The sequence below is a fragment of the Cheilinus undulatus genome, linkage group 14 (genome assembly GCF_018320785.1).
Source record: "Cheilinus undulatus linkage group 14, ASM1832078v1, whole genome shotgun sequence".
In the NCBI taxonomy this organism is placed as follows: Eukaryota; Metazoa; Chordata; class Actinopteri; order Labriformes; family Labridae; genus Cheilinus; species Cheilinus undulatus.
The window spans coordinates 16,088,587-16,151,753 of NC_054878.1; the positions used below are offsets into that span (position 1 = coordinate 16,088,587).

At 39.6% G+C, this 63,167-nt stretch overlaps 1 protein-coding gene across 1 annotated transcript; it reads left to right on the forward strand.

The window, feature by feature from the left end:
• Positions 1 to 18,117: 18,117 nt before the first annotated feature.
• LOC121521133 (opsin-5-like) lies at positions 18,118 to 60,567 on the forward strand. The gene is made up of 4 exons (XM_041804890.1): positions 18,118 to 18,187; positions 43,370 to 43,663; positions 56,751 to 57,079; positions 60,226 to 60,567. Exons 1-4 carry the CDS (start codon positions 18,118 to 18,120, stop codon positions 60,565 to 60,567), a joined length of 1,035 nt encoding a protein of 344 aa, XP_041660824.1.
• The last annotated feature ends 2,600 nt before the right edge of the window (positions 60,568 to 63,167 follow it).

The window sequence follows — 63,167 nt, forward strand, 5'->3', positions numbered from 1 at the left end:
CCCACAGCCCTTGTTTTTTATTCTCTTTTTTCCTTCTGCTCAAACCTGTCTTTCATCTTTATTTTTTCCGATGGCAGTGATGATTAGCTCAGGCTTCCTAGTTGCCTGGAACCCCTAAGTGGCTGTCAGCTTGGGGAGTGTACATCACTCTTGGGAGCAGAGCTTCATCACCTTTTCATCTCACCTTCACACCAAGGGCTCCACTGTCTCCTTTATTTCATCTTCTAGCAATTCCTGCACCTACAGAGGGAAATGTGTTGGTGCTCTCCCCTTCAGCAAGTTTACCTGCAAAAGAACAAACAAGATAACAAACTGGTCAAAGGCTCTGACCAGTGAGTTGACTGTTTTGCACCATGAGCTGACTTAAACTTAACTTGAACTGAGGGATCAGCAACTAAAGATGAGATCAGTGGTTTTATGTTTCGCCACCTAGATGTCCCCACAAGGGCAACAAGAAGCAGGAAGCGTTGTTTTCAAACAGCTGAGCAAAATGACAGAAAAAATGGAGTTTGTTATTTTTAGTGTGTGTGTGACCTTCCCATGTGGTTTGTGTCTTCCATGAACTCAGTTTCCTAATTCCCAATGCAGCCTCAGTGAACGCTGCATTGTTTCACCCCAGCACACTGAATGAAGTCAACCAACCAATGCAGTCAGCCGTGAATCCTGTTGTGCATGAAGAATGCGATTTAACTGCTTCACAGTTCCTAAGATGGGGAACTCCCTGCGACTGAGGGCACAGTTATACCTGGGCTGTTTGGTCTGTTTAAAACAAACTCTGAAGTACTTTGTCAGATTTGGTATTGGTGTGAATGCTAATATGAACTCTGGTGTGGAACAACGATCCAAAATCAGAGATCTGCTAGAGAATGGCTTTGCTTCCAAATCCACCAGTATTCTGTTTACTACTGGTAATCAAAGGCAAACAAGGACCAAACAGGGAACTGAACCAAAAAAGCAATGCATCGTAAATTGAGTTTCCCTGAATATTCAACGGATCGTAGCATCTATAAATGATGTGAAACCAGTTTGCAGGATGTAGTATTGTTAGCTTTGCTAGCGACAGATATCACGATTAGGGCAGATGGCAGTAGCCACTGAAATGAACTACAACAACATTTGACCTGATTTGGTGCGCTCGACAAAGTACACAGGAAAGATACCCAAACCAAATGGAAAATGCAACCAGAAGTGTGAGTACCACATCTGCTTGGGAGTCCTGCATTTGCACTTTGGTATGAAAATGTAGAACTTTGTGATGGGCTGTATATTGTTGAGTTTAGGGAAGTACTTTGCAAAACCTCAAAATAGAATGTAAAAAAACTCTCAATATATATTCATATACATATTCACTACTGCTCAAAAGTTTGGGATCACTGGCAATTTTTTTTGTTTTCCAAAGAAAAACATTTTCATGCAGTTCACAAACAGTTACCAGGAACTGTCAGTCCTCTGCATCAATCTCCTGGTATGGCTGCTAATCCAAGTAAATCATGTTGCACAGCTAAAAAACATTTTACTAATAAGGGAGCAAAAACACTGGACACTGGATGTCAGTCATGTCAGTCATCAATTAGATCCATCTTCAATGGTCTAAGACATTTGTGTCTAGTCTTGATATTAACGGACCAATCAGCGTCATTTAGGAGAGCGAGGCAGAAGCTTCAGGTGTGGTTTAGTCGTACTGCAAGTCTGTTAACAATGTCTGCTCATGAAGTGATTTGCTTGTATGATGTAGCTATTGTTTTTTCAGAACTGGACAACATAGCTTTATTAAAAGAGACGAAAAAGGCTTTTGCCCTTCTACTGACCGGCTTTGGCATGAGTTTGATTCACCAACTAGCTCTATCAATAGCATCCTCAATAGCATCTACCTGTAGAGCTCATGTTATAGAGTTACTCCCTGCGACTGAGCACATCTGTTGCATCCTATGCTTTGTTGCTTTGATGTCTTTTAATGTAACAGCCAGTCATACTGTGTAATACCACTAGCTGATCCAGGACCCCAATGAGATACAGTACCATCACCGGTCCCAGGCATTGGCGGTAAAGGTGGTTGTCTCTCTCTCTGTCACTCACTCACTCTCTCTCTGATGCTCAGCCCTCAGAGTGCACGGTGCATTAAACAGCATCAAAATGAAGCTTTCCAGGGGGGAAAACTCTCAGAGCTCCAATAGGCCTGGTGCTGTCCTCTTAAATTTGCACATTTTTTAAAAGTTTAATCCAGGATAAAATCATGTATCAACCCATTTTAGTGGTAGATACATGAGCAGTGGGTTGCTTTAGCTAAAGCTAACACAACTATGCTAGCTATATAATTGCTATTAATACAGACCTGCACTTCTGTTTCCAGTTGTGCAGATTTCTAATATCTTATATTATTCCGACATACATTAAAGATTCAAAACACATAGGCTGGAAAAATATGTATCGAGCTATAAAAGATTTTGCATAGTATGCAAACTACAGCGAATAAAACAAAATATTTGTTTTTTATCAGCAGGATTATGCTAATAGGAGCTTAAAGCGGGTTTGATTTTCGATTAAATAAATGGAACAGGAACAGGATGACACTGGAGGGAAAATGGTTGGGATAATGCAGGCAGAGAGTGTTTTTTTTTCTATAGAAAGAATCAGAGAGGAATTATAGAGCTCAGGCTAAGGGAGGATTGATGGTATTTACTCTGTGCATGCACCATAGTGCAAATCAGTTTCTTAAAGCCTGCACTTTATCACAAATGATTAATGATCAAAGGGAGAAACTGTGTGGTGTGGTCTATTTTAGAACAGGGGTTCCTAAATGTCAAATTTTTTTCACATGCCTTGTACATTAGAATGGCAATAATTCTTAAAATGTGAAATTTACATTTCCTCTATTTTGATTTAAGCTACAATTTGTCTGATTTTTGCACTGAAAAGTTTATATTATTTTAAAAAATGACTGCTCCCAGGTCCACTCCCCCATACCTTTTTTACCCCCCCATCCCTTACCACACAACATTACCTTCTGCTCCACTGCTCTAACACACATCAGCACCTTCTTACGTAAAAGCTCACACATCACATATAAAACTTTTCCTCTCAATACCAGAAAACAAAACGACCTGTTCTTCCCCTTCCCCAATGTTTTTTCTCTTTTGCCTTCCTTCTCTCCCTCTCTCCCTTCTTCATCCTTATTTTTTTCTCTTTTCTTTTTCTCTTCTTTTAATTGATAATTTCAACCGCTTTGTTGGTACATGCATTCCTTTAAGACTTATATAATTAACATCTCAGTACCCTGGGTTTACTGTCCTTTGACAATGTATGTTCGTATGCTCTGTTTCTCTGTTTTGTGTTGTACAGCACTTATGTCACTTGTTTCAGCAGCACCAATTGACCCAACTTCACTGAGGCTCTGGGGGAGGAGAGAATAGAGGAGGGAGAGACAGAGAGAGGCAACACCTCTGAGGTTAACCCTGATGCACCTACAGGCAACCCCAGACATGAATCAAACCAGAGGGTCAGAAGTTTCAAGAGCCCAGGGCGGAAGCAGAGGTTAAAGTTGCCCAAGCCCAGTGAAGTGAAGGAATGGAGGAAGCTGGATGACCTCCTCAGTGACATGTTGTTGAAAACCTTCCATGGCACAGTGAAAGCCAAGTCGAATCTGAAATCTTGTATGAAGAATGCCGTATCAGGTTTGGCAAAGTGACCAGTAGAAAGGCAGCAACAAGAACCAACCAACCCCCCCCAAACTTAGTGAGGTCAGGAAGGTCATCATGCGTGCACGATCTGCATCAGCACTAGGACCAAATGGGATACCTTACAGATTGTTTAAGAACTGTCTACATGAAAGGAAGAAGCTCTGCACATGCATTCACCTGCTGGAAGTTGGTGCATGAGGCTCTGTGGTGGGCTCAACATCAGCCTGTTTAAAGACCTTGGACTTTGTGGACGAGCTCTGAGCAGGGCAACTAAGGAGGTGGCAGAAGAGACAAAAAAAGGGCAAGCTTTTGGCTCTGGCTAAAGAGACAGGTCAAGGCATGGGGAGCTGTAAACTCCTGAAGGGGGCTGGCTTCAGGGAGTGTCAGGGAGACGTCCCTGTTCAGTGCCCCGACACCAGGAGATGTTCTGGGACAAGGGGCGAAACATCAGTCAATGGCGGTCCCAAACTGCTGACTCTGCAGCCAGCCATACAGGCCCTGGAAGGGGGAGAGCAGGCCTAGGGTCAAGCAGCCATAACATCTGCCTGTGAATTCAAATTAGTTGAGCACTTGCATTACTTCATATTTCCAGGAGTCTTCAAAACCAGAGTAATCATTGACTGTTATAACAGTAACAGGACATGCTTTGTTAAGGTGGCTGTCATGACAGAGCCACCATGATGGGCACGACTTTTTATCATTGCCATAGAGACTTTGGATGTTGCATTAAAGATTGGGTCATAACAAAGTGGGAACTGTTACTGCAGGCTGCTTTTCTGTTGCTGCATTTTATTCATGTTTTGTGCTGCTTGCCTGTGATGGACCATGATTTGATCTGGGTTATTGGTTGCAAGTTCAGTTTCCTAAATTCACCCTGTAATGTGGAAGTCCCCCACTCCCCAACAATGCAGCCCATCCAGGCTTTTCCAGGTCAAGTAGAGACCAGGCCAGGATGCCCAACACCATGTGTTGCCCCTTGTTTTGAATTTAGAACTCTGTTTATATTTACTAAACCATAAACCACAGTTTGGGTTTCGTTCATGAATTTCTTATGAGGGAGACAAACTGTAAAAAATGCCCTTTCTGGTTGTCACTGCATGCAGAACCCTTTGCAAGAGCATAGTGTATTAAAACTGAAAAAACAACATAAAACTTCCAAATTTTTAAAATGCAACAACAGTCATTGCTGAAGACATATTTCAAATCTTACTCTCTGAAAAAGAATTCCTATAAAAACAACATGAAAAAATTCACACTTCCTATCCTGCAGTGGTTCCAATCACAAGCGTGAGCCTGTTTTGTGCAACAGATCCAGTTCAGTCCAGGTTGCAGCTGTGAGATGGAAACCCTTTGTTCATTGTCAAAGTGCAGCTTTGATGTGTTTTCTGTCGTAATCGAGGCATAACAGAAAATCCTCTCACAAAGGTAGGATGTGGCAAAAGAAATGAGTGAAGGTCTCACACAGCCTGGGGCAAGACATGACAATTTTCTTGTTTTGGTTTTAGTAGTTGTGACATCTGTTTTAGATTCATTGTTAGCGAATTACAAGCAGTGAAAACAGTTTGATTTGTTTTTTATCTAGCCTTGCTATGGCCCACTATTGGTCCCACTGTGAGAATCACTGGGTGAAAGACTGGTTGTCAAATTATAAGAAAACATTTTTTAACCTCTGCATGATGTAAAAAGCTTGTGTAAGGATTCAAACCACGTAACCACGAACAAGTAGTTGATCAACATAACAGCAGTTCGCTGTCATTTTTGGCTAAAAACTTGATGAGGAGTCACTCATAATTCCCTCTTTAACTCATGGTTAATTAGTAGTTAGTTCTTTATTTGTTCAAAAGCATCTATCATTCTCAAGCCCCATGATATTTTGCAGGACTTATGGATGTGTTTGTCCCCAAATGATTGGACTGGTAACCTTGCAAAGCAGATTGATACGCCCATTTCCTTGTTTCTCACTGGCAAATCCATCTTGCAAAGCTCCCGTCTGAACTGTTTGGGACCGGTTAGAAGTGACAGGACCGATCAGCGACCGGGAGCAGTGCTTTCGGGCGCGGCGGAGTTGTGACGTAAGCAAGCAGCAACATGAGGCCGGTGCAATTATGATGGAAAACATTAGCGTGGATGCTGCTAAAGCGCCAGTTTTATCAGAACTTGACGACATTTCTTTGTTAAAAGAAGAACAAACAACAGCAGTGAGTTGTTGACTTTTCAAAAACAACAAAAGTCGAGTACTGACATGTCTACAGTTGCCATGGTTCAGGTTATGCAGCTTTGTATAACGCTTACTCCTTCAGTAGGGGCGCAGCTTGCTAGCGACTACGTCATGTGTTTTGTTGCTCTGATTGGCCCGTAAAGACGTGACTGACAGAACGTTCATCCAATCACCCTTCAAGTTTTTTTTCAAAGGCTCCACCCTTTCCTAATTGCTGTCTATGAGTGGTTTTCCAGACAGGTGTGTGAAATAAATCCATCTGGTGTGCTAGGTTAAGGGACTGGTATTTTCCAACGTAATGAGATGTTAATCTGGATTTATAGAGCAATCAGAGATAAAAACATATTATCTGTTACACCTCAAACAGGATAATGAGATTATTTCTCTGCCCTCTGCCACAAAGGGATGGGAGAAGAACATAAAGAAATGGCATCGGATAACATATTTATATTTTCCCCAGGGGTCCATCTTAATGGGTCTTAATACTTAATACATTCCCCCTTAATACATACTCCCATGAACTCTTTCTTAGCTCTCTCTTTAGTCTTCTCTCTGTTTTTCTATTTTCTCTTGTCTATACTGTTCTGTGTGCGTAGTCTTTTGAAGGTGAAAATGCTGTTGTGGCTTTGTTCGCCTTGAGAAAGAATAGTTAACATGAAAGACGTCTTTGTGCTGGTAAGGTGGGTGGTATGAGCTCACATAGAGGAGGGTGACTCTACAATGGAGCAAACAATTTCATGCTTCCTGAGTTGTTATATAGGATAAAAACACCAGTTAAGGGGGATGTTTCTACTTGATGACCCAGGTGATGTCCTGGCTCTTGCTGCCCATTGGTCCAAACCACTGTTTGTGGAAGCCGGTTGGGGCCAGCTGTAGAGTAGGTAGTATGACATTGTCATGACCTGGAGCTTGCATGACTGGAGCCTGTGTCTGTTGAAGATGACATGTTGAGGCAGCTAAAGGCCATGTGGTAGGTTATGTAATCAATCAGTAGAGTAGAGAGGAGTACTAGAGATAGGGGTCTCTTCATTAAGCACATATCCTTTCTTTAGGGAACAAATCTTGTGTTTAGTTCAACTGAGTCGATACACAGAAACTGTTACTGGTTTGCATATTGAACACAAAACCCTTTTCCCCTAATCAGTGAGACCTTAAATTGCTGCCAAAAGATCAGCATGAAATTGTTTGGTAATCCATTAGGAGGTGAGGGAGGGGATTGACGCATTGTATTTAATTATGTCTGGAACATACAGAGTGAATGGATGCAGATCAGAGAGGGTTGACTGAAGTCCGAGAGCCTCACTTCAATGCCCAGTAATTATGGGCGTCAACAACTGGTTATTTTCAGAGACATGTTTAAGCAGCGTCTCTGTGGTGAAAAAAAAGCAAACATCCAGTGCTTTCTATTGATCTATTGATTTAAGGTTATTTTTCAATGTTGTGTAAAAGCCTGCGTCACTGATTACTTGGTGTTAACCTGTGTACCTTTAAGCCTACTTGAAGGCCTATTTCAGAGTCATAAATTCTAAAGTCAAGCGTCTCTCCACGCAGTTATGGCTCTAGCGTCTGAGTTCATCCATGAGAAAACAAAGCCTGGACACACATGGACAAAGAGGTAAGACACAGGAGACTGCAGGCCTGTACGTAGAGTCAGGGGTCATGACGCCCTGATCTTTTCATGGGCCATGAGATGCCACAAGAGCATAATAACATGATATTGGTTCTACTCAGTGATTCATGTAGGATTGTACATGTTGACAGCTTGCTTTTCTCCCTGTGGTTAGAGAACACCTAGAGGGGAAAAAAATAACGTCATCTTCCTACAAGGCTAGCTATAGTCACCTGATTAAATTCACTGAAAAGAGTAACAGCCAAACGATGAATAGGGTGCAGGACTATGTAGTCATTTTATTCATGAATCTGAAATGCATCCAAGTGCTCTTAGCAACAACCACATTTGGCCACTGAGGAAATGGCCCAGCTTGTAAGCATACAATAACTAATTGGGAGGTTAAATACCTTCTCCTCTAAGGAGAGCTAACAAGCCACTCATTAGCAGCTCTTTCAAAATAAAATTAGCACCCCCATTAGGCTGTCAACACCTTTTTGTAATCGAATGTGCCTTTTCAGTTCCACAAGGCTAACCAAGGCCATGATTGCATGTATTATTAACATGATTTTGTGCAAATAGGACCTGCAGTTTGGTGTTTGGGTTATGGCATGATCAGGGGTAGCTCCTCTCACTTTGAGCACAACAAATACAGGAAAGGATGTTTACGATATAGGGATGTTGTGGTTCTTCAGAGGATTTTCGAATAGAGGTAAAGAAAGACATACGTTGTGCCAAATGTGTCCCCTCTGTGTGTTATATTTCACTCTGGTTAAAGGAAAACATCCCCTACCTATCCTCAGAGTTTTATTTTCAACATAACATGAGGATCATTGGCATCCTAATCAGACTCCACGTGAAGGGGAGTCTTTCATCTTCAGCACCAGCACATGATCAGGTATAAGATGAGACAAGGACTCTTGAGGTCTTGAGTGTGCCTGATACCGGGGTCAAAGAGTAAAAACACACAGGATTCAGAACATGCAGCTTTAACACAACTAGTATTGAGAGTCAAACCCCCTTTACAATCAGATGTAGGCAGATTATTCATTACCTTTAAGGTAAGAATTATGTCATATCATATGTTTAATAAGTGATAGAAAACTGCTTCAGGTCACATTAACAGCACTGCATGACTGTTCTGCACAATCAAAATGATACAATCCAATAAAAATGGTTTGATACAATGATATGATATGATGCAATGTTATTCAATGAAATACATGAGTATGAAAGGATTTTACATATGACGCGTGATGCTGAATATAATACAACCCCAAATCCCAAAGGGTGGGCCGCTGTGCAAAATGTAAAAAAATACGCAGAGTGCAATGATTATCAAATCTCATGAACCCATATTTTATTTACAATAGAACATAAACAACATATCTGTTAAAACTGAATATTTTACAATTTTCATTAAAAATATTAGCTAATTTTTAATTTCATGGCAGCAACACATCTCAAAAAAGTAGGGACGGGGCAACAAAAGGATAGAAGTAAGTGGTACTAATGAAAAATATCTGGAAGAGCATGAAAGTAATTAGGTTAATTGGCAACATATCAAAAACATGACTGAATATAAAAGGAGCATTTTAGAGAAGCAGAGTCTCTAAGAACTAAAGATGGACAGAGGTTCACCAATCTGTGAAAAAAAAAAGTGAAAATTGTAGAAAAATTTCAGAAAAATGTTCCTCAGTGTAAAATTGTGAAGAATCTGAAATTCCCACCATCGACAATCGATGATATCATCAAAGATTCAGAGCATCTCTGAGACAATCTCTGTGTGAAAGGGAACAGGCTGAAGGTCGATATTGGGTGCTGGTGATCTTTGGGCTCTCAGGCGGCACTGCATTAAAAACAAGCATGTTTCTCTATTGGAAATCACTGCATGGGCTCAGGAACACTTCCACAAATCATTGTCAGTCAACACAGTTGACCAATCCATCCATAAATGCAAGTTAAATCTGCATCATGCAAAGAAGATGTGACCAGGATCTAGAAATGCTTCTGTCTTTACTGAGCTGAAGCTCATTTAAAATGGACCGAGGTAAAATAGAAAACTGTTACGTGGTCAGATGAACCATAATACAAAATTATTTTTGGAAACTACAGACACCATGTCCTAAAGAGAAGAGGGATATATATCTTCTGGTCACTCTATAACTGCTTCTCATCTTTTAATTGTTGTTGTTGGGGGCGAGTCAACAAGCACAGCTTTAGTAAAATATAACTTTGCAGACTTGTGCATGTTTATCTTGTTCAGTACTGGGGGTCAATGATACAACCTGACTGATGGAGCAACAATCCTACCTTTTTTCTGCTTCTAGCATTGAATTTAGACAGCAAATGGCAATAATGGCCATTGGAAAATTTGTAAGGGAAGAACCATCTGTGTGGCAATTAGCTTTTTTTCTGTAAAGCCAAACAGAAGGTTGATTTTGTTTTGCAGAGGAAAAAACAGCTGCTTACAGCTAACTAGTTCTGACATTAGCTTGGTATTGGTGCCTATGCTTCAGTGAGCAGTGGCTGGGAAAACTCCCCTGTTATCTCCCATCCGCCCATTGGTTCTCCCTGTCTTGTGTTTTTATTCATTCATTCATTCAGTAAGTTATTTCCATTTTAAATGTGCTGCTTAGGATGGTTCTCTGGAGGCATATGGATCTTAGGAAGTTGGTATATTGGTAATCTTTACATCTATAGGAGACATTTCATGCATCCCAAACCCTGCAGAGTAAGCCTAAAGCTACTCTCCTTCTTGGGTTTTGTGCTCCGGTTAATTGGTATTTGAATCAAAAAACTTGGTAAAATGAAAAAAAAATTGACTTCATCATATGATTTTCCATCCTGTTGGACTGTTTGCCTAACACTCTCTAAATTCTTGATTTTGAAGGTGCATTATGGTGATGTATGAATAAATGTATCATCATTTTCATTTTTACTGTCCTCTAAATATCTTATCTCAGATTTGTACATTTCTGATTCTTATTTCAGGAATCAGAACATCCTGTTTTCCATTTGTAGAACAGGTTTAAGTGTTCAGTGACCTTTCATTGTTACAGGGCCAGTCAATGTGGAGAACAAAAGAGGTCAAACGTATTTGCTGTGATGCAATCCAAAATCCGGCTATCGTCCATTTTTTGCAAATAAATATCTTTCTAGTAGTTTGTGTAAATAAGAGGAAAATAAAATGTATGTCAAAGTAATAGAGACATTCTGAAATATGTGCCTCAATGTACTGCTCAACAATGTTGAAGCCCAAGAAAATATGATCTTACCTATTTTCCACCTTAGTTTTACTCTCTGTGCTCACATGTGAACATCAAATGAAGTTGCACACATGTGAGTGCATTGGTATGTTTATCTAAATCCTTAGAAGGTGTTGAGGATGTTTTGTGTCTATTTTTGGTCATTTTTTGCTTTCTTTTTTTATTATTTTGACTGTGTTAATGCTAACAACATTCATTCTGAAGGGTATGTTTTCTTTCAATAGTTTTGAAATTTAAAACCAGAACCTGTAACGGGTCAATAATAAGGTCTGTATACCTTCTGTATAAACTCAAGGTGTTGGTGACCAAAAATGCCCTGTAGAAACCCATTAAAACCATTTTATGATTTAATTAAAAAATACACCACAAACTAATGAAAAGGTTAAGGAACCAAGGAAAACCCAAAGATGGTTAGGGCTAGGCACCTTTACCCTTAAGGTTAGGATTAGGGCATGGGCGTAGCACAAGGGGGGCAAAAGGGTACTAATTACCTGGGCCCACAGTGGAGAGGATCCCTTGAGAAGCCTACAATAAAAATTGTGTTTTTTAATTCATTCATAGTTATTAGTGTCATTATTGAACCAAAGCAACTAAATGAATTGGTCAGCAGACTGAAATTTATATCAAATAGAGTAAAACACAATATGAGGGGGGCCCTGCTCCTCCCTTAAAAATGTACAAATGACCAGCGCTGCAAAATAATGCAAGTAAGTTCAATTTAACCAGAGTAAAATTCTTGCTCATAAATGGGGAAATTATGATTAAAAAAATGCAGAGATATTTGGAAAAATGATGCAACGCTTGGCTAGCCAGTTAAGGGGGGGCCTGTGTAATATTCTTTCTGGGGGCCCAAAATCCCTTTTTACACCCCTGGGGTGGGGAGTAAAATTAAAATTGACACACAAACTAATGAAAACCTAAAGAGGATGAGGATTAGGCATCTGGGTCCTAAAGGTTAGGGTTAGGGCAAGGGGAAGGGGGAGAGGGATTATATTAAAAATAGCACACCACAAACTAAGGAAAACCCAAAAAGGGTTGCGGTTAGGCACCCTTACCCTTGAGATTAGGGTTAGGGTGAGGGGAATGGATATTAAATTTAAAATGACACACTACAAACTATAGGAAAGCCCAGCTAGGGTTATTATGTCACTTCCCACATCACGATGGAGGTTGCCTCATTGGAGAGGCTTACAACAGATGAGCTCAAAGCGGCCCACCATAGAGGTCTGCAGCCAGATGCAACTTGATTCAGAGGATAAATTAGAAAGACATATATATATATATATATATATATATATATATATATATATATATATATATACACATCAACTTCCTGTGAGGTAGTTCCACACACAGGTTGCACACCCACTCCTCAGTTAAACATGAGAGCATGAGAGCAGAGGGCTAAAGACAGAGGGCTTTTGGTTTAGTTTGCTTGTTATTTTCTGTGTTCCAAAGTCTAATTATAATATGGTGAGGTACCTCACCGGCAAATTCTTCACTTTACTCTTTGCCTGTGGAGGACTTAACAGGTTTACAAAAATTGTATGTCTGATGTGCAAACATAAAAGAGATACAAGGGGGTTTTGCACTTAAACAGGCATTTAAAGGATTAAATTCCTACAAAGTAATCATTATGTCATACTTATGATCAGGTCTGATCTTGAATAATTAATGAAAAAAAGTTGAGTTTTTTTAATCTGTAGTATTTTGGTTGCTATTTATGTATTGTGTCCATTTTTGACCACTTGCACCTTAAGTGAAATGATTTCTTTTACTTCTTCTGAGGGTTACAGTGAGGAGTGGTAAGGCAAATAGCACATTTCTGTCTAGAGGATGGCTTTGTGAATCAAATCCATCTGGCGTGTCAGGTTAGCTATCCAGAGCAAGGGTTCCCAAACCTTTTAGCCTGTGAACCCCAAAGTGATGGCACTAGATTCTAGAGGCCCTCACAGTTCCTGGAGGTGGTTAGAGCATTGTTGCACACATCAAGAACAGTTGATGCACACTTACATTTTAAGGATTTTTTTAACATCACTTTGATTTCAACATAAATCTCTCTTTCTGACTATGGTTTTATTTCAACTGAACTCATTTTATACATATAGTTTTACAATAATGGGTAAAATGTAACATTTGAAATAATTAAAAATGTTCTTTATTGTTTTGGAACGGATCTCATGACCCTCCTCTCAGTTTCTTGCTATCCCCCAGGTTGCACTCCTTTTCCCCATTAAGCATGACCGCATTTGCTGATATGTTCTGATAACGTTTCAATGGTGTAGAGAGCTAAAAGGACGAGAGGCTTTTGTTTCAGTTTCCTCTGTGTACTCTCTCTCCAGCTTGTGTTCTTTCTGTCTAATATATGCAGGCACACATGCTTTTCCTAAAGGAGTTGGGTTTATGATAAATCTTATGAACACTACTAACTAATCTCGTAGATATTGATACAGGCTGTCCAGTGTTCATAGTGTACGGGCTACAAAACACTATCAAAGATTCAAGCTCGAATGTCGAGCTCACACAAGATTAACGAAGATTTGTCCAATCCTGTCAATGTATTTTAATAATCAACCAGTCAAACTTCATTCATATAGCACTTTTCATGCACAATAGTGTAGCACAGTGCTTTACGTACTCACAAAAAAAATTAAATAAATTAATTAAAAGAATACATGGCCTCACCCCACCCCCACCCCATCCATAAATCTGAGCACAAGGTCAGAAAATATGCCATTGATAAGGGACTCTGTAAAAGGAGAGATAATCAAAGGAGAGAAGTTAAATGCTGAAGTTCCGTCTATGAAAGAATAAAAACAGCTATCAGCTGTGTAAATACCAACGCACCAGGCTGCAGGCGAACCTGTCTCTTAAAGAGAATAAGCTGATATTCTCATTAGTCTGATCCATGTTACTTCCAAAACCACATATAATCTAGCAACTTAATCCAACCTGTTTGTGCTCAGCGCCTAATTTTTCCCAGATTGTGCCTTGCACTGTAAATAGCAATAGAGAGACAGTGTATCCGTTTAATCTGTGACCGTGTTAACTGGTGAGTTTCAGCCAACTGCATTTGGACAACCAGTGACCGTCGAGGTAACTGGAAAATATTTATCTAACAGCAAGAATATCTCCAGCACAGTATTTAGCCCTACCCTCCTTTCCTCCACCCCTCGGTCTTGCTGTCCTACAGTGTGGAGACACACTGCTCATCTCCGTTCATCTCTGCCCACTTCTGTAGTCATTCATTAGTTTTGCCTGAGAAACTTTAAAAAATACTGTGCTCCAGAAGGTGTATTTACCCAGCATTGCTGTGCGTTTCAGCAGATAAAGTGTATACAGAATATGTAATGAAAGATAAGAAATGTGTTCAGTACAGGCCTCAAGAATAAACAAAGACTAGTCTGAGCAGGGTAGACTGTAAACACAGCATCCTCTGTTTACACTGAAAACTCCACAGGGGGCCTCCAAAGCCACATGCTGGGATCTTGGTCTCACGACTTGCCTTACAATCCTGAGGTTGTTGATATTTCTGACATTTAAGCTATTTTGCCCTTTTAACCCCTCAGCTGAAGACTGTTAAAGAATGGAGGGTCTAACAGGGAAAGTCGGACCCTCCATTATGGGGTCAGAAACATTATACAAAGACATGCTGTCCTTACAATCTGAGAAACTTTCAGGAGTGAACTTGAAAAATGGCTATAGAAACAGGATCGGCAAATCCTTCTCTGAATAGTGTCAGCTTTTATAACAGACACTCAAATCAACACATCACCTTAGACTTGTTAGAATTAGAAACATTTGCCATCACTTTGCCAAAGATTCTTTGCAGGAAATGCCAGGTTTATACTCACAATCAACCCTCTAAAATTCTACCGCCTTGTATCACAATGCTTTTAATTCACAATCAGTGTCTCTTACCCTGCTGTCAAATATCACATGTATGTCCTGCCATGCACCTCACTGTTAATATGAAGTGTCATTGCTAAAACACTGTCTGCACACTGTGGGTCACTCTGTACCCTGAGTGGATTTTCTACCACAGGTGTTGATGCATAACCTTGCAAAGCCGGTAGATTCCATATCTGTCATCAGGTGGATCCATCTAACAGAGATCTGGCCAATCAGCATCCTTTTAGGAGAAAAGGTGGTAGCTATGTGCAGGGTTTAGTTGTACTTCAAGCTGGTAAGCAATGGCAACCAGAATTAGCTCAGATGTAGCTAAAGCTGCAGTTTTAAACAGAACAAGACCACATTTTTCTCGGCAGAAAAGAAGTGTTTGCTCTCTTCCCAGCTGGCGTCAGCATGTTTGCAGCTTTGATTTACCAAGTGGCTCCACTGATAGTAAACAATGACAGCATCTGCCTGTCAAGCATGGGTTATGTAGTTTATGCTGCAGGGCATGCCTACTACCTCATATGTTTTGACGCTCTGATTGGCCCATATTAAATGTGACAGACAGAACATTGCTCCAATATTTAAGCAAGACATTTTTCCCAACCTGAACACAGTCTTCGGGATGTGAAATATACTCCATGCCATGCAAATGTTAAAGTCTATCCAACATGTTGGGTTAGCTGATGCAAAGAAAAAAAGAATCAAACTATATCTCAATACAGATAATATTATTCTTTCTTTATATCCATGTAACATAAACCTCCTGTGAATTTAGCTGTTTGTGAGAGCTGAAAGACTGATTTAATGTGAAACATCCTTTATCATAAAGACATACTCCTATAGCTTCTGGTGCAAAGCAAAGCTGCCACAAGTTTCAGTTGATATAGATTTCAATGAGCAGTCATGAGCCACTGCGTTGCTGTGAGTTAAAAGAGGCCCTGAAGCTGTGAAAGCCTCTCTTGTGACCCTGTAACATGCATGCATATGATTAGATAGGGATTTAATCCAAGGGGCTGAAATTACTGTATGAGAGAAAAAAAGATCATGTTAAGAGCAATTTTACAGTAAAAGCCTTTACTGTGATGCAGGCAACGAAGCAGGCCTCTTATAGCCAAAGGCCTGAGGTCTAGGTCCACCTTACTTAACCAAAACCACAACCTCATTCATTTTTAAATTCCTTTAAATTTCACATTTAATTCATCTAAAGGTCACATATTGTGCAAAATACACTTTTTCAGGCATTTAACGCAGCTTTTGTCAAACATCCCAGTTTGATTTTGGATGCTGAAATTATTTTACACTGAAATGGAAATTTTTCACAAAAAACAAAAACTACTTCTACTAACCTCGGAAAAGCTGTGTGCAAAACGCTCCACTCTGTTTAACAGCACTGCGGAAACACTTGAGAAAAACTGAAATTTTCATATAGGGGCTAATAATTTTGTCCTCAACTGTGTCTATATACATACATACACTATATTGCCAAAAAGTATTCACTCACCCATCCAAATAATTGAAATCATGTGTTCCAATCACTTCCACGGCCACAGGTGTATAAAATCAAGCACCTAGGCATGCAGACTGTTTCTACAAACATTTGTGAAAGAATGGGTTGTTCTCAGGATCTCAGTAAATTCCAGCGTGGTACTGTGATAGGATGCCACCTGTGCAACAAGTCCAGCTGTGAAAAACTCCTAAATATTTCACAGTCAACTGTCAGTGGTATTATAACAAAGTGGAAGCGGTAGGGAACAACTCAGCCACGAAGTGGTAGTCCACGTAAAATGACGGAGCCGGGTCAGCGGATGCTGAGGCACATAGTGTGCTGAGGTCACCAACTTTCTGCAGAGACAATCGCTACAGACCTCCAAACTTCATGTGGCCTTCAGATTAGCTCAAGAACAGTGTGTAAAGAGCTTCATGGAATGGGTTTCCATGGTCGAGCAGCTGCATCTAAGCCATACATCACCGAGTGCAATGCAAAGCGTGGGATGCAGTGGTGTAAAGCACGCTGCCACTGGACTCTAGAGCAGTGGAGACGCGTTCTCTGGAGTGACGATTCACACTTCTCCATCTGGCAATCTGATGAACCATTCTTCATTTGGCGGTTGCCAGAATGGTACTTGTCCGACTGCATTGTGCCAAGTGTTAAGTTTGGTGGAGGGGGGATTATGGTGTGGGGTTGTCTTTCAAGAGCTGGACTCGGCCCCTTAGTTCCAGTGAAAGGAACTCTGAATGCTTCAGCATACCAAGAGATTTTGGAAAACTCCATGCTCCCAACTCTGTGGGAACAGTTTGGGGATGGCTCCTTCCTCTTCCAACATGACTGTGCACCAGTGCACAAAGCAAGGTCCATAAAGACATGGATGAGAGAGTTTGATGTGGATGAACTTGACTGGCCTGCACCAGAGTCCTGACCTCAACCCGACAGAACACCTTTGGGATGAATTAGAGCGGAGACTGAGGGCCAGGCTTTCTCGTCCAACATCAGTGTGTGACCTCACAAATGTGCTTCTGGAAAATGGTCAAAAATTCCCATAAACATGCTCCTAAACCTTGCGGAAAGTCTTCCCAGAATAGTTGAAGCTGTTAAAGCAAAGGGTGGACCAACATCATATTAAACCCCATGGATTAAGAATGGGACGTCACTTAAGTTCATATGAAAGTCAAGACTCCTCTCACCCTGTGAGTCACTCTAAATTGACACCTAAATTTGGGAAAAACCATAAAAAGCCACAGTGAGGAAAAAAAAACTTTTATCATGGGTATAAACCTGGCATTTCCTGCAAATTTTCCTGCAGACATTGCTGGCATAGCCTCAGCCTTTTATAACTAAGAAAAAACTAAAAAAAAACACAATTGTCATTGCAGGCTTCTTAAGGGCCCCTCCCCACTGTGGGCCCGAGTAATTAGTACCCTTCCCCCCCTGCTACGCCCATGCTTTTATGTAAAAAGGATCTATACATATAGTGAACAAGGCATGCACATTTTTAAACTAGTGCTCAATAAATCAAGAGATGAATTAAAGGTCAGGAAATTATCATTGCCCGTGCTGTGTAAGTTGTTGCAGCCTAAGTTGTTTTTATTTTAATGCGATTAGATGCCTATTAAACTGTAACTGGTTGTTTAATCAGTTCAAGACGCTTCTCTTCTGTTGTAACTCTTCTGAGTGCTGAGGGCTCATTCATGAAGTCACACAGCAGCACTGTGTATGTTGGATGATAGCCCTGCCTTTATACTCCATCTCCCTGGCGACTCGAGCTTCAATAGCATAGGACATCGCGTTGTCGGCGAGCTCCTGCTCCTTTACTCCCTACTTGAGGACAGATGGATCTGACACCGAAGCGCAGCGGAACATTTGACTTCGCTCCAACTTATGAAGACAGAACACTTCTCCTCTGATCTTCCTTTTTATGATTTTTGTTGCCTCTTACCATGGTAAACCAAATGGATGTCTACACATCCACTTTATCGCCAGCGCTGGACATCGGTGCCGGATGCTATTTGCTGCTTATAGGTGAGTTAAAAAACGTTTGTTTTTAGGGATCTCTTAAAGGCAGTTATTTACGAGTGGGGCCGTTAAACTGAGAGTATGTCTTAAAGAATATGAAGAACCAAAACCAGAACAATAAACGTAAGTGCTATCCATTTTACGCACGCCGATTCGGCCCATCTCACTCTTGAAAATGCGTTACACAGGAATAGAGAAAGTCATAGAAGTCTGCTGCTTCAAGTCTTTTCCTCATCATTTTCAACTTAACGACTCACTCAGACACAGAATGATGATTTGACGGCGGCAGAGCTGCCATGACCCACAGAATAGTCTCCAAAAAAAATCTTATTACGCGCGGACCAGATTAGTGTGGTGAGTGAGTGCGCGCAGAAACCTCCTAAGGAGCTCACACAACAGGGTCTCCTCGATATTTACCACAATATTTTGTTTTCAGTTAAGTAAAGATGGAGAATGTTCACCCTCAGATGACAGATGTTAGTCATTTTATATCATCCAAAGTGAGGGAAACAAGAGAACCAGAGTGTGGGTCTGTGTGACCCAACAGGGTGCTTCACCTTTAAGATAACTGAATATGGAATCATGCAGCCAACATACCCTCATGTGTGGCATTAGCTGATCGGATTTTATTCTCATAATTGAATGTAACAGCAGGGTGTTTCAACACTCTTAAACCCCATGCTGTGCGTCATTGACACTGTAATGATATAAACGTGTGTTAGTCTTACATTCAGTCTTTCATTATAAAACAATAACGCCTGCAAAAATCATGTGTAGCTCTGTGATGCATGCAGCGCAAACACTGCACACACCCCTCCAGAGTGCAGCTCTGACATCACACAGCCACCCGGATTTAATCATAATTCTAATAAGCCCCATGATGGCACACACTGCTGTCTCTCTCTTTTTTCCCCACCTTACATTCATATGGAAGTTTATCATAAGGCTGAGCAATCAAAGGCAGTTTTACAGAGCTACAGCAAAAGGAGAGGGATGTGTGTGGCTCTGAGAGCTTGCCAGTAAGCAAACAGAAAGCTTGTGCAAGATCAATCATATGATAGAAGTTCCACATGGTGAGGTGATTTGTCTTTTTCTGATGGTGTGGACACCCAGTCTGAGGCTTGTATTTCCTTCACATCTACACATTGGTCCTGCACATTTCTCTGATATCCACTAGCAGGAGCGTGAGGCTGGTTGTAACAACAGCAAATGATCAGATATATCAGACATTATTTACACTAAAATCATCAGACTGATCATGACATAGAGGAGCCCACGTAGCCATCCTCCTTTTGACTTGATTGCATGTAATACACGGTCACATTCAACTTAATCATGAATCATAGAGTGTTTGTGAGGTGATAAGAAGTAGTGATCAAATTAAAGGCTAAATATCTGAAAATGTGAGAGCAGATGCTACAAAAAATCACACACAATACTCAAAAATGGGAAAATGTATATCTTATTCTTGTATAAGTGCTTAATTTTCCTTCTTAGGTCAGTCTCAGCTGTCTGCCTTTATTTTATCAGTTTATTATAGCAGTTTTCCCAATCTTTTTTCCTTTGAGCCCCAATACTTCTCTTTAAGAAATTATGAGCCGCCCCAAGACCAACATATGAATATATTTCACTGAGCCAAGCTTGAACATATCATTACATAAAATGTTAGTTAGCCTATTAAGTTGTATCATGCTGTCTTGAACTTTCAATTTATAAGTTTAACCAACCAACTTGAGAACATTTTTGGGTGTGTTTACTGCAGACGCAGATTCTATTATCAAAGATCTATTTTTGGCTTGTCTTAGTCTCATGTTCCTCATGGGAAAAGGATTATTGGTGAACATTTTAAGTCAAATTTTTAGTCATCAAAATTTACACTGATTGTTAGCACAATGCAAATCTTGCCTGTATCCAGATGGTCAAAAAGATCCCTGCAGGTCCCACAAAGCTGCTGTCTGTTTTCAAGGATAAATTACATAAAAGGAAGCTAAATGTTTGCTTTTAAAACACAAAGATCTGTGGTGTAGTGAAGAGTATTCTAAGTATACCCGCCCTTTTTTAGTCTTGGTAGAGCAGTGGTACCTGTACTTCTTTCCATATGTAACAAATCTGGCATGGAATGAGACAAAACACAAGCTCCCTGCTAGAGAGAGCTCTCCTTCAGTAAAGCACTTCTCCCTGCACATAGTAAAGAAAATATACAGAGAAAACATCAGAGTTTAAGTTTTCTCCCTATTTGTTAATTCTATGTGCAAATGTTGCAAATATACAGTATGTTTGAATATAGAGTGTCCTCAGGCTAATTTAGGACTACAGCATTTATTTATGGAAAAAAAAAAAAAAAAAAAAAAAAAAAAAAACAGACTTAAATTTTAAAATTTTTTTGAATGGTTATTTTTAAGCATTTGAATCCCCCTGCCTATAGGTTTGATGTGTTACTTCATATTTCAAGACACATAACAGATTAAATTTCCTCACCCCAACTGCCATTGTAGTAGTTTTTAATTAGTTACTAGAAATGCAGGCCTTATTTTTGTGTTTTATACCTTAGAATAAGATTTCTCTCAGGACTTATCAAATGTTGCTCAAAATAAATGTAAAAAGAACATTTGAAAATAACTATTTTGCAGTTGTTTTAGGACTTTCTCATTATTATCTTTTTAATGATAAGGTGCATTTGTATAAGGAAATTAGACAACATCTTTATCACAACGGTGCTGCAAACTGAACATATTTTTTCATAATATATAACTGCATTCCTTTGCTTTTGAACAATGTAAAAAAGGCATTAATAAGTGCCTTTCCTGAAATACCAGTGTTTATCGTTTGTGAAGAGTGTCAGCTCCTACAGCAGCACACCAGTATTGTGTCAGAGAGAGGAGGGGCTACATTCATTGCATATCATACCTCATTTTCTTCTTTTTACCAATTATTATGCATTCTTTCACTAAGGGTTACTCAAATAAACTGGCACGGTTCCACTGACATGATTTCTGGAATATAAGTCATTAGTGTAATTCACAGACATTAAAAAGATTGCACTGTAATCAGGTATCTTTGTGAAGCTAATGGTGACATCACTAGCACATACTTTGCATTATCACTTTGCATGTTAAGATATTATATATTGAGTTTTCAGCTGTAAAAGCAGCAAGTCGGACAATCTAGGGACTGTCTGAAAGTTACTGATGTGAGGAGGAGGGTTTCACATTGTAAAATACAACCATTCCTAAAATGTGCTAAGATATTAAGAATTACCTCTTTGTGTTTCCTGCTTAAAGTGTTTACATGCAACACAATCTCATTATATGGTGTCTGTACAAGATAGAAGTTCTGTCTTCCATTTTGATCTGTTGCTTCATCTAGAAAATTAAAAAAAAAAAGTCACATAATGACACAAAGTAAGCTTGACATGCTGAGGTGAATTAGGCAACAATAAAAACGTAACGTGTTTAGGATTTCACAATGATCAGGCAAGTTGTTGAAAGAAAATAAACATCTGGGTAGATTTTCTGATAAACATTTAACATTTATGACTTCTGGATGTGCAACAGTTATATATGTCAAGCATTGCAAAATGACTGCAGTTTTATGTTTGTGTTTTACATGTACTAAAAACGCTCCTCATTGTTATGCACAGTATAAACGTTATGTAAATGAAGTTGATACCTTACATAATCAGTGTACTTCATGCAGTCTCTCGCAGAATCGACATAAAACCTAGAAGGTAATTTACTCTAATAACAGACCAGCTTCTGTTGGTATTATTCTTACTGATTTATTAATCCCTATAATCAAAGAAGCTAATAATCTAATATAGAAAAGCATTTCAGCTAGGGCCATTAATCAGTTTATCACTGTGTCCAAAAGCCAATCAGCATTTAGACCAACCTCACAGAAACTGACACTTGGTCACATAAAGTGACTAAAGTGCTTTAAGTGACTTTGAATGTGTCATTGTTGTCAGTACCAGAGGGGCTGCTGATCTACTGAGATTTTCACACACAGCCATCTAGGGTTCCCAGAGAAAGGGTATTTAAGTGATTTTGAGTGGATCAAAAACTGCTGATCTACTAGCATTTTATTGCACACGCAGAGAACAGAGAACAGTCTGAAAAGAGAAAATATCCTTTGGAGGTAGTTCGCACGGTTAAACTACCTTATTGATGTTGTTTGCAAGAATGAGATCAGACTGGTTTGAGCTGATTAAAAGACATAAAAACTCAAAAAAACACTCATTAAAACTGAGATATGCAAAAGAACTCTCCATCCTCTCACCCATCCATCCATCCATCATCCATCACTCAAACAATATATCCATCCATCCATCAAACCATCCATCCATCAAACAATATATATCCATCCATCCATCTATCATCCATCACTCAAACAATATATCTATCCATCCATGCATCCATTAAACAATATATTCATTCATCAAACAATATATCCATCCAACCATCTATCCATCCATCAAACAATATATCGATTCATCAAACAATATATCCATCCATCCATCCATATATTTATCAAACAATATATCCATTCATCAAACAATATATACATCCATCCACCCATCCATCCTTTCACATATCCATCAGTCTATCCATCCACCTGTCAGCGTTCATCCATTTGTCTTGTTATCCATCCATTCAATCATCCATCATCCATCTGATAGAAAAAATCTTCAATTGTACATACCCAAGAAGAGGCTGATAGCAGAAATCAAGGCAAAAACATGGTATTTTAAGCTTTGCAAAGATAAACAGCACACAGTGATGAAAATGCAGCAGTACAAAGATATAATGTCTCTTCATGGTGTTTTTATCATTCAGTTGATGAGTTTACATTCTTTGTTGCAAGGGGAAGGTCCACTGTCAAAACTTCACCTCTCTATTTCCAAGACCACCTGCCAACCTCCCTCGGAAGAAAGTATCATTATAGCAGATTAGTTCAAAAAAGTGCAGTATTTTCCAACCATCCTGAAGGTATTGTGATAATGGAGGTAGACCGTTTAAGATAAAGGCTACACAATGCATTTCAGAATGTCATGCACTTAGAATCATGAGTCAACAAAATGATTTGGAAATCATTATAACATAATATTTCAATCACCATCCATACATCAGTGCATCCATCCATCCCTGGCTTTCACACATGAAGTCAATCCATCCATCTGTCAAGGTTCCTCCATCCAGCCAGCCACCCAATGTTTCATATTCCCAGTCCTGTTTCTTTTCTGGCCAAGAAGTGTTTCATAATCCGAGTCCCTTTTCTTTGCTGTATCAGGAATGTTTCATATTTCCAGTCCTGTTTCTTCTCTGTCTCAGGAAGTGTTTCATATTCTGAAATCCGCTTCTTCCCTGTGTCAGGAATGTTTCATATTCCCAGTCCTGTTTCTTCTTTGTGTCAGAAATGTTTCATATTCCCAGCCCCATTTCTTCCCTGTCTCAGGAATGTTTCATATTCCCAGTCCTGTTTCTTCTTTGTGTCAGAAATGTTTCATATTCCCAGCCCCATTTCTTACCTGTCTCAGGAATGTTTCATTTGCCCAGTCCTGTCTCTTTTCTGTCTCAGGAATATGTCATCTTCCCAATCCTGCTTCTTTTCTTTGTAGGCAGTGTTTCATATTCCAGTCCTGTTTCTTCTCTGTCTCAGCAATGTTGGATATTCCCAGTCCCTTTTCTTTGCTGTCTCAGGAATGTTTCATACTCCCAGTCACATTTCACCCTGAGTCAGGAATGTTTCATATTCCCAGTCACATTTCTCCCTGAGTAAGGAATGTTTCATATTCCCAGTCCTGTTTCTTCCCTGTGTCAGCAATGTTTCATATTCCCAGCCCACTCTTCCCTGTCTCAGGAATTTTTCATATTTCCAGTCCTGTTTCTTCCCTGTCTCAGGAAGTGTTTCATATTCCCAGCCCACTCTTCCCTGTCTCAGGAATTTTTCATATTTCCAGTCCTGTTTCTTCCCTGTCTCAGGAAGTGTTTCATATTCCCAGCCCACTCTTCCCTGTGTCAGGAATGTTTCATATTCCCTGTCCTGTTTCTCCTCGGTCTCAGGAATGTTTCATATTCCCTGTCCTGTTTCTCCTCGGTCTCAGGAATGTTTCATATTCCCTGTCCTGTTTCTCCTCGGTCTCAGGAATGTTTCATATTCCCAGCCCACTCTTCCCTGTCTCAGGAATGTTTCATTTGCCAGTCGTGTTTCTTCTCTGTCTCAGGAAGTGTTTCATATTCTGAAATCAGTTTCTTCCCTGTCTCAGGAATGTTTCATATTCCCAGTCCTCTTTCTTCTTTGTTTCAGAAATGTTTCATATTCCCAGCCCCATTTCTTCCCTGTCTCAGGAATGTTTCATTTGCCAAGTTCTGTTTCTTCTCTGTCTCAGGAATATGTCATCTTCCCAATCCTGCTTCTTTTCTTTGTAGGCAGTGTTTCATATTCCAGTCCTGTTTCTTCTCTGTCTCAGGAATGTTTCATATTCCCAGTCCTGTATCTTTTCTGAGCAGGCTGATATAGCTGCATCCACTCAGCAAACAGAAAAACATTTGCTTTAGCTATCGTAGCCAGCCTCAAGGGTGATTCCGTGACTGAAGTTCTCTACATAGTGCTCTCCTTTTTGGCCTGCCTGCTGTCCAGTGACAGCCAGGTGGATCCGGACCCAGCTCTACTTCCTAGTTTCTCTATCAGGTCTCCTTTTACAGAGATCTTGAAGAAGTTTCAGAGGCAGCTGCTCCTCGAAATGGTTTACAGTCACAACTACCATCCAGTTCGTATTCAATTAGGTGAGAAGAGCCAATGACCAATGGGCTACAGAAAAGTAGCCCAAAACAGATTTGGTTTAAACATGCTGACTGGCCTATTTGTATGTAACCTATATATATTAAACCTGCTTCATCAGGGCTATTTGAAAGTAACAGAAAAGAGAAGGAAACACTGAATAGATGCTGATTTCTTTCTGTAGATGGCTTGTGTTATATTATGATCAGTTATTGCTGCATCTATATCACGTCTTCAACTAATACACATATCGATCTTGTTTATTTTAAGGAATTTTATGTTCTAATTCATACTTTATTGTGGGCCCTCTATTGGCCGACTGCCACTGATCTTATGTTAGTATTTAAAAAATAATAATTTTCTCTTTGGTGCATGAGGGAGCTGCCTCACTTTCTGTCTCTGCAGGATAGGCACACGCTGGTTAATAAATGTCAAATTACTACGGCATGAGGCGAGGTCGGTCCTTAGTTACACTTCTTTGTGGACAGAATATTCGCCTCCACCACTGGCTGCTGAATAATTATGTCCAGAAGAGGCTTTTACATCAATGCACAGACAGTTCAATGTTACACCATCTTTACCAAGAACATTGCAATTAAATGTGTGATATCCAGGAATTCACATAACAGCACTATATTCTACTCATTAAGGCTTAATTTTTCCAGCATTATATTATGCACAAAGGTTTTTTATCCAGCGTTTCACTAAGTGTGGAGCTTAAGGTTGTTATAATGACATAGGACTTATGAAACTGCTATTATTCGAGTGCATTAATAGCCCTTGTTTGATCACCCACAGGATACCATCAGGGGTCAGCTAATGTGTGCATAGTCCTACATGTAACTATAGGAACAATTAGTGCTGCCTAAGAATAGTTTTGGTGAAATGCTAACATACGTTGACATGACTTGGTTACTGGTAACAGTAAGCTTTCAGGTATGTTGATTTCACCTCATATAAAAGTTATCTCAGACCAAGTAAGCTGCTTGGACAAGAGACTGATAAAGAACAGTGCAGTACTGCACTGGGACTTTTAACTGTTTGCCAAATGTTCTGAACATTTTTAATTACCATTGCTTTGGGCAGTCTCATTCTATTTTGATCAAGCTGGTACCTAAAGGTCACACAGGCCTGCAATCACTTGTCAACTGACTTATTTCTCTGCCAATCACATGGTTGCAACCAATGGATTTAGGCACATAGATGTGGTAGACGTGTTGAAGTTCAAACCAAGCATCAGAATGGAGAAGGTGGTTTAAGTGACTGTAAACCTGGCATGGTTGTTTGTAGTCTGAGAGGCTTTTGTGTTTTTGTCACCAAATCCTGTAACCTTGCAAAGCAGATGGGTTTGCAAATCAACCTCAAAAAGCTCCAATCCACACAGTTTGTGGCAAATTGAACACTGCTCGGACGGTGGCAGAGGCGGTAGCTACGGGAGGGGTTTAGCTGTATTGTGAGCTTATAGCAATGGCTGCCACTGATGTGTAGCAAAAAATAAAATACACAGTAAAATTGGCAATTTTGATTAAATTCATTCAGATAAATTAAAAACTTTAAAAGTGTCAATATTAGTCCACACACTGCATATAGTTAAACTACACTTTTGAAAGAGTTGAATATTTTACAGCGTGACAGAGCAGTAGTAACTCTTGAAAACCTGTGGCGAAGTAGGTCTGCTCCTCAACCTCATAGCAAGGCAATGCGTACTGATGAAGAACACATGCTATGAGTACCTAAAGTTGCCAGTGGGAATTGTAACTTCACCCACAGCAATCTATTTGAAAACTGAGCAAAAGAACCCCAGGGGATCACTGTACAACAGGCAACATCCAAACACATCCAAAAACACTGCCCAAGGGCATGATGGGAAACTCCACCCACATACCCCCAGGTTTCAAATAACAGTATAGTCAACAGAGTTGGAAAAAATATAGGATTATAGAACTAAAGTAAAATATAGTTACTCTGGTTAAGTCGTACTTTAGTTAGTTCAAATACAAAAAAAAACTACTCATTACAGTAATTTGAGTAAATGTAATAATTTACTTTCCAGCCCTGGTAAAATCCCAGTGGATCAGCAGTGTCTGAAATACTCAACCACCATAGCGCTTTCAAAGTCCCTTAAATCCCCTTTCATCCTCATTCTATTGTTCTGTTTGAACTTGATCATGTCTACATGCCTAAATGCTTTGTTTGCTGCTATGTCAATTGCTAATTAGATACAATTAGCTGTTGAGCAGGTGTACCTAATATGATCAGTAAGTGTATAGCCATATGCTTTGCCAGAATTGTAACATCCATTGTATTTTTGTCTGATAAGACCTGTAGAAGTGAATTGCTCACACTTTGCCATATTACCTATGCATTGTGCAATTATTTTAATACCTCAAACACCATAACTTTGCTAGTTTTTAACCTTAACTCTCTAATGCTTAATATATTGAACCAATTGGATTTCTCAAGACTCCGTGCTGGTGCTCTGGAAAAGAAAAAAATGTAGTAAATAACACTGGAAATGTAAGTCCTGCATATCACTATACCTCAGTGACATGGCAGGGGCTTCAACCACTTTCTTCAGAGACCTGAGCAGTCAGGGTCACTTGAGGCATCCCCATTGATTTTTTTTTTCTTACATGCAGCATGTAATTAGAAATGACTTGACTGCACTTCCATCGAAGTGCTTATCAGAGAGTTGGTAATTGATTTTTTCCCTGGGATTTGTGCTTAAGTAGTCGGCTTGGTTTTGGGAGGGTAGATAGCCATATGTTAGACATTGAGGGTCAAGCCAGATTAGATTTGATTTTGTGAGCCCAAAGGAGTGAGTTTTCTCCGTATCCAAAAGAGTAGCTATTAGTTAGAAACAGGGATTTATCATTAACTCTCCAAACAGAAAACATACATTATGTAGTCTCGACTAGGGCTGGGCAATTCATCGCAAATTAGATTAAATCGCAATATGGCCAGCTGCAGTTTTCAAATCGCAGTGTAATATTTCTTTTACCTGAAAACTGTGACAAAATACCATTTTAAAACGTTTTTTGCAGCAGAGACATTATGCATTACATATCATGCAATCATTCTAGTGGCATATTTTTTAGAATTTTCATTATTATTGTATGTTTTTCTTCTTAAATATTAAAATTATATAGAAATTGTCATTTCCTTTAATACAACAGTTCATATCATTTTGCAAAATGAGTCAAAATCATCACAATTCGTTTTTTTTTTTAATTGTCAAGGCCTAGTTTAATCTAGTATTGTGTTGGTTATAGCATAGAATGAATTATTGCTTGTTTTTGTTATAAAATACATGAGATGAGGAACTTAAGAAATAATCGCATATTGAATCGCAATGGCAATACTGGATAAAAAAAAAATCACAACTAGATTATTTCCCCAAATCGTTCAGCCCTAGTCTCGACAGCGTTTAGAGTCTGTTTAATTGAAATCACATTTGTCTACAAGCTCACTGAACAAATCCTACCTTAGGGAATGAAAGCCCTTTGAGTGATTTTTAGGAAAGTAAGAAGGAAACTTACAATTCCAACAAGGTTTTTTATTAAATCAACAAATAAATAAGGATGTAGGCTATGAGATAAAGAAGAGATATGAGATATGAAAGCCTGGATCTGAGTTGTTGCTCCTACAAGAAAGGCACAACTACTGACTACAGCATTTCTATCAAATCACACTCAGTGCACACACACGCTCTGTGGCTATGGAGGGGAAAACTTCCATGTAATGATACTGTCTAGTCCATCCATTCTCAGACCAGACTGAAGCTTTGTTAGGTGGATGACAGACATGGATTCAGGCAGATCCATTGGCTTTGCAAGGTTATATGTAAAGTGCCATGCCAACAGCATTAGTTTGGGCAGTTATAATGACCATACAGATGTAATGATTTATGTCACTGAAGGTCATAAGTAAGACATCAGTATTCATCTCAGGCTGTTTCATAGCCAGTTTCAAAAAACCCCACAGAGGCTTTAAGGACTAGTCTTTTAATGGTTTGTTGATTTTAATCATCCTATCTAGCCAACAAACTCTTGAGCTTTAGATATTGGTCCTGTAAACGATCAGATGCATAGATCCTGAACGGGAATATGCAGATACACAAAGACCTTAATCATACAGGTTGAAAGGGGGCCGTGATGACATCTAATCACGTTCTGAAACTTAAAAACCACTTGAGCAGATTATAACACACATGCAAATGAACACGTGTGCTCATTAGAGGAAATTCAAGCCTGTTTTTTCTTGTTTTGATGGGGCTGTTAGAAAAGTGTTGGCCTTTGGTTTTGTTATTGCTATGGGAAGTGTAACATAAAATCTGCCTCATTCACCAACTGTTATGAAGAAGAAATTTGATCTTTAAATCAACTTATGTTGTTTTTAAGAAGATTCTCATATTCACCAAAGATTTGTTCACTGTGATTTGTTCTTTGTTAAGAACAAAATCTGAGAACACCAGAGAACACTCATATGCACATTTAAATTTAGATATGGCAGTAAAATGGTTAATTCTGTTCTAATCAAGACTTGAATATGCTTAATTACAAAAGGCACCATTACATGTAATTAGGGCTCGAGCACTGACCTCGAGCCCTAATAAGGGTTTGTCTTTCTGTCTGAAGAATGGCCTGTCTGGCATCTCAGAACCATCATAACCTCCCACTGGAGTATGGGGTTGTTTCTCACTGCTTTGCTCTGTGGCACTACCAGAATCCTGTTGGTACCTGGCTTATACCCTTTGTTGGACCAGAGGAGCTCTGCTCTTTGCGTCCTCACCTTCTTCTCCGTCAAGGTGGAGTGGACCATCATAACCTCCGGCTGCTTAGTCGGGTAAACACCAGATTTTTGGTGAATAGAACTTTCATCCTTGAGAATTACTTCACCTCACAAGACTTGGATTTCATGTTTATGACATAAACTTGGTTGAGTGTTGGTGAGTCTGTCAGTCTTGAGTGATGAAGAAATAACACGCTTGAGCACCATCTTGTCCTAAAAATCTGTGATCTTTCTATTTTATGTAATGTGACATGGTTAAATGCTCCAGCCAGAAGAGCTTTAGCAACGGAAGTCATTCACTGAAATCTTGTCTGAATTGACATCACAGAATCACTTCATTCATTTTACTGACAGCAGAGATTATAACAGCTCTCCTATTTAAAGTTCTCTAAGGTGTAAGACTGCTTTCAGTGCCTTCTAATGGCTTTCCTTTGACTTTATTGTGGTGTTCACTCCTCTTAATATGCATCTTAAGCTGGATGGGAGCAGTGCATGGCGATATGAACATTGCACTTTTAATTTATTGTCCAGTGTTTTTTCCCACTATTTTCATTTTTTTCCTTCAGTATTTGGGATGATTGAGTGGTTTCAAGGTTGACCACTAGCTGGCAAAAACAGTTCATGTTAAGTACCATAAGACACTGTTAACAGAGTAGACACAAAAGAAGCAGAGCAAAATGTAATCTACTACATTAAGGAAAATATACAAATGCCTGCATATGTCGGTGTGTCGAATGTTACCTCTCTGGCAAGGAAGGAGCTAGAGTTGGTGCAGGAGGTGGAGCGATACTGACAAGATCTACTTGGGATCACCTCCTGCACAGCGCTGGTTCTGGAGAGGGGCTGGACTCTCTTCTTTACAGTGGCAGGGGCTAAGGCTCTGGCTGTTGTTTGTGCTTATGCACTGAACAGCAGTTAGGGGTATAGAGCCTTCTTTGGATCCTAAGAGGGTCTCACATGGGGACTCTATAGTTCTACTGGGGGACTTTAATGCTCACATGGGCAACAATGGGGGGGTGATTGGGAGGAACGACCTGCCCAATCTGAACCTGAGGGGTGCTTTATTGTTTGACCTCAGTGCCAGCCATGGATAGTCTATATTAAACACCATGTGGAGCATAGGGATGCTCATAAGCGTACCTGGTACCAGAGTGCCCTAGGCCAAAGATCTATGATCAACTTCATTGTTGTTACATCAGATCTGCAACTGTTTGTCTTAGACACTCGAGTAAAGAGGTACAGAGCTGTCAACTGATCACCATCTGGTGGTGAGTTGGTCAGATGGCTTGGGAAGCTGCCAGACAGTAAGTCTAAATGGTAGTTCGGGTGAACCGGGAATGCCTGGCTGAGGCCCCTGTCCGTGAGGTCTTCAACTCCCACCTCTGGGAGAACTTCTTGTGCATCCCAGGGGAGGTTGGGGACATGGAATCTGATCAGGATGCCTCCTGGGCGCCTACCTTTGAGGTATTCCAGGCACATTCAGCTGGGAGGAGACCTTGGGGAAGACCCAGAATGCCCTGAATACCGTGTCTGGTTTGGGGACACCTTGGGATCCCCCAGAAGGAGTTGGAAAGTGTCGCTGGGGTGAGGGATGTCTGGGTTGACTTGTGTAGCCTGCTACCACCATGTCCCAGGAGAGGACAAATGGATGGATGGATGGATGGATGGAGAAACAAAAGACTAAACCCTCCTTTGCAAACTAACCATGATAAGCTGTGTTGAGTATTGTGAATGCAACATGGATACTTGAAGCTACCTGGGAGTTTATAACTCACAGGAAATGTTGACAGCAATTGGCACACCGTCAAGCAGCAGTTTGAGCCGTACATCGTGGCCATGGGACTTGAAGCCAAGTCAGTTGCTAGATAGGAAGCGTTGCCTAAAAGTGGCTCAGAGCATAAGCTAAGACAGTGTCCAGCATTTGGTAAGCAATGCTCTAAAAACCAAGGAAAGAATCACTTTGCTTAACAGTGTTCTCAAAATAATGGGATAATAGTAAAAGTGAATTTGGAAACTGGTGTAAACGCAAACCTGATCAATACATCAGACATAAAGACATGAGAATAAAGCCAAAAATACAGAGCAAAAACAGCTGAGTCCACAATGGACAAAGACATTGAGGGTTTAGGCTTAGAGCAGGGGTGTCAAACTTATTCAGGCTCCCACAGGGATAGAAGTTTGGTTTAACAAGGCAAAAACCTCTGACACTGGTTAAGGCCCGAGGAAGGAAACAGTAAAACTGAGGTGCAGACAGGACCTGACTCTATGAGATAGTGCAGTGCAGCTGTGCACATTCTTCATCTTAATAAATAAATAGATAAATAGAGAAAAAATCCTTCTCCTTTGGTCCTAAAAATCATGCACTGTATTTGCCTCTTTTTGGACGGCATGTTTGCGAAGCTGAGAAGCAGATGCCCTTCTGTGCGCTCTGCTGTGCATCTTTTTACAATGTTCCTCCCTGCTCTAAAAAGGGTTTAATATGCCATATTTAATTCATTATTGCATCGTATTATTATCTTTCTTTTCTATATTATAGATAGATGTTGAAAAATAAGAGAAAATTTGTATCTCAAAAACTTAAAGTTTTAAATATTGAAAATGAATATATTTTTTAAAATTTCCATCTTTTTCCCTGAACATCTCATATAGCACCTGCTGGTGGGCCGGAAGTTTGACACCCCTGGCTTAGAGTAACTGTAAAAGGAAAAATGAATCACCCACTCATCTCTGATGTTCCTGAAAGACTTGATTCACTGCTAGGCAACTAAGCCTGAAGATTTGAGACTGGTGAAAGAGTGTATCTCATTAACACAGCTGTGAGTGCACCAAATGTCAGTGTAAACACAAAAGAGGCAGAGCAAGATGTAACCTACGAAGCTAAAGAAAGTAAATGAACATCTGCATAAAGAAATAAAGGACTGAGCCATTCTTTGCGCAATAACCAAACAAAACAGGGGTACTTCTTGAAAAATTAATCCTTGGATAACAATCATTATCCTCAGAGTATCCAATATAGAACCAGGTGAGCACAAACTCAGAATTCAACAATCCAAACCCTCTTTTATCCATTTTTCAACCATAACATGACTGAGTCAGACATGCTGGTTTTCTTTGTAGTTTTGATAATTTTAACAGAATAGCATTGAAAGTGCGAAATAAATGATGAATCTAGCATCTTTTCTCTAAAAACATTTTTGTAGAAATTTTTGCAATTGCTGAACAATATTGCATTTTTTTTTTCTTTGTGTGATGTATACTGTTATACAAAACGATGTGTAAATGTATCTAAATAGATACACAGGTTTATGCAGGCCAGGGTGACCAGATATCCCCAATTCAAATGAACAGTCCCATTTTAAGCAACCCCCTCCCCGGCTTGTGCCATCCCTGGAAATGTCCCCGATTTGTACTGTGAATTTATTAAAAACTCCCACAAAGTTAAGTCGTTGCTGCAGCTCTGATGGTGGTTGCGCAGAGGCTAGCAGCTGCTTTTTGTTTCATTACAGACTGAATCAAACATTTTTTAGTCTATGTAGCTTTTTCAGCTCCTGAGTAAAAAATAAAGGAAGGTACGTTGGACACTGTAAACTAAGATATGGATATTTTTAGTCTATTCATAGAGTTATGTCTCCAGTTTATTTTAGTGCATGGTCGCTAAAGTGCCACTCAATATCCAGTTGATATCCAGCTGATTTGTTTCTCAATGAGGAGACTGGAAGAAAAAAGGAGGAAAATGGTGGAAGATGAAAGAGAAAAGAAAAAATAATAATTTGAGAGTGGAGAATGTGTAAGAGTGAGGGGAAGGAGAGGAAGTGAAGGAAAGGAAAATAGGAGGGAAAGGGGTTAAGAGAAGAGAATATTAATGCAGGCGTAAGTTTGGACATTTCATCTGTAACTTTTGCTCATGTGAGATCTGTATAGTTGAATAGTCGTGGCTGCAGTTCCCTCTCTTCCCCTCTCTCACCCTCAAAGTGAAACAACGTAACCATAGGACATAATCTGTAGAGGCCAAAATTTGCTCTCACAGCCATCTAAAAGAGCAGACTGAATTGACAAGTTGTGCTCTATCTTTCCAACTTGAAAATAACAGACTGACTGTAGGATGGGGTCATATTAACTATTGTATAGCATCCCCTCTTCTTCTAACAACAGTCTGTAAACATCTGGGAAGTGAGGAGACCAATTGATGGAGTTTTGGGAGAGGAATGTTGTCCCATTCTTGTCTGTTGTAGGATTCTAGCTGCTCAACAGTCCTAGCTCCAAATGTTTTCTGTAAGCTTTCCTCGTGCAACCCCATACCACCAGAGATGCAGGCTTTTGAACTGTGCCAGGATAACGAGCTGGATGGTCCTTCTCTTCTTTAGTCACTGGAACACTGGACTGTGGTTTCCAAAAAGAATTGCACATTTTGATTCATGAGAAGGAGAAGATGGCGGTGTTTCTGAATTGTGATCACATATGGCTTTTTTTCATGATACAGCCTCAACTGTTATTTGTGGATGTCACGGTGAACTATGATGACAGACAATGATATCTGGAAGTGTTTCTGAGTCCATGCAGAAATTTCCAGTACAGAATCATGTCTGTTTTTAATGCAGTTCCACCTGAGGGCCCAATGATCACAACCATCCAGCATTGACCTTTGGTCTTGTCCCTTGTTCACAGAGATTTCTCCAGATTCTCTGAATCTTTTGATCATATTATGTACTGTAGATGGTGGGATATTAAAAGTATTTGTAATTTTACAGTGAGGAACATTTTCTGAAATTGTTCCACCAGTTTAAGACAGTTTTGTTACAGACTGGTGAACCTCTACCCATCTTTACTTCGAAGACATTCTGTCTCTCTAAAATGCACCTTTTATACCCTGCCATATTACTTGCCTGTTGCCACTTAACCTTAGTAGTTGCAGAAGCTCCTCCAGCTGTTTTAAATTACTACCACTCTACTTTCCCAGCCTTTTGTCGCCCTGTCTCCACTTTTTTTTAGATGTGTTGCTGCCATCAAATTCGAAATGAGCTAATATTCTTCATGAAATGGTAAGATTTTTTAGTTTCATCATCTGATGTGTGTTTTTATGCACTATTGTGAATAAAATATGGGGGCGCACAGATACATGTACGTGGGATGCCCAGGTTTGAATCTGGCCTGTGGCCCTTTGGCGCGTGTCTCTCCCCATTCTCATCCCTGTTTCTGAGTCTATCCACTGTCCTACTCTATCTAATACAGGCACAAAAGGCCCAAAAATAAATCTTTAAAAAATGGATTAATTAGATTTGATGATGATTGCATTCTGATATATTTACATTTTACACAGCGCCCCAACTTTTTGGAACTGAAGTCTTTATATAAACATAAGATTATTAATCCTAATTGATGACGAAAAAAACCTTCATGCTGAACCAGCCTTGAATGTCTGGTCGTTGGTGCTCATAGAGATTTTTCTTTTTTCAGATGCTGCGCTTTGATAACCTGACACACCAGATGGATTGTTTCACACATCCATCTGGGAAACCTTCAATACTAAGCGTTTGGGAGAGGGCAGGGGATTTGAAAAAAAAACTCGGAGTGTGATTGGATGAACGTTCTGTCTGTCATATCTTTACGGGCCAATCTGAACAACAAAACACATGAAGTAGCCGCAACCGAGAAGTGTGTGCACAGCTACCAAGGAATAACGCGAACCATGGCAACTGTAGACATGTCAACACATGGCTTTTGTCATTTTTAAAAGGAAACAACTCACTGCTGTTCTTTGTTCTTCCTTTAAGGAAGAAATGTCGTCAAGTTCTGATAAAACTGGCGCTTTAGCAGCATCCACGCTGATGTCTTCCACCATAATTACGCCGGCCTCTTGTTGCTGCTTGCTTACGTCACGACTCCGCCACACCTGAAGGCACTGCCCCTCGTCGCTGATTGGTCCTGTTACTTTCTAACAGGGCCCAAACAGTTCAGACGGGAGCTTTGCAAGATGGATTTGCCAGTGAGAAACAAGGAAACAGGCGTATCCATCTGCTTTGCAAGGTTAGCACTTTGATTAGTTTGTCCCAAGTAAGATCACAAAGCTGCATTTATTCTTTTAAAAAGCACTGAATGTCAGGATGACAGTGTTATCCTGATCCTCTCCCCCTGCCTTACAGCATGTAAACTGAAAACACAGGAAGACTTTCAGGCAGCCAGTCTGTCATTTCTGACCCTGACAGACCTAAGATTGATTTGATGACCTCCAGACAGAAAAGGCCAGCAAAGCAAAAAAGCTCATGTTTCCCTGTATAAAGCTGTAGCTCAAATGTATTACTGTTGTAATGTGGGTAGCTTATCCTAACCTCTCTCTGCTTAGGTGGAGCTGAAGGCCACTTAGATAACCCTCTGACATCTGTTCCAGGTCTTCTCTATAATGTTAAAGGACTGTGGTACTGAGAAGCTGGCCCTTTCACTGGCTCCAAGGAAACCCCTTTTCAGTGTTTGTTTGGCACTCTCACTGGACTGATGTGTTCCCTCTCTCGACCCATGGTGATGCTAATGTGTATTTATTCTGTGTTTATCCTGTCACGCCTGTTCAGGAGGTGCGTGTTCAGTCATATGCAGTTGATCCAAAACAAACACAGAGCTTGGGGGACCAGCCTTTATGTCATAAACGAGGCAAGGCTAGTTTATGTGTAGATCACCATTCATATTAAAGGGAACTCAAAGGGCTTTACATAAAAAGAGCATTTATAGCTTTAGCTTTAAATGGTTATATGCACAAAAACACCCCTGTTAAGGCCTAATTTTTTCTCCTAAGGTTGCATTTTGACCTGTAAAATACTATGTGTTATTGAAATCCAGCCTATCAGTTGAAGTTACTTGTTTGTGTAGAACCCAAAGGCCCCCAGGTTATTTCTGAATATTTGTGGGGAGCTTAACTTCTCAGGGTGTTTGTGACCAGCATGCATAAATGATATTAGTATTGGTTTTATCCCTTATTTTGCATTTCTTAAAATCCAAATCAGACCTGAATATGTTTATTACAATATGTAGTATTGTTTTATTTTAAAATATTTTTTAAATTGTCACACTCAGGGTTTTTTAATCACAAATGGACACCATACATTAATCAAACAAAAATATTGCACTAATCTAAAATGCATGCCTTTTTCAAAAAATCAACATCAGACCTGGTCATGAATATCGAATTTTGATTGATTGTAGGAAATCAAAGCCTTTCAACGCAAGTTGAATTGAAAAAAAAAATTTGAGTTTTTTTATATAAAAAAAAAACACTAAAAATGAAATGAATGAAATGTTATTTATATACTGTACTACATGCAAATTGGATTTCCCAGAAGGGGATTATCACAGTCTTGAATGTGTTAATATTGAGTACCAACCTTCTAATGCATTTTTATTATTTTAAGATTTTTTATTAATTGATATACCCAGGGTGTTTGTGGCTACAAATGGAAACCATACATGAATATTAATGAAAATAATGCACGTATGAAACAAAAATACACTTTTTACCATTACTTTTTTAAATCAAGATCTGACTTGATCATAATTGTCAATATTTACTCTCCCTCTTTACAAGCCTTCCAGGGCCTGCTGCCAAGAAGCATCCCCACAGCATGATGCTGCCACCACCATGTTTCACAGTGGGGATGGTGTGTTTTTGGTGATGTGCAGTGATTGGTGTCCTTCAAACATAATGTCTTGTCTGCTGGCCTAAAAGCACCATTTTGGTCTCATCAGAGCAAAGAACTTTCTTCCAAATGACCATGGAGTCTCCTGCATGCCTTGTGGTGAACTCTAGTCAAGTTTAATCTGAGTTTTCTTCAACAGTGACTTTCTCTTTTCCACTCACCCATTAAGCTTTGACTGGTGAAGAACCTGCCCAACAGTTGTAGTATTCAGAGTCACTCCCATCCCAGCTGCTGAAGTTTGTAACTCCATCAGAGTAGTCAAAGGTGTCTAGGTGGCCCCTCTCACTGTAGTCTTAGTTTGTGAGGACGGCCTGATCTAGGCACATTAACACATGTGCCATATTCCTTCCATTTCTTGTAGATGGATTTAACTGAACTCTGGAGGATGTTCAATGCCTTGGAAATGTTTTCTTTTGCATCCGCCCCCTGACTTATAGGTGCTTAACAAATTTATTAGACCACCCTATCCCTAACCAAAGTAAGGTTTATGCCACAGCTGCCCTAAATTAACAGCACTGGTAATTACCAAAATCATTTTTTATGTTTCTGGAATGGTTAATACACCAATATGTAGAAGCTCTCTAAATGATATATAAATGATATTTTTAATGCTAAAATATAATTATTATTGTTATCCATGAATTTTCAAATTTACATAATGTGATTTACAAAAAAACTGAAAAAATAGTAAAGCACATTATGTCAAATTATAGTTATTTACTTACATTCCTGAACGGAAAAATTTGTTTTAGCGGTTGAATGTTATGCTTGATTAATTTCTCACTGCTCAGAGAAGCCCAATGAGCTGGCTCAAATTTGGGTGAATTCAGTTTGAAATCCCTCATTCCTGTTCAAAATGGTAAAACATGGAGAGCTCACTGAAAATGAAAGAGTCCACATTAAAGCACTTCATGATGCTGGATGGTCTCTGAGACAAATATGACAGGTGGTCTAATAAATTTGTTAAGCGCTGTACATTTCAATAACCTTTTCTCTGAGTTGATTTGAGTGTTCTTTTGACTTCATGGTGTAATCGTAGCCAGAAATACTAGTCAGTCACTGGTGAATGTTTATACAGTCATTTATTTTACATTACATATTTTTGTTTAATTGACATTACTTTGTAGAAATTTTTTCTGTTTTTTTGTCATTGCTTTTCGTAAAAAAAAAAAAAAAAAAAAGCAAAATTATATTGACCATGATTGATTATTAAATCAATAAAAAACATCCAAGGGGGTTAATACTTTTTATAGGCACTATAAATGTTTCTTTATTTAATACAAGTGGATGAGTTAGAAGCTGTGGAGAGAAAGACAGAGAGAGGGAGAATGGGGAATGGCGGGCAATAAAGAAGTCTAAAGGTTGAACCCTGGCCTGTTTTAATCTCATTCATATACAACTTAAATCTTGTGAAACTGTGACTTAAATCTCAAAGTCTTAGACAACATGGCCCTAATACTCTTTGGTAGAACTTTGATGTAGAAATTGAGTTTAAAATGAGTCCACATGTGTCACAGGTTAAAGTAGGCAGTGTGAAACGAGGGTTTTAGCACAAGCATGTGAGAGATGTATGTTTTGGCACTAGGCCAAAGTTAGACTTACACAAGTCAAGAGTTTTGAAATGGGTTTGTGTAATGGCTGGCAGCTGGTGTAAGGATGCCACTGTGATTGGATTTCTTATGCTTTGAAGGACTCTTGGATTTTGTAGCTGCATTTTGAAGATGCTGAGGAAGCTATCAGCTTGTTTGAGAGCCTTATTAAAAGGCCATAGCAGTAGCTATGGAGGGTCTTTACATAACTCAACATTATTCCTCTGACTCCATACTTTTTAAAATAGTAAGTAGCAAGCAGATCAAGTAAATACCAAGGCTGTAAAAATGTAAGTTTCATCTGCATTTTGTCCGATGAACTACAAGCTGGTGTTTATTCCCCTTTTGGAGGCGTACATTTGCCAGAGAGTGAAAGAGCAGTGGCTGCCATCAACATGTCAGCATGAAAATAAAGATTTGAAGTCAGTGTTGTGAAAACAGGAACTCCCTTTCATCCGCTCAAGTAATAATATTGTGACGTACTCAAGACTGATTTACATAATCTGATAAAGCTTAAAAGGAAGAAAAAAGGAGTAGATGCAGATCAGCTGTGCTTTTGATTTAACAAAGAGGTTGTTTAACATTCACGAGTATATTAACTCTTCCTCCTCCTGCATTAGCTTTAATTTATCATCATCATTTAATTTATTTTCAAGTACCCTCAATGTGCCTTTTCATGCAGATGTAATTAATCTCAAACTACTAGTGAGCAAAGGCTGTTGATTTATCCTGTTTACTCTGTAAAAAACATTACACTCAACCTGTATTTAATAATGTCATTGAGAGCAGGAAGATGAGAAAAGAAGGAGATGTAACTCAGTATGAATGAACAAAATAAATAAATGGACATGAGCTCTTTGAAAAGAGGGCGACAACTAAAGGATAAGCAGAGGAAGATGAGCACAGTAAAAAAAACAACTACAATCATAAACACAGGAGTAAATCTCATGATACATGATTAGGAAATTGTAAGAGTGTCTGCAATAAATGTCTTAGAGCAGTGGTTCTCAGTGTGAGGGTTGGGACCCTTTTAGGGGTCACTGAGAGGGGGTTGCAAAATGCCCTAAAAAAAAAAAAAGAATATTTTTTAGATGTTTTCAAATTGTATATTTTACTAATTTCTATTAAAAAATAAAATTATTTAAATGTAAAAGAAACACATTGATATATCAATGCATGAGTGTTGGATTAGTAACAGTGACGCCAGCGTCCTGGCTAACAGTTACTTCATTTTGAAGCTAAAAAGTGTGTCAAACTATTACTGGCTTATAATGCTAAAGTATTTATTCCTGACACTTTTTTACCACTTTTTCAACCAAATTTTGCCCCTATTATGTAACGCTTTTTATCAGTTTTGGGAAATGCGTTTTTTGCCTGTTTTTGCACATTTTTGCCACGTAACACCAATTGTGCCACATTTTAACTAATTTTCAGCTTTTTTTCTTACCAATGTTTGCTACTTATGACACATTTTTTCCAAATCAAACCAATTTTTGCCACTTTGTTAACCACTTTCACTACATTAGCAAATGTCTTCCACTTTCAAGCCATTTTTGACACTGTTATAGAACTGCTTGCCACTTTCTGCCTGTTGTTGGCACTGTTGACCTAATATTGCGACTATTAACCCCTTTTCACCACTTTAAGCCAATTTCTGGCGATTTCAACCAAATTTCACCATTTGTTATGCCTATTTTGTCCAGTTTAACCAATTTCTGCCACTTTCCACCCATTTTTCTACCCAAGTTAACCCATTTTGCCACTCTTAGCCAATTTCTCCCACTTACATTTCCCATTTCATCAACTTTTCCTCCATTACCCCCCTGTAAAACCATTTTGCCATATTTTCTGCACATTTATTTTATTTTTAAGCCATTTTTGTCAACTCTAAACCCTTTCCACCTATTTTCTTTCCCTTTTTGCTTCTTCCAAGTCAAATACTGTCACTTTCTGACTATTGTTTCTTCTGTTAATCCATTATTGCTACTATTAAGCCCTTCTCACCACTTCTTCTTACACCCATTTTTGAACATTTTAACATTATTTCATTATTTGTAATGCCCATTTTTATCAGTTAAAGTGATTTCTGCCTCTTTTTGCCAAATTCTGCCCAAGTTAACCTATTTTTGCCAGTTTTAACCAACTTTTCCCACTAATTAATCCAATTTCATCACCCTTTCCTCAATTTTTCCCCTGTAAAGCCGTGTCTGCCCTATTTTATGCCCATTTATTCAATTTTTGAGCCATTTGTATCACCTGCAAACCCTTTCCATCACTTTTCTGCCCCTTTTTGCCTCTTTGAAACCAATTATTGTCACTTTCTGACTATTGTTGCCTCTTTTAAGCCATCATGGCCAATTGTAAAGTTGAGCTGTTTTATATCACAACTTAACTTTACAATGGGCCATGATTTTTATGATTTTGCTGACTCCTTTGGCCTCCTGATTGGCCGGGCCCCCCGCCCCCAGTAGGCTTGTCCATGACTATTCTTGAATGTGCTTGGCTGTGTTCAATCACCTTCAGGTACAGTGGGGGTCCCTGGTCCCTGGTCTCTGGTCTCTGGAACCTTTATTTGGGGGGGTCGCAGGCTGAAAAGTTTGAGAACCTCTGTCTTAGGCCCTGTCCACACAGACAAATTCAGGAGTATACGCAAAAGTTTTTTGTCGTATCTGCGTTTCAGTCACACCGAAACACAGGGTTGTGTTTGTGCTGCAGAAGCTACTGAGCTTGTTTGGCTTTTACAGCAAAATGTGGTGCTCCTTTACTACCACCGCGAAACGCATACACCATATGTTCTTAAATCCAATGCGGAGAACAACCAGAAGGGCAACTAGAAGAAAGTTTTTGTCTGTTTTTTGTGATCTTCTCTCGTTTGGTGTATTTCCGTGGCAGCGTCACAGCGCCACGTACAGGCTTGGCATATGCACTACAGAGTTTTCAGTCGTTTTCTGTGGATCCATACATATGCGGATATTTCCTGAAACGATCCCGTCTTTACGGATAACTATTTCAAAACGAAACGGCAATATATTGTTTTCCACTCCGTGTAGACAAGGCTTAAGACAAGAAACTATCTTGGAAGTCACACTTAAATGATAACAAAGCAAAGATGCCTTACGCTGCAACACTACACAAACTTAAAGTGCTTATAAAACAACTATTACTTTATTATTTGTATTGCTTCACCATGCAGCTATAGTTTAAAGTTTGAAGTTTTTTATTTGATCATTGTGTCATTGCTACAATCATATGCCCTGTCTGCATAGGTTTACATGACAACAAGAATTTAACCAACCAGGATCAAAATGCATAGATAAGTTATATGGATAGAAGTATGTGGCCACCTGACCATTACACCAACAGTGACTGCAATGATATTGCATTCAAATACCTGTACTTTAATATGGAGTTGCCCCCCCTTTTTTTGCTATAACAGCCTCTATTCTTCTTGGAGGGCTTTCCACAAGATTTTGGAGTGTTTCTGTGGCAATTTGTACCCATTCATTCTGTGCCTGGCTTGCAATCTCTGTTCCACTTCATCCCAAAGGTGGTTGACAGGGTTGAGGTCAGGGCTCTGACCAGGCCAGTCAAGTTCTTCCACACTGAACTCTTCAAAACATGTCTTTCATAGTCCTTGCTTTGTGCAGTGGGATACAGTCATGCTGGAATTAAAAAAACCAAACTGTTGGCACATAAGCTTGGCTTTCACTGGAGATAAGGGGTCCTAGCCCAAACCCTGAAAAACAGCCCAATACCATTATAATTCATTTTCTGCTATCTGGAGACTCATAAATCAATCACTACAAGACTTTTCTTTAACTTCTATGCAAGAGAGAGAGAATGGGAAAAGAGCGGCGTGTAGCGCTGTCAGTCCACAGTTTGATTTTTGCTTTTAAGTCTGTAAAATCAATCAGATCAGAGAGTGTAGAGATCAGACTGTGGATGAGATCGAGGAGGGTTCAGAACGCTGCATCATCAGCTCTTGATGCGCCCTCAAACAGGTAGCTCAGTTGTAATGGAAAAGTAAATCCCCGGCCACGCTGGGCTTCTGTGTCATGTCAAACCAAGTTGAGCGGAGCCGTCCCTTGTATTGGAAAAGCCCCTTTAGTGTCACAAATGTTTGTACATGGAGACTGCATGGCTAGGTGCTTGATATTATAAACCTGTGGTGAAAGGTCTGTTTCAAACACATGAATTCAGTAATTAACAGATGTGGTTAAAAACTTTTATCCGTATAGTATAACATTAGACTGTTTCCCAAAAGCAGCAATTCACATTCTGATTTTGGAACATTATTTTTCATGTTTTCTTAATTTCTTCTCTTCTCCTCCTCTTGTGTGTCTCAGCTGTTCTCTCCATCACTGGAAACCTTCTGGTCATCATCATGGCGGTTAAGAGGTCGTCGAGGATGAAACCACCAGAGCTACTTAGCGTGAATCTGGCTGTAACTGATCTAGGAGCAGCTATCTCCATGTACCCTCTGGCTGTGGCCTCAGCGTGGAGCCATCACTGGCTCGGGGGAGATGCTACATGCACGTATTATGGCATGGTGGGGTTCTTCTTCGGCGTCGCCAGCATCATGAACCTGACCATCTTGGCCATCGTGCGCTTCGTTGTGTCCCTCAACTTGCAGTCTCCCAGTGGGTATTACAGGGCTTATAAGTGATCAAACATACTCTGGTGTTTAGAGTTTTACCTTTTTGAGATCACCATGGAAATTGTATGCAGCTCCTTCTGTACTCTGTAAGACCTAATTTTAACACTTAAATTACTCAAGGAAGAGCGATCATTATTCAGGATGACTCCTTCTGTGGCAAAGGGTTGGTTCCTCTTGAATGTATGGAAACTTTAAGAGCTAAAAAGGTACTTCTGCTGCAGGAAAACTTGATGCCTTGTAGTAAAACCAGTCTATAATTAGTTAAGAGGATTATTTCAATCTGCATGAAAGTGTTTCCAAAGTTACACCTCAAAAGGGAAAAACAGTAAAACCACTGAGTGTGCAAGAAGACAATCAGCAGTTCTAAGCAACTCTTTCATTATAGAAATGTAAAACTGACTTCAGGTTAAATGAACCAAGACAGCAGTTAAGAGCTTTGTCATTGCACTGACGATGAAATTAGGGGCATTTTAAACACACTGAAAAATCATAATAATCATTTAAAACCCCATTAAAGGAGGTAGAAAAAATAAAGGGCTCTATATGCTGAGAAAATGTTAGTGTTTTCATTGCAGTCTTTGGTGTCATTAAACCTCAGGATAGTAATGCACATACAAGGATATAAACCACACATCATGTATTTAAAATATTCATGCCGTACATGAAATGTTGCCTAGAATAGTAATGCCCATGAGAGGTTTAAAGGCGAGGAAATAACCACACTAGGCAGCTCGACCATGCTGTGCATTCAGTGTTAGTGCTCCATGAAATACAGTAAATAAAAATCATTGCATATTTATAGCTGGATATTCAATATTTGGATATATCAAATATTCCCATACCATGTTGCATATTAACAGCATTTATCCATTAGAAGGACTGGACTAAGACTGGCCAGAAACAGATCTTTCATGACTACAACTGACAAAAAGTAGGTTTAGTCCTCATCAAAATGACTAAAACTAGACAAAATGTTATTTAGTTTTCGTGAGACATTCAGAATTCATGATAATTTTCCACTGTGGGTAAATCCGTCAAAATACAATGCATCTGTAGCTATTCTGCCTCTCAAGCTGTAGAAAGTCTGGATCCCATGTTTGATTTGGTCCAAGATTCAGGCAAGAGAAAAAATGCTTGGAATAAAAGTAAAGAGTAAAATGCAATGTTTTTTATGGACTAAAACTAAGCAAAAATATTTGAGTTTTTGTCGACTAAAACTAGACTAAAACTATAAGGGAAGAAATGACTCAAATGCGACTAAAACTAAAGGGCATTTAATCTAAAGACTAAGACTGAGACTAAAATGAACAAGATTTGGTTAAAACCTATGGCTGATCACAACTATCTGGGTTGCCTGTCGAAATGCCTGACTGAATTGTGTGTTTTTGTCGGGATGTGTAACGTGCTGTCCCTTATGTCTATAGGTTGAGAACTGAAGGACCCTTAAAGTTTAAAACATAAAACCCTGTCGGCAGGAAACAACCAACCCGACAGCCCAGAGAGACTCATTTCCGTTGCAGGAAAATTAGGGCTGTCAATAGATTAAACTTTTTAATCGCAATTAATCTCACAAAATTCCATAGTTAACTCACGATTAATCACAAATTAATTGCACTTTTTTGTCTGTTCTAAATGTACCTTACAGTACTATTTCTCAAGATTTAAATACCCTTATCAACACAAGTGGACAAAAATGCTTTCTTTATGCAAATGTTTGTTCATGTCAACAACCCAAAACAACAACAGATAAAGTCCAGAAAATTCTCTAGTCTAAATTCAAAGGTGCTGAACGCTCCAAAAATCTGCTGAGAGCATATCATGGTAAACTCAAGCCCAACAAGCCACAACAGATGGAGATACTGACCTTAATATAACATTACTGAATAACAGCACAATGTAGAGTCAAACTTTAGACTTTTAGAAGTTAACTCCTCTGTTCTCAGCAGCTGAACACCAAACAACAGATCTCATCATCACACATGGACATAAAGAAGTCAAGTCTCTGCTGAGAGCTCAGCAGTAAGGCACAGACACATCTAATGGTGTTTCACTGTTCTGATGTGAATAAGGTGGACACATCTGCCCTGTTGAAGAGAAAAAGCAAGTAATTACTTAAAAAATGTCTGCTATTATATATCATAATTTTACTTTCAAACTAAAAAATGTAGTCCAAATGTGAAATAAATGCTGACAGTAAGAAATGATTGTCATTAGTCCAGTAGATTTACTGGAATGATGTCAGTAAACACACATGTGAAGCCTCTTTTCAAAACTCATGAACACACAAAGTAAAAGAAGTCTCAGTGGAGAACCTTTAAGGTGTAGTATGAGGACTTAACCATCTTTTCATTCTTCAGATCATAGAAGAGCTACAGATTTAATCTAAAACCATTTTTTTCTTCCTAAATAAAGGAGACCCACAGTCTAATAATGCTTTCAGCTTACATTATGATACTCTACAGAGCTCATTCACTAACCTCTGTTCTCATGTTACACACCAGCCTCTGCTGCTCTGTCTCCTCCTCCTCCTCCTCCTCCTCATGATGCAGCTGTACATTCACCATGCATCAGACAATCTCCTATAGGGACTGCAGAGTCTTTGACACTTTTGCAGCATCTTGATGGACTGTTTTTTAAATTTGGCGTTTATTTACAGTTCCAGTCGATCATTTTAGTAAGTTTCGTTTTTTTCCGAATACTTTCACTTTCAAGCAGGAGCTGTGTGGGGATGAGAGCGCGGGGACCCTTAGGAGACGTGATCGGACCAGTCAACAGTCAAAATAAATAGTCAGCACAGCTGTGGTGCCGGTTCATAGCAGATATAATAGCCTAAATAAATGAATAAATCATACTGGCCCAAAAGTGTGTCGGCACACCGGGAAATGCTTGGTATGCCAGATAGTGAGTCCATCCCTGCAGAGTTGTCTGAGTGTCTCCATTGTAAACAAATCCAGCATGGCGAGGGAGGCAGCTCTCTGCATTAGTGTGCATGGCCAGCAAGTGGTGTGGGCTATATAAGACTCTACGAACATTCTGTCTGTCACATTCATGATGCGCCAATCAGAGCAGAGCTCAGAGACGGAGCGCTTAGCAACGTCACCCCCCCCCCCCCCCCCCCATATTTTCTTCTATTGCATCTGATTGGTTAAAAGTCATAAACACACAGATCGAGTCTGGCTGTGGCAAAAGGGTCAGGAGAAAATATCCTCCCTTTATTCTGTGCTCTACAGGAGACGTGAAGAAACATCTTCTCTGCCAAGACAAGCTTTTGGTGTGGCTCTCTTCTCTGGTTTAAAAAAGAAATGTGGTCCATTTCCGAGTAAACTTTAGCTATCCTACGGCATTCAGAGCGAACAGCTACTGCGGTAGCAGGCCCTAGATATACAGGACCAGCCTGTTATGATTGCAGACCCATGCTGAAACAGACTAGGAATAAAGCGAAAACATCTTTTCTATCATGGAAAGTTTCAGTGTTGCTCTCTATGCTTGTTTTAAAAAAAAAGACCTGCTGTCAAATGCAGACAAAACTGCCGCCGTGGCTAAGGTCGAAGCTAATCACTTCCCTAGCAGGCCTTGTATACAACCAATCGCAACAACTTACCCCTCCCCCTTAACTATAACATACTTATGCCAAAGCAGGTCTACAGAAGATCGACAAAATCGTTTTCTGTCATGGAAAGCTTCAAGTGTTGCTCTCTGTGCTTGTTTTAATAAATATATTTCCAGTTTTGACAAAAGTGCTGCTGTGGCTAATTCCAAGCTAATCACTCTACTAGTAACCACTGTATCCAAGCATTCACTCAACAAGTAGCCCTTTCCCCCATCACATAGTCATGCAAGGCAAGTCAAGCTTTGCAAATCTTTTCCCAACATGAAAAGCTTTTAGGGTTATTATTCTTGAATTCACACAGAAACATGGTCCACTGGACTGTGGAGTGGTGGAACCTTGTTCTGTGGAGTGACTAATTGATCTTCTCCCCTTGGCAGTCAGATGGGTGAGTCTGAGTTTGGTGGATTTCAGGAGGAGAACATTAGCTGCCTGACTGCATTGTGCCAACTGTGAAGTTTGGTTGAGGAGGCATAATGGTATGGGGCTGTCTCTCAGGGTTTGGGCTAGGCCCCTTATCTCCAGTGAAGGTTAGTCTTAATGCTTCAGCATACCAAGATATTTTGGACAATGCTATGCTTCCAACTTTGTGGCAACATCTTGGGGAAGGTCCTTTTCTATTCCAACATGACCATGCCCCATTGCACAGTTCACTGTAAAGAACTTGACTGGCCCACAGAGATCCCTGACCTCAACCCGATAGAGCACCTTTGGGATGAACTGGAGCAGAGGTTGTGAGCCAGGCCTACTTATCCAACATCTGTGCCTGGTCTCATAAATGCTCTACAGAATGAATAGGCACAAATTTCGACAGAAACACTCCAAAATCTTGTAGAAAGCCTTCCAAGAAGAATGCAGGCCATTATAGCTGCAAAAGAGGGGCCAACTCCATATTAAAGCACACATATTTTATACAATGTCATTACAGTCACTGTTGGTAATGGTCAGGCAGCCAAATACTTTTGGCCACATAGTGTACCTCGACCCTCCTTGATACCAAAGTAGCTACTCAGTATTTTGAGTAAGCATGAAATGAATTACTTTTAACTTATACTTGAGTAAATTTATTGATCAGGACTTTTACTTATGCATATTTTCATCAAAGTAACTATAATTTTACTTTAGAGGTTTTCCAGAGGGAATAATTGGGAAAATCGTGACATGGAAACATAACAGCAGTCAGTTATTCAGCAGTGGAATAAAACTGAACATGGGATAGTGTGAAATGGTCCAAAAAGAGAAAGATGAAGATGCAGTATAAGTGGAACAAGAAGTATAGATAATCTGGTGTAACACCAGACAGTTTGCAATTATTTCATGAATATTAATGTCGCTTATGATATGGATTTTATGTGATAGTAAACTAGCCAGGATTGCAAACCATATGACCTTGATTTCATCTTGTCACTCCTTGAAAAACTAGAGGTTACAAAAAAGCCAAACCAGTAGGTGACCTAACAGTAGCTTTGTTGCCGCTGCAGTTTCTGCTGCTGGCAATATCAGTATTTTTGATATCCATTTATGGGAGCAAATGTCTCACTATCTTTGGTCAGGAAAGCATATAAGAGCAATCTGCAAAATGTCTTACTATTCCTAAAAAATCAAATGCATCAGCTCAGCCATAGCCTTCTGGGTTATCTCATTAACTTTCTGTGCTGGTAACCAACGTTATTTTCCCTAGTTACAACATGATAACAGCTCTGTGCCTGACAGCAGAACAGACTAAATTGACAGTGCAGGCAGGAGTAAACAGCCGAGGCAGGATTAGACTATTGACTAGGCTTACCCAGAAATGGTGTCAGGTGGGTGTAGTCAAGCTGAACAGATCACATGTGGAAACGAAAGGTTCACACAGTGACAATATTATCAGAAAGGCTCCTCACAGGCAAAAGCAATGGTGGCCTCAAGGTGCAAAAAACAGAGATTATTACAAGAGTTTGCAGACAATATTAACAAATGTATCTTTTGTTAATTTTCTACAGTAGTTCTGAATATTTAATACAGCTGTCTGGTGTGGTAGGATACAGTGTGATACAGCATATGATATGCTATAATACACTATGTTGCACAACAACATAGTAGGACACAATACATTATGGTGCAATAATGCAATGCAATGTGATGCAATACTACAATATGATACAACATGATACATAATGAGACAGTGTGGTACCTTATAATGTGCCACGGTGCTCTGCAGTGCGACTCAATATGATATACAATACGATATGGTATGCTGAGTAGGGTACAGTGCGATATAGTGTGATATGATGACATGATACAATGCAAAACACTACATTATGCCATGGTGCAGTATAATACAGTAGGATACAATTCACTATGTTGTGATGTGATGCAATGCAATATTCCAATATACAGTACAATACAGGGTTGGAATTTAACTTATCTGTCTACCTTCCACTCTCACTTGTGGATTTAAAAATCTACCAGCCACAAACATTTTTGTCAGCCACTCTATTTTAACAAGCAGCAATATTTGACAAGGTATACCATAATAATCAAGGCTTTAGTATTCAAGCCATAGGCCATTTGTTAAGAAAGAGATGGTGCATAAATTATTCAATTTGTCGCTTGTCCTTTTTTGACCAATTTGTCCTGTATTCAACTGCAAATGTTTGCTGTGCTTCCTCTGGGGTCACTGTAAATTCATATGCATTTTCTTGCATTACAAGTGTCCAACTCACTAGAATTTAACATTTTCATGTGCCATTTCTGCTGTTTCATATTCAGGTTTTATTTAACTACCTTGGATACTTACTTTGGATACTTTGGATAAGCAAAACATACCTTAAGCAGATACCCTAGTTTCAGCAGAGAACTACCCTCATGACACTGAGTCCAACCATCCCAGGATGCTTGGAGACGCTTGTAAACATTTGACATCAGTTCTTACTCAAGAAGAAAACGGGGTGTTTTTGGTTACTCAGCTTATAGGTGGGCTTGGCTTTGCTCATAAAGTAGGCAGGAACAAGCAGAAAATAGAGGTCTTAGACATGCCGCTTATTGTAACAAAAGCTCTTTGTTAGGTTAGGTTACTTTTGAGTATGTTCCACAGAAAGTTGAAGATCAAAAGTACCTGCAGAGCAATACAAGACCATATCATACAATGCACTATGGTGTGCTACAGTGGGATACAGCACAGTACAATGCCATACGATAGGATATGATATAAAACCATACGATACGTTCTGATACAATACAATACAATAGCATACACTATGATACAATACAATACTGTGTAATACCATATGATACCATATAATGCAATATGATTTGACCATTGCAATACGATATGATGCAATATGATACGATATGATACGATATGACGCAATACGATATGATACCATACTATATGATGCAATATGATTCAATACAATGAATGTACTTGGCACAATGTACATTACAATACACTACAATATGTTGTGATGCGATACACTGTCAAGCAGTGTGGTGTCATGTGATGCAATGCAATTCAGTACGCTTCAGTATGATATGTTGCATTACCCTGCAATGCACTGTGATATGATGCGATATGATACTATATAATACACTTTATTGTCCCATTGGGTACATCTCTCTTGGACTCCAGTGCTGTACATATTTATCAAAATATTTACATGAATGCATAAATGTTGAGTACAAGAATATAAAAAACTGTTTGATAGGTTGGCTTGCATAATGAAAGCAACACTGACAAGGTGCTTACAAATGACTAGGTATAATAACCATGCAGGAATTAAAATGAGAAAACTCAGAGTATAAATAGACTTCAAGGATGAAGGTAATATAAGAGACAGTTCCTCTAGGTTTAAATCCTTAGGGTTTAAATGTATTGAAAAATAGAGATTGAATTGGTACAAAACAAACAAATCAGTCCTGTTATTTCATTGTAAAATTATGAACCCATGATTTTACCACTATGTAGATCAAATGTAAGTTAATTTGCATACCACATACTGGAAACCTAATTAGGTCTTGTTAAGTGTTTATCTCTTTAATGTCAGAATGTAATACCTTCCTCTGAGCCCTCTGTAATTGTGAGCTTGTTATTTTTTCCCTTCTGCTCTCATGTCTTGATTTTATTGTAAGACGATCATTCCACACCACTCTTCCAGTGTGTAAGAAGTCTTCTAATGAGATTTATTAATCCTATTTCTTTTCACATGCATGAATGCAGGTTTATGAAATTTGGATTAGGAATGTTTTGCATATATATTGCTCATACAGCGATATAGTACCTTCTAATTTGTTGCGTTTATGTTTCATTCTTACCATCCAAGCTCTTACATCACATAAAAGCTTTAACACCAAAATTACCCTCCAACATCCCCAACAGGATTTTTACAGTTAATTTAAAGCTCTCACAAGGAGTTTTATATAAAAGGACTGAATTTGATACTGATGTCTGTATTTGACCTAAAACAGCAAAAGAAGAAGAAAATGCCCATTAGCATGACGACTGATCATTTAACAATGAGATTAAAGACATGCAGCCTTTCAGAGATTACTTTTCACAAAAAGAGTTACAGTAAATAAAATGTTTGAGTGTAAAAAGACAACAGGGTGAGGTTTCAGACCAGAAAATACCACATGGTGTGCCCTACCTTGAAGCAATTCATACCATCCCCTGGCACACTTGAGCCTTAACAGTCCTGTTAAAGCAGCACAGCTGAGCATTCATGTGCAAAAGCTTAGGTGTGCAATGACATTTAGCCAATACATTTCCTCTCAACACTTGTTTCTAACAATAGTAGAGTGTTAGAGAGCTCTATCTGACCAAAATGACTCAAAGTAAGCCACAAAGTGAGTACAATTAGAATCATGTATTTCCCCATTGTGCTGACTCTGTGAGACTGGTTGACTTATATGACTGCATAATAACGTATCCTTACCTGGGCCTGGTTGGGCTTGGGGCAATGTGAGTGAAGGCCTAAGGGAAGAAGGGAAAGGGGATTGTGGGGGGGGGGTTGAGCACGATACAGGGCTGAACTGACCCCAGTGTGAGTGCGCCCTTAGGCAGCACAGTTGATGGGCCACTGGATTGCCTAAAGTTCGAATCCCATTAGACAAGGCCTTTCTGCTCAGAGTTTGCATATTCTCCCCATGCATGACTAGGTTCTCTGCAGGCACTCCAGCTTCCTCCTACACATAGAAGACATGCTAACTGGTGGATTCAGATTTTTTTTTTTTTTTGGTGTGTGTGACTGCATGTTTGTCTAGATATGCCAGCCCTTTGATTGACTGGTGGCTCCATTTCCCATGCATGGATGGATGGATGCTCACATTTTGTCCAAGGTGGATGACACAAATAAGGAGTTCTTCACATAAGCTTTAACAAAACACTCATATAAAAAAATAAAGATTGCAGGTTTAACTAGAAAAGCACTCGGAGAGCGCAGACCTCCGCCATTAGCCCTATCCCCAATAGTAGAGAATCCTTTTAAAAATTTCTGGATCCAGACGGTGATCCGGATCACTCTCAAAATCTAATCAGTTCTTCCTTATGCCATTTCTGACATTTCCTGAAAATTTTATCAAAATCTGTCCATAACTTTTTGAGTTATAGTGCTAACAAACAAACTAACAAACTAACAAATCCTGCTGATCACATAACCTCCTTGGCAAATGTAAATATCCCTGTTTTATTGAATTCCTTAGGTAATAAATTACTGCGCTTCATACCATAAAACAAAACAAAACACAACAAATGCATTTTCTAAAGAAATACGTATTCTTGGAGACGATTTGTTTCTAAATCACACACATTCCCTTTAAATGAGCTGAATATTAAAAGGAAATATTTTCTCTGAAACCTTTCTAGAAAAAAACACCATAAAGACACTTCATGAAGTAACTAAGCCATCTGATTACTCAAAGTGTTTCTCACAGTATCCACCAATATGCCACAACGCAAATATTTGACATACTTGCAACCTTCATTGTATTGTCAAACATACAGTATATTTTGATGTCAATATATATGTAACCACCACTGTTAGATTTAAACATCGTAATTAGATCAACCAGTAAAATCCACCATCCCATCCCCTTGCAGATTTAAAGAAAAGATGCTTCTTGGTCAATGCTGACATAACCATTTTGATTTAACTGTCATAAGCACCTTGTCAACACCCTCTTTTTTGGAGATACAGCATCTTGCTTGTATTGGCATGACTTGGATTAGAACAGCCTTGGCCTCATGACCAAAGCACAACCTTTGTCATTGATTGTCTTGAATTATCACTATCTGTGTATCATTTGGGGCACCTGTAACTCCATGTCTGTGTTTGCTTAGCTCTCCAGTGGGCTAAGCATGTTTATACTAATATTCAACAGATGTCCATGATGAGTCGAAGCCTACTCTATAGGGCAAGCTAAGACTTAACATAACCAATGTGCTTCTAATTTAACACAAAAATACCTTTTAAGGCATAAGGTTATGTTTTGAATTTGCATTGATTTACCTCCCCAATTCAAAAAAGTTGTAAATAAAACCAGAATGCAATCATTTGCAAACCCCACATTTTATCCACAATAGAACATAAACAACATATCAGATATTGAAGCTAAGACATTCGTCCATTTAATGACAAATATTAGCTCATTTTCAATTTAATGGTAGCAACACAGCTAAAAAAAAAAAGAAAGAAAGAAAGAAAAACAGCTTAGAAGCTTAAAAACAGCTTACTAGATTAATGGGCAACAGGTCAGTGAAATGAACAGGTATAAAATGAATTTTTAAGAGAGGCAGACTGTCTCAGAAGTTAAGATTGGCAGAGGTTCATCAGTCTTTGAAAACTTTAAATCTCCCACAATCTACCATCCATAATATCATCAAAATATTCAGAGAATCTGAAGAAAACTCTGAAAATGGCTGTGTGTAAGGGAAAAGGTAGAAGGTCAAAATGGGATGCCCCTGATCTTCGGCCCTCGGGTCTATCCATCTTCTTCCACCTATACCATATTGCCAAAAGTATTCACACACCCATCCAACTAATTGAAATCAGACGTTCTAATCACTTCAATGGCCACAGGTGTATAAAATCAAGCACCTAGGCATGCAGACTGTTTCTACAAACATTTGTGAAAGAATGGGTCGCTCTCAGGAGCTCAGTGAATTCCAGCGTGGTACTGTGATAGGATGCCACCTGTGCAACAAGTCCAGTCGTGAAATTTCCTTGCTCCTAAATATTCCACAGTCAACTGTCAGTGGTATAAGTGGAAGGGATTGGGAATGACAGCAACTCAGCCACCAAGTGGTAGGTCACGTAAAATCACGGAGCGGGTTCAGCGGATGCTGAGGCGCATAGTGCGCAGAGGTCGCCAACATTTTGTAGAGTCAATCACTACAGACCTCCAAACTTCATGTGGCCTTCAGATTAGCTCAAGAACAGTGGGTAGAGAGCCTGATGGAAGCTATGGGTTTCCATGGCTGAGCAGCTGCATCCAAGCCATACATCACCAAGTGCAATGCAAAGCATCGGATGCAGTGGTGTGAGGCACGCCGCCACTGGACTCAAGAGCAGTGAAGACGTGTTCTCTGGAGAGACGAATCGTGCTTCTCCATCTGGCAATGTGATGGATGAGTCTGGGTTTGGCGGTTGCCAGGAGAACGGTACTTGTCTGACTGCATTGTACCAAGTGTAAAGTTTGGTGGAGGGGGGATTATGGTGTGGGGTTGTTTGTCAGGAGCTGGACTTGACCCCTTAGTTCCAGTGAAAGGAACTCTGAATGCTTCAGCATACCAAGAGATTTTGGACAATTCCATGCTCCCAACTTTGTGGGGACAGTTTGGGGATGGCCCCTTCCTGTTCCAACATGACTGTGCACCAGTACACAAAGCAAGGTCCATAAAGACATGGATGAGAGAGTTTGATGTGGATGAACTTGACTGACCTAAACAGAGTCCTGACCTCAACCCGGTAGAACACCTTTGGGATGAATTATTGCAGAGACTGAGAGCCAGGCCTTCTCGTCCAACATAGGTGTGTCACCTCACAAATACGTGTCTGAGAGAATGGTCAAAAATTCCCATAAACATGCCCCTAAACCTTGTGGAAAGCCTTTCCAGAAAAGTCAAAGCTGTTATAGCTGCAAAGGGTGGACCTGCGTCATATTAAACCCTATAGATTAAGAATGGGACGTCACTTAATTTCATATGTGAGTCAGTGCGGGTGAGTGAATACTTTTGGCAATATTGTGTATCAGGGCCCACAACCCGTTACACTATATCAGGGGCCGCGACCCCATATCCTGTTCAACCACCTCAATTGGCTCCTTTCAATACGAAGGAGCAGCGGCTCTACTCCTAGTTCCCTCCAGATGTCGGAACTCCTTACCCTCTAAGGATGAGCCCAGCCAACCTCCAGAGAAAATTCATTTCGGCCGCTTGTATCTGCAAACTCATTCTATCGGTCATTACCCAGAGTTCATGACCATAGGTGAGGGCTGGTAGGAAGACTGAAGCCATATGTGAAGACAATCCAGCCATCCTCTCTTGACCAAAGCTCATTTGAAATGGACTGAGACAAAATGGAAAACTGTTCTGTTGTCAGATTAATTAAAATGTGAAATTCTTTTTGTAAATTACAGATGCCATGTCCTGTGGACTAAGGAGAGGGACCGTCCAGCTTTTTATCATAACAGTTTAAAAGCCTGCATTTCTGATGCATCAGTGCCAATGGCATGGGCGGCTCAAAGGCACTATCAATGTTGAAAAGTAGACAGGGGTTTATGAGCAACGTATGCTCCCATCCAAATGGCATGTCTTTCAGGGAAGGTCTTGCATGTTTTAGCAAGACAACACTAAACCACATGCCACAGCCATCAGAATAGCATGGCTTCACAGTCGAAGAGCCTGGGTGTTGAACTGGCCAGCCTGCAATCCAGACCTTTCACCAATAGGAAACATTTGGGCCGCACATAAAAAGAAAAATCCAGCAAAGAAGACCCACAACTGTTAAGCAGCTAGAATCCTACATCAGACAATAACAGGACAACATTTCTCTCCGAAATCTCCATCAGCTGGTCTCTTCACTTCCAAGATGTTTACAGACTGTTGTTAAAAGAGGAGGGAATGCTACACAACAGTAAACACAGCCTTGTCCCTTCTTTTTTTAGATCTATTATTGCCATCAAATTCAAAATGAGCAAATAGTTTTCATGAAATGATAAAATGTCTCACTTTCAACATCTGATATGTTGTTTATGTTTTATTGGGAAAAAAATATGGGTTTATTATCATTACAATCTGTTTATATTCACATTTTACACAGCACTCCAACTTTTTTGGAATCAGGGTTGTATATTATGTACACATGCATAGTCTCATTCTTTAAATCCAATATGCATAGCAAGTGAAAGCTGCCCTACATAGCTGCCCTGTTTGTTATGAAAAAAATGCTCAAGACTTCAAGATTAACCTTTAGTTTTCTTCCTACAGGAGAGAAAATCAGTTGGAAGACAGTGAAGATGCTGTGTGTGTGGATCTGGCTGTATGCTCTCATCTGGGCCATGTTTCCCATTCTGGGCTGGGGGCGCTATGGCCCGGAGCCCTTTGGCCTGTCCTGCTCTCTCGCCTGGGGACAAATGAAAACAGAGGGCTTCTCTTTTGTTATCTCCATGTTCTCCTTGAACCTTGTCACCCCTTCCATCGTCATCATCTTCTGCTACTTCGGCATTGCCATCAACCTCTTTTTCACCTATAAAAAGTCAGTGAACAACAGCAAGCGAATCCCCAACATTGTCAAGCTCCATCGAAGACTCTTAGTAGTAAGTAACAAGAAAACTTTGTTTTTATTGTTCTGGAACTAAAGTATAGGTTTAAAACATCTGAACTACATTTTATCACGAGTGTTTCAACTCTGAACAGACTGGATTTCCAACATATTGGGAGTTTTGAGCTCTCTGTGTTATTTCACCCATGAGTTGTTTTTCTTTTATAGGAATTACTATGACCGACACGACACTGACAAAAGTATTTGGCCACCTGACCATTTAACCTACAGGGACTGTAATAACATTGTACTGAAATACATGTACTTTCATATGCAGCTGTAACAGCCTATGGCCTATGGACCATATAAAACCACCAACTAATCTAATGAGCATGTCTTTAGACTATGGGGGGAGGGAACCCACACATGCCTGAGGAACATGCAAACTTTATACAGATGCCCTAACCAACAGAGATTCAAACCAGGAACCTTCCCATTAGGAGAGAACAGCGCTTATCTCCTGTCACAAAAAACACCACTGCTTATGACTGTAAGTCAGTCATCAGTCAATCCCACTATATGGATGAAAGTATTTGGCCACACCTGTTAACTATTGAATTCAGGTGTTTCAATCAGACCTGTTATAACAGGTGTGTGAAATCAAGCAAAGTCAAAGTCAAGGTATCTTTATTGGTCTCCCTTGGGAGAAATTTGTCTTGGGCAGAGGGGTCTGCTGCACAGACAACACATTCGGCTCATTTGGCACATTTAACTCATACATACATACATGCATAAAATTACATACTCAACAGGATTAGATAAAAAGTGCATAATAGCATCTCAGTGCAAATTCAGCATCACATGACCTCAGACTCTCATGTCTGTCCATCCTGAGCAATCTGCTCAGTCTGTCAGTGGGATGAACGAGTGTTTGTATCTGTTATGTTCACATAGCACCTAGCCATGAATGCAGTCTCCATGTGCGAACATTTGTGTTCCTAAATGGGTCATTCTAAAGAGCTCAGTGACTTCAATGTGATGGATGCCACCTTTGCAATTAGACAATTCATGAAGTTTTATCCCTGATGGATATTCCAAGGTCAACTGTAAGTGATATTATTGTTAAATGGAAGCAATTAGGAACAACAGCAACCCAACAACAAAGCAGAAGACCACTGGCATTAATGTAAGAACAAAATCTGTGTTGGGAGCTTCATTGAATGTGTTTCCATACCTGAGCAGATGCATGCAAGCTTCACACCAATAAGACCAATGCCAAGCGTCAGATAGAGTGATGCAAAGCACACCAACACTAGACAGTGGAACAGTGGAAATGTGTTTTATAGCTGCAAAATGGGGAACAACTCCTTATTAGAGAACACATATTTAAATACAATGCCATTACAGTCCCTGATGGTGTAACAGTCAGGTGGCAGAATACTTCTATTCATATAGTGTATCAGTAACAGGAGCGGATATGGTGCCTATACACCAGATCTGAACAAAAGCTGCCTACATACATGGGCCGAATCCCAAGCTATAATAGCTGAAGCAAAAGTGCAACAGTTTTGTATTTTATAGAATTTCTGTACATATTTCAGATTTTTTATGGCATCAGTTTCAAACCAGTACACATAAGGAGTCTTCTAAGTGGTATCAAGGGCAATGGTGTGGCATGCAAACTGACACAGACAGACAGCCACATCGCCAGTTATAGAAGTAAGATTCAATGTGCAGGACTTTGATTGAAAGCACTTTATGAATTCATTTATAATTATACACAGTTATAAGTACTTTAGCACAGCATTCATATCTGTAGCCCTAACCCTAAAGGTTCCCCTTTACTAATGCATCAATAAAGCATTCACAGTTGTAATTTAAATATTTTAATTCTTCAGAGTTTGGACCCAGAATACAACCCAGACTTGAAGCAGTTTTAACAGATTTATTTTAACAAAGCGATTGTGCAGGAGGGAGGGGGGAATGCAAGGGTCCGTGCTCATGAGGGGCTCCAGGAGAGAGAGAGTGCGCTGGGTTTTGCGCTGGTGTGAAGCAGGGAGTGAGGCATTGGAAAAGATGGAGAACAGGCAGGGTTAGTCAAAAATTCACAAGAAAATCACTGGAAGTTACTCAATTACTCTTGTGTGTAGAGCAAAGCAGCATCAGGTGTGATCAATTAGCCTCAGCGCCAGGGAGGGGGAGGTGAGCCTCAGAGGGAGCACAGTGAAGTTAGTGAACATATCCAACAAACAGGAACCGGAAATCACCAAAATAAAACCAAAGAAGACAAAACTACCACAGTACCCCCCTCCCAACGGACGCCTCCAGGCTTGTCCGGGTGTGCAGCATAGAAGTCATGGATGAGGCTTTCGTCCAAGATAAGCCTCCTGGAGATCCAGGACCTTTCCTCAGGTCCATAACCCTCCCATCGTCCAAAAACTGGAAACCGGGAAAATCACCAAAATAATCACCAAAATAAAACCAAAGAAGACGAAACCACCACAAAGATAAATTATTTAATACATCTTTAGAGCATGACTCCCTTTCAGATAGGAGATTGGAGGCACAGATGGCAGTAGAGAATTACTCATTTGTCTAAGAATGGGTCTCTTTTTTGTAGACATTTGTTTTATTCAAAGTGGGTTCTGCAGTCACAATTTAGACTTAGTAACAGTTACTTAATTTATACTTTTTCCAAACAAAAGGGAATATATGAGCCTCTATTCATTCCTCTACTGAGAATTATTGGTTGTTTTTTTGTTTGTTTGTTTTGGCGTTATCTTTTACTTTGAACTGTCCAATCATTTCTCTGTCAGGTTATGCTAACCATTGTGACATTTCTGCCCGCTTATTTAGTTTCAGCCACAAAGGGTTCAAATGCCACAGCTTTGTCTATGATTGATGATGCCTTACAATCAGATCTTCATTATTTTGTGATTGCTGACTACACTACCCCCAATCTGAAAACAAACTAGTATAGATTCTCCTAGCCAAAGATATTACCTTCAGCAACAGGCAGTCTATCAGGATGTCAATCAGAGGCATAAAATGCTAAGAAAATGTAAATGACCTTAAAATTTTCCACTGTTGTTCACACTGACATGTGCATATTGACAGAGCTATTTATTGATGGAACCTGTCGTGATTCTCAGAGATCTTGTGCAATGATTTTCCTCACTTTATGCTTCTTATTTTCCACAGATTGCTGTTCTGGTCAGTATAGGCTTCATTGGCTGCTGGGCGCCCTATGGCCTTGTAAGCCTGTGGTCTATTTTCCATGACAGCAGCACTATCCCCCCTGAAGTCAGTCTCCTGCCGTGCATGTTTGCAAAGAGCTCCACTGTATACAATCCTCTCATCTATTACCTGTTCAGCCAGAGCTTCAAAAGGGAGGTGAAGAGTATGCGCTGGTATTGTCTTGGATCCAAAATGTGTCGGGTCTCAGACAGTATCAATGACAACAGCATCTACATGGTTAGTATGGACATGAAGCACAAAACAGAAGTGACAACTCTGCAGAGATCACAGAGTCACAGTCAGTGACTTAATGACATTTTTGGTTGCTTGATATCCTTTTTGTCCTGTTGACTGTGGAGGAATGGACAGTATCGTTATGTGTTACCTCACAAACACGATCAGGATAAATAAACAGCAGGGTATCACTGGCCTCCTTTGTGTGTGGCAGTATGACTCAGACAGCATGTTTGCACAATATGTTTAATGCCGTGAAAGTTCAGCTAGGTAGGCTTAAGATTAGAGTAACTCTTTTCTTACAGTGCTTGAACCCTCTTAAACTATGTTGCTCTGATTTAACCGTAGTCATGGTTGAGTAACAGCAAGATGTGAAAGGAGAGGAAGTGGATTTATAGTTTGTGACACCAAACAGTGTTTTTTCAGAAAAATATATCACTCATTTTTAGATTTCAGAAGAAACACTTGCATTGACTGCATATTAAGATGGACAGAACAACAAGCTCCTGGGAGTGAAGCCAAAAGTTATTTAAAAGTACCTACCTTCCATTTTCTCTGATGAGAATCAAATTAAAATGTTAAACTTCACATGCTATTTTCAGGGATGCTGGCAACCTTGTGGTGGTCGACCTGGGTTTCTATTCCAAACTGTGGCTCCTTTATTGCACGTCTTTCCTACTATCTTCCAAACTGACCTATCACTACTCCCATAGCTCACTCGGGCTAACGCCAAACTTGACATTAATACTTTTCAGTCAGTTGGGCTTTAACTACCTCTTGCTTTAGTTAACACTGATGTCAAATTGTCAAAGAACTAAACTACCCCGACTAAAGGCCTTTGCACACTGAGTCTCTTTTTCTACACCTGTAATTTTCACATTAAAAAAGAAAAACAATCTCACGCTGTTCTACTCATGATTAAACACGAAACTGTCGTTCTTCAACAGATTTGAATTTTTGCTTTTTTGCATCAGTCCAAGTCCTTTAAATGAGCGCAAAAACAATGACTTGCCAGATTACTTGTAAAAAAGAAGTCCAACACAGAAAATCCGGGCACTCTGATGTAACCTAAAATCATTTTTTTTCAACAGGGTGATCTACACATTTCAACCAAGCGGCAACCTCCGGTCCTGAAAAATGACGCCAATGCAGAAGTGCAAAAAATTGCAATACCGCAAGTGTCCACTTAAAGCTGGCTGCAGGAACACCAGAAGTCCCGTCTGGACACCTGTTAAACAGCCAGTTTTTACACTAGAAATAAACTGGTTTACAGCCTGGTTCGGAAAAACAAACGTGTCTCATTAGCTAATGTCTTCATGTGCTCTCACTGTATGGGGGTGGGGGGGGTTGTACCACAATGGTTTAGATTATTTTTAGGAAAACCCTAACTGCTGACTAATTCAAGAAACACTGACTGCAGTGTGCAGCTCAATGCCGCTCAACATCAGCATTTCATAGATACAGTCGGTATAAAGAGGAACGCCCACAAAATGTCACATCCGGTTAGCGCCAAGGGGGAAAACAAACCGCTTTCCACAATGCCGAGGAACTGTTGTGTACCCTATTGCACAAAAAATAAGTTAAAAAATCCAAATCTTAAGTTTTTTATTTTACCAAATCAAAGCACAGAGCCGAGGAGAAGAATACGGTGGCTTCAAGCGATCCGGCGGGAGGATGAGTTTGGTAGCCTGTGGGATCCAAAATCCAAACGTGTACGTCTGTAGTCAGCACTTCATTACAGGTATGACAACATTAGGTTCACCTTATTTAAACAGGGTAAGTTTGTTTCATAGTTAACATGAATGTTCAATTACTAGTTTTAAGAGAAGTTAACTAACTACTACGTTACATTATGCGTGCTACCTTGCCTCGTTACAAAAGCTAACGAGTATACAGCGTAATTAGTGTGTGATGAAGCACAAATCTGACAAAGCCACTTGTAAAAAGTTATGTGCCTCCAGGGACCGATAGTATTTGAGGCTGTTGTGTGTGTAAATTCCTGCGTGATATACCAAGTTGTTAATAACCAATATGCAGTTCATGATGGCTGTTGTGCAATAACAACCATTGTGTGGTACACAAATTCACTAAAACATGCTAATTTCCTTGTCAGACACTGAAATTATATGAGGTTTAATTCACCAGTAAACGTGATTTTGCCTCTTACCGGGTGATTCAACCAGGTAGCAGAAGATGTCAGGGAATGAAACATCAGGACATTGAGTAGGATCATCCGTCCACTCTTTTATAAGATACAGAAAAGAATCGGATCCTATTAGACAAATTTTTAATGTATCTATCTCTGTCAATTGGCTGTAAGGAATCAATGAATGACAATTTAGCGGTTAGCAAAAAAATCAGAATTTAAAATTCGCAGACTGACAGTGCTGCAGGCGAGGGGGAAAGGATTGTTTTCCCCCTTGAAATGCCCCGCCCCCATCTATGATGCAATATTAGAGGATGCTACGTTAAAGCACGTCAAAACTTATATTAGCGTGATAGCAAGAACAGGGCTAAACCACAGGATGAATAAACTCTTTAACCAACCAGTATAACTCATCACATATCATGTCAACACGTTTTTTAAAAAGAGCTAATGCTCTAATAAGCTCTTCAGCAACAAGTGACACACAGCTACCTGTGTCTGCGTAACCTGCAGTCAGAGAGGATCT

What these genes read in the sequence shown, in the direction of transcription:
- LOC121521133 (XM_041804890.1), top strand. Translation starts at nt 18,118, where the DNA reads ATGGATGTCTACACATCCACTTTATCGCCAGCGCTGGACATCGGTGCC. An exon ending in ATGCTATTTGCTGCTTATAG is followed by an intron (nt 18,188 to 43,369) that starts GTGAGTTAAAAA and finishes TGTGTGTCTCAG; the next exon opens with CTGTTCTCTCCATCACTGGA. An exon ending in CCTCAACTTGCAGTCTCCCA is followed by an intron (nt 43,664 to 56,750) that starts GTGGGTATTACA and finishes TTCTTCCTACAG; the next exon opens with GAGAGAAAATCAGTTGGAAG.